At 42.5% G+C, this 60,948-nt stretch overlaps 1 protein-coding gene across 2 annotated transcripts; it reads right to left on the reverse strand.

Annotated features, from left to right (window-relative positions):
- Positions 1 to 26,750: 26,750 nt before the first annotated feature.
- On the reverse strand, positions 26,751 to 56,625 carry rybpb (RING1 and YY1 binding protein b). Of its 2 annotated transcripts, none has more exons than XM_060868370.1 (5): positions 56,347 to 56,625; positions 55,511 to 55,636; positions 32,131 to 32,397; positions 31,940 to 32,035; positions 26,751 to 30,525 (listed from the first exon to the last, which is right to left on the reverse strand). In XM_060868370.1, the coding sequence occupies exons 1-5, from the start codon at positions 56,370 to 56,372 to the stop codon at positions 30,273 to 30,275; spliced, it is 768 nt and encodes a 255-aa protein (XP_060724353.1). In that variant the 5' UTR covers positions 56,373 to 56,625; the 3' UTR covers positions 26,751 to 30,272. The 2 variants fall into 2 exon arrangements, with proteins under 2 accessions (XP_060724353.1, XP_060724354.1); XM_060868371.1 differs by having other exon boundaries at positions 26,751 to 30,522; positions 56,347 to 56,620.
- Positions 56,626 to 60,948: the final 4,323 nt, after the last annotated feature.

The raw sequence follows: 60,948 nt of genomic DNA on the forward strand, positions 1-60,948 counted from the left end.
TATCAATCTGAAGATTTCAAAACATTCTGGTTTAGAAATGAGATATTTTCTCATTCCACCTGATTATGTTTGACAGAAAGTGAGTAGTGAAATATCATACTCAAGCTGATTTAGTATGGATGGCCTGCAGGTGAGATAAATAGACCTACAGTAGGAGAACCATTCATCTATGCTAAATAAACTGACTGGGATAGCTGAGGTTCAGTTCTGTAATAGTCAGGGGTTTGTCATTAAACAAAGCCCCAAACCCGCAACTGTTCAGCTGAGTTAGATTTTATACTACTTCGTTTATCAGATAACAACATCCTGTGACAAAATGTAAAAGAAACGATCAGCTATTTATCACGATAATCGTATTAGTCCCTTTTTGGCTTTGCTAAAGATAAGAAATTAGCATCTATATATTTCCATACAGTTTATCCACTTTAGTTTATCCACTTTATCCACATTAGAACAAAACCCCTAACTCAGTCCAGAAAACAGTGCTGACCCGGACATCTGATCGATGTATGTTTATGTGAATGATCAATAAGTCATTAAGACCGCAGAGTTAAATGATGCTAGAAAAACAGAAGATAATCAAGGCTTACTTTCTCACATGCCAGCTTTGCTATCTTATAGATTTTGCTATCTTATGGATTAATGATGATGTCAAACGTCTTCTGTGTTGTGAACAACAGCCCGTGGCAATGTGTATGTACAAGCGCATAAGCGCAGGAGGCAAACTATGAATCACTTTTATTATAGTGAATTGTACAACACAAAGAAAAGAATGTACAGAAACAATTGATTTTGCTTGGCTAAAAATTGCAACATGGCTGCTTTCTCTACATGCATGCTTGCAACTGTGACCTGATTATATGGATATAAGAGAACATCACTTGTCTGTGTGGCCAGCGTGGATCGCATACTCTAGCAGGGCAAAAAAAACTGAAACCAGATGTATTTTTCAATTTTCTTACTTCAGAGGTGTTTCGGACACTAGCTGGAGTTATGCTTATGATTCTCCCCTTTTTCTCTTTATATATAAAGGATTTATGGGCTGTGAATCATCAGTCAATTACAATATATCTAAACAGCTGGTAGTCTGTTTACACTGATTCACATAGGCATAATAGAAATCCTATGATAGGTTCTAGTTTCTTGATATGTTCCATGTCATCGTCAACTATATCACACAGAGTAGTGTGTGTTCGAAGGATTTTCGAGTACAATGTTGGTAAACAACCCCAAAAAAATGTATGCTAATAATATGTGGAACATGAAGTCTAGAATTCAAAGCGTTGCTTAATGACCCAAACCAACACTATAATTGAACCTAAATAGATCTACTCAATTATTTCCTTGCCTTCCTGTGTCCTCGTTTAAACATTAGCCAAATCATTTCCTCCGTATCTCCTCAATATCAGGCACTATTTAAATGTCAGCCATTTTGTAATGATGTCTGGAGACACAGAAACAAAGGCCTTTAATGAACAGGGAGAACATGTTTATGACTAGATGTCTTCATCTTTATAATTTACTCAAGACTGAAAGACAAATATGTTTTTTCAGTGTTTAAGACATTGGACTACTGATCAGAAGGTCCGAGTTCAAATCTCAATATTGCGAAGCTGCTACTCTCAACTGTAAATGAGAGAAATGTAAGTCGCTCTGCATAAAACCGGCTGCCTAAACTATTTCTAAATAATAAATTCTAAAATTAATTTCCTGCTAAAACAATGACAAACACACACACACACACACACACACACACACACACACACACACACATACAAGCACACACACACATTTGTCTCATTGTGTTCGTAAGAACCTACCTTTGACCTAATTATTAATGCAGCTAATTAACCTACAGCTAACACACACACACACACACACACACACACACACACACACACCATCTCTAGTCAGAACTCCCTGTACTGTGTATCCCTGTCAAGGGTGGAATAGAAGAAAATAATTGTCTGCTTAACCACAAGGTGGTAGACGTAGACCATTATTAAACGTGTCAGTAAAATGTAAAATATACAGTCAGGATTAAATCAGTGCTGATCGCATCCTTAAACCTCAGGGTCATTCAGTCCTCAACCGGCTGGAATTTTCTGACAGCCATATCAGCAATGTGCACAACCTGCATTTAGCAGTGGGAGGAATCTCAATCTGGAGCCCTGTGACCTTCCATTGCTTAGCTCAGACGGGTTAAATGACTGTCTGACCCCTACACAATAGCAGGACACACTCTTGAGCGCTTGTTTTTTCAACCTGTGCCGGATTTCCAGCCATTTCCCCTCTGAGAGATAGACCAGGAATATAGTGGCTGGGGGCTTTTTGTTAAATGCAGGAGAATGAATTCCGGATGTAAATTTAAAAGTGTAAGGATGTTAAAGGGCGTGAATTCATTTTGTCTTGAGAAGAGTATTGACAAACGCCAGAAGCGTGATGGTTATTATAAATGTTGTGCTGTGATCTGAGAGAAATCAATGATAAACCAAGCTAAGCCAATATAGCTCTCTCTCTCTCTCTCTCTCTCTCTCTCACACACACACACACACACACACACCTACACACAATGTTACACAAAGGTGAACCCATTCTATCACATTCTGTCACACACTCTCACTCAGGCTTAACATGTTTTACACATTCTCAGGTACTTCATATTCATGATTTTCCTGTAGGTAGTTTTATATAAATATATAGGTGAGGTGATATTACACACTCCCACATGTCACAGATATGCATACACAACTGGATCTTACATAATTTCAAGTTCCTACACATGCAGGAATTATTTTTCATTGCACTTTGGCTTCAGGCACCCTTACGGTTTGTGGTGAGCATCTGCACAATTCTCTTCCTTTCACAATTATTCACAAGCTGCTTCACATCTCCCAAGCTACATTTTCACTTAGACACACTGAAAAGAGAACATTTCACATAAGACTGATGAACTCTATGCCCTTGCAGTATTATTTCACACCTGCACAATTCCTCTTAAGCCGTGCAGCTTTACACATAAATATTATATAATGTACATACACTGTCCTGCAAATAAATGTGGAACACTTGCTAAATAATGCAGTTATCCAAATGGACATTAGACAGCTGAAGGTTGTGAAAGCTGATCTTGCAGTTTTTCAACTTTCAATAGTTTCAGTAAACCTGTGCCATTTAGCAGACACCCTGTGTGTATAAAACACCACAATGTATAAAATTGGTCATTATACTGTATACAAATGACCAATTGAGGGTTAAGAGCTTTGTACAGGGGCCCAGCAGTGTCAGCTTGGTGGAGCTGGGATTCAAACTCACATCATTTACATTTACATTTTTACATTTACAGGATTTGGCAGATGCCCTTATCCAGAGCGACGTAAGTGCTTAAATCTCTAACATTGAATACATTAATGCTGGATCACTAAGTTACATACTTAAGATACCATGAGTTTAAAATATTTGTTCAAAGTTACAATGAAAAAAGTGTCAAAGGTGTTTTTTTTTTTGTTTTTTTTTTTAAATGCAAAAGATAAGGAAAGAAGTGCTAGTTGAAGTGTTTCCTGAATAAGTAGGTCTTCAACCGCCGCTTGAAAATAGCCAGTGACTCAGCTGTCCGGACCTCTAGGGAAACTTCATTCCACCACCTTGGTGCCAGTACAGAGAAGAGTCTTGTAGTATACTTGCCTCTTACCCTGAGAGATGGTGGAACCAGTCGAGCAGTGCTGGTAGATCGGAGGGTGAGGGGTGCAGTGCGAGGAGTTATGAGGGCTTTGAGGTAAGAGGGAGCTGGTCCATTTTTGGCTTTGTAGGCCAGCATCAGTGTTTTGAATCTGATGCGTGCAGCTACCGGAAGCCAGTGGAGGGATCGCAGCAGCGGGGTGGTGTGCGAGAACTTTGGCAGGTTGAAAACAAGCCGTGCAGCTGCATTTTGGATCGTTTTGCAGAGGGCGGATTGTGTTCATAGGTAGACCTGCCAGCAGTGCATTGCAGTAATCCAGTCTAGAAATGACAAGAGACTGAACAAGTACCTGAGCAGCCTGTGTGGACAGAAATGGCCGAATCCTTCTAATGTTGTAGAGAAGAAACTGATAGGAGCGAGTCACATTAGCAACATGAGAGGAAAAAGACAGTTGATTGTCCATGGTTACCCCAAGGTTGCGAGCTGTGGCTGAAGGGGAGAACAGATCGTTGTGCAAGGATATAGCAAGATCATGACCTGGGGATGAATCACATGGGATGAACAGCAGTTCAGTTTTGCTAGGATTGAGCTTTAACTGATGAGCAGTCATCCATGATGAAATTTCTGCCAGACATGCTGAGATCCGGTCAGAAGCTGTGTTATCTGAGGGTGGGAAAGAGAAGATAAGTCCAATCTTTTCATTTCAATCAGTAGTCCATCACATTAACCAATATGCTACCACACCTTCCCTTGGCCTGCAGTTGCCTCAATTTGGAGCCCAGTGTGGTCTTCTGCTGCTGTTAAAGTGCATAAGTGCAATGCATGAGGAGATGTGATAGCCTAGTGGTTAACGTGTTGGACTACTGATTGGAAGGCTGTGAGATTGAATCGGAGATCTACCAAGCTGCCACTACTGGGCCCCTGATTAAGGTCCTTAAGCCTCAATTACTCATGCTTATATAAAATGATATAAAAATATAAATCACTCTGAATAAGGACGCCTACCAAATGGCGTAAATGTAGATGCTCTCCAAAAATGTAGATGCTCTCCAGATGTTTCTCTAAAGAGAAACTATTTGAGTTAGCAGTCTATCCAACACATTAACAAGTCATCCTCACTAACAAGTGATCCTCACTGGATGTGTGTGTAAACCCAGCCTGATATGTAAAAAAAAAAAAAAAAAGACAGAAAAAACCCATGCTATGCTCAAAGTAATTGAGATGTTTGTTCCTTATTGTGATATTTGATGTGAACGTCCTGAAACTGATGCTCACGCATTGCTTTGTTGGCTACCGATTGGCCAATTAGATGTGACAGTGAGTGTATATTGTATACACTTTATATAATGTGTAATTTCAAGTAAACAAGGACCGTGTGTACAATTACCGTAAAATTTCATGATCAACATTCTGCTCAGGATAAAATGTACACTTATAAAAAAAATAATAAAAAATAGATTAGTATTGCACTTATTATGATATGAAAAATTAATATCAACATTGCTAATTGAATCATCTGTTGTTCGCAGAAGGGATGAGCGCCTATTTTTGTGTTCTCTTTGCTTTACGATTATTTACAATTGCTAACAGGCTTTGTAAACACAAGCTTCTTTTTTCAGCTACACACAATGGCTGACTTTGCATAAAGAAATAGCAGTACTGACTATTAAATAATTTACCCTTGTGTGGTGTTCGAGTAAAACTGACCCTGTTTTATGTTTGTACTAAAAGTGTTTGTATTTATTATAAATCATCCGCATTTGCAGAAGCATTTATCCTTAAATTCTTGTGCTTTTATTGTTCCTCATCAACTGTATATGATAAATCAGTTCAAAATAATAAACATTAATTAACACATTGTTCCATGTTATGCCACCAAGGTTTTTATTATAGTATATATTTTTTTACCAGAAAATGGACTCCCTCCTTGTGCCTTGTGAGATGTCTCGCTAGCGATCGACAGAGTACAGCTGACTGTGATAGAGCACAGTTTTTACGTCAATGCTTGTATGATTATGTAGCTTTAGTGATTATATCTTAGGGTTTCCACCAATGTTAAAGTTTTTATAGCAGTTTGGATTATTTACTGAACAAACTTTCTATTAGATTGCATTAGCCAAATGTACTGTAATTTGTTAAATTATTAATATACTACCTCATACTGAACACCGTTCTTTGACTCCTGGGAAGGCGAGGTCATGGTTTGACTTGTGACATTATCTACTTACAATGGGGTCATCAGAACATCTTGGTCACTCGGAGACTGGCTGTATTTTTAAGATAAAATGCTGTGGATATAATAGGTAGTTTGTCTTATAGTATCACATTATAAGTGATAAACTAGAAAAAAACATCTAATTCTTTTGCATGGTAAATTAAGAGAAGGTTTTAGGTGACAGCATCTTTGAAGGCTTTGTAAATCAGAGTAGCTACATGAGGACATTGTCCTCATGTCCCATGTCCTTGTTGTCCCAAGTCGTCCTGTCCAGGCTCTAGCTTTCCACAAAGATCATCCAAAAATGAAATAAGGCTCTTGGGATTGAAGCTGATTCAAGATTTGTGGTTATAGTATTCCAGCACACACTGTGCTCTTGGTTACTGTAACTTTTGATTTACTATTTGACTTCCAACCTTCTCTCCATTTGGATTTTAGTTTACTTTAATGTAATTAGCATTGACGCACAGTATGTAAATATTTGCAAAATAGGTTGTGGAGATACACAGTTTTTCCTGGTATGAAAAGGTTTACTATGCGTAGAGTTGTTGCTTACTTTTTTTTTTGTAGCATGATATATTGGGTACACAGGATCCCTGGTTTATTCTTGAGTTACTCAGGGTTTTCCAATTTCTTTCCTAATCTTCTGCTGTTGAAGCTCCTATGCTTTTCTGCTCACCATGGCTGTAAAGAGTTACAGTAGCCTCGAACAAGTCTGGTCATGAAACTCTGAGCTAAGTAATATCTACTGTAATTCCACAATCCTTAATTACTTAGCATCTTCCTATTTCTTTTCACCTCCCACAAATATGTTAGGAGGTTGATTTGCCAAATTAATCATATATATAGTCTTTATATGTCAAAGTTTATTCCTGACATGGACATCAGATACACCACAACCTATTCAGGATAAAGTGCTTACTGTAACTGAATAAAAAAATGAGCAAATAAGTGTCTATCACTGTCACACAGTTTCCAATTTATTTACACCTATGCACTTAAAAAATAATGTATTCTGTGTGCATATGTGCATATAAAACTCTATATTAACTCTCAGAATTATCACTATATGTCACTATACTATTATCATATATATGTGTGTGTGTGTGTGTGTGTGTGTGTGTGTGTGTGTGTGTGTGTGTGTGTGTGTGTGTGTGTGTGTGTATGTATGCGTTAAGGATCAGGGTTCAAGCCGTAGCACTGCCAAGCTGCCACCATCGGGCCCTTGATCATGGCCCTTAACCCTCTCTGCTCCAGGGGCACAGTATCATGGCTGACCCTGTGCTCTGACCCCAACTTCCAAAGCATATGTGCATAGAAAGATTTTAACTGTGCTGTAAAGTATACGTGACATTGTCCTTACATATCTATTTACTGCTAGCTCCACTGATTACTGCTGTTTAACTTTTTTTTTTATTTTCACTTTATGATGTGATTCATATTCACTTATTCTGTTGCACTACTATATAGTTGTATGCCTGCTGAATCACCTATCCATCCATTTTATCTAGTGCTTTATCCTACACAGGGTCACAGGAAACTTGGAGAATATCCCAGGGGACTCAAGGTACAATGGATGTCAACTCCTTGCATGCCGCAACCACATTCACACACTTTACACCCCAATTCACACACTACAGAAGATTTAGAGATGCCAGTCAGCCCACAACACGTGTCTTTGGACTAGGAGAGGAAACTGGAGTGCCCTGAGGAAACTCCCGAATCATGCACCATGCATGCAGGGAAGAAGTCGGAAATGAACGATCAGCCCTAGAGGTGTGAAGCACATGTGTTAGAATTAGAATCAATTTATTTTAGCATGTACAAGGAATTTGTCTTGGTATAAGATGGAGAAATATATGGACAACAACAAGCACTCACACACTCACATCAGAGCATGAGAACAATAAAGAGTGTAAATCTGTAAAAAGGAACGTACAAGAGTGTGTTTAACATCGAGGAGGCGCTGTGAATGCAAAGCATCAAACACTCCTTAGGCCTCTACAGGCCTAAAGGTATCTACAGGTATATGGATAAGAAGACAATTTAAATCTTTTTGACTTTCTGAATAATCCTGTCTGATGGTTTTGAGCTTATATGGATGTGTGTGTGTGTGTTTCTAATACTCCCACAGTAATCACACGCCCATTCCCTCCCATACTTCTGCTGTTCCATCAAATGAGCACCAAATTGCAGTGTCCTGATGTCCACACTTGCACAAATTCTGCCATCTACACAGAGGACAGTTATGTCTCCAGTCTTCAGCACCTGCATTTCACATTCATAGAAAATCCTGCTTATTAATTTCCACAAGTGGAGGCAGGGCTGGAGTGCTGATGAAATATGGGCCAGAAAGGAGCAGGCAATTTCTATCTTAAAGCCAACAGACATCACTTTCACTTAATGCTAGTTGGGGAAAGGAAATAGAGAGGTGCTTTCATTTTATATGTGTGTATATATATATATATATATATATATATATATATATATATATATATATATATATATATATATATATATATATAAATTTTTTTCTTTTTTTTCCATGATGATGAGACAAATCTAGTGCAAAGGTGGGCCATTTCTAACTCTACACCGTGATTATTTCTTCCCCCTGTATTTGTGAGAGAGGGATGATTGCACAGTGTGTTTGCAGCCTGTATGATGTGGAATTATTGCACACACAACAAATAATTTTTCGTCTCTGCCTAAATCCTCGTCCAGGAATTTAAGCAAACTCGAACTACAACCAGAGATATTAATTTTTAGAGTTTAAAAGTTTTTTATTTATTTATTTTTTAAAGGTTAATTAAATGTACCTTGTGTCACACTTTGTGTTTTAATTTGAATTCTGATGTAATCCACAAAGGGGGGGCACGGTGGCTTAGTGGTTAGCACGTTCGCCTCACACCTCCAGGGTTGGGGGTTCGATTCCCGCCTCCGCCTTGTGTGTGGAGTTTGTTCTCCCCCTGTCTCGGGGGTTTCCTCCGGGTACTCCCGTTTCCTCTCCCGGTCCAAAGACATGCATGGTAGGTTGATTGGCATCTCTGGAAAATTGTCCGTCGTGTGTGTGTGTGTGCACCCTGTGATGGGTTGGCACTCCGTCTAGGGTGCCTGAGATAGGCACAGGCTCCCCGTGACCCGAGGTAGTTCGGATAAGCGGTAGAAAATGAGTGAGTGAGTAATCCACAAAGCTTTAGTTTGCTGTGGTATACCTGGCATGTCTGGCATTAAATGACCAATGGAGTGTATATATAAATCAATATATATATAAAACATAAAAGAAAACATTTTCATTGGAACAAAAGCCAGCTATTCAAATATTAAGTTCATTTGTTAAATATGCCCAATATCCTATTTATTTTCTGTGCCACTCATCTCAAGAAACTATCCCAGGGGACATAAGGCACAAGGTGGGAGACAACCCATGACAGGGAGCAATCACACACACAAACGCACACACACACACTTCAGCCAATCAGCCTACATCGCATGTCTTTGGACTGGGGGGGTAACCCAGAAGCTCAAAATTGCTATGTACACACAGAGAAATCATTCACATTTATGGCATTTGGCAGACACCCTTATCCAGAGCGACTTACATTTATCTCATTTATACAGCTGAGAAATTAAGGGTTAAGGGGCTTGCTCAGGGGCAGCAGCTTGGTGGCCTGGGGATTTGAACTCATGACCTTCTGATCAGTAAACACCTTAACCACAATCAAACCCCCCAACCCTGGCAGCGTGAGGCTAATCATGCTAATTACTAACCACTGTGCACCCTCCATAAATGATAGCTTTTTTTTTCAGCTTTAGGCCTTTTTATTTCTGACATTTCTATCGACAGAACACATTACATCCATATGGACATTATTTCTAGGCTGGCTTGTGTTTGTCTTATTGAGGTTTGGATTGAATCCACTCAATCGAAGAGGCCTGTCAAACATTCTAATGACTATAAGAACTCAGTAATAAATATAATACATTTACTAATAGTGGATTGTGATTTCCAGTGTTACATTTTCTTTTTTCTTTTTCTTTTTTTTATTAATCACAGACCCTCTGGGGCGTCCTGGATCTTATTCCGAGAACCACTCTTCTAGATGGTGAAGTCACAGAAAACATCAATTTCAGTTATGGTTCCAGTATGTTAGTAAGTTTTTTATTAACATGGAAGCCTATTTCATAAGTATAAAAATGCCAGGTGCAAATGAGAGAAAACGGTATGACATCATTGTTTCAATAAACTTCTACACAGTAAGACTTTGTCATAAAAATGCTTTTGCACTGATGCTACACGTTACATCCTATTTAGAAGTAGTTTTTTTCATAGCATTCAACTGTTATTCTTGACCTGGTCAAACATGTTCACGGTAAAAATATCAACCTTGTCAGCAACAGGACTTTGTGCTAATAGATTTCGACAACAGTGAAACAAAACAGTTTATACAGTTTGCAAATTCCCACCTTACAGGCACCTAAATCCGCTAAAGCTAATAGAAAACTGTTCATGGATTCATCCATTATCACTTTTTCCTAGTGAATCCCAGGAGCCATGGGTGTGAATACAGAATTATGGGACACTGGTCCATTTCAGTGCACAATGTAGACAAATATTCACACCTGAGTAATCAGTCCACCAACTGTACTGTACATGCATTTTTGGGGGAAGTGGGACAAAACCAATGACTGTCATGTGAAGTAGGTTTTTATTGTTATTTCTTGATAGAATAGGTTGAGTCGAGTCAAGAAGAATACAGTAGAATAGAATCGAGTAGAATAGAATGGAGTTGAGTAGACTATAGAAGACAGGACAGGACTCGAGTAAAATAGCTCAGTGGTTAAGGTGTTGGCCTACTGATCAGAAGGTCATGGGTTCAAACCCCAGGTCCACCAAGTTACCATTGCTGGGCCCCTGAGCAAGGCCCTTAACCCTCAGTTGTATAAATTGAAATACAAAAATGTAAGTCACTCTGGATAAGCTCTTATGAACAAAGCCCTTATCCCACAATTTCTCAGTTTTATAAAAGTGAGATAAAATGTAAGTAGCACTGGTTAAGGGTGTCTGCCATATGCTGTAAATGTAAATACGTTATTGATCCCCAAATGGAAATTTGGTGTCAAAACCTCCACAAGACAAGAGCAACACAAGGGAGAACAAGGACTTAACACGATAACAACACAAGATTAAAGTGCCCAATAAACTCACAAATACTGTATCACAAATAAGAGAGAATGAATAAACATACAAATCTACATGTCTATAATTTCCAATTTATTTACAGACTCAACCTGAGTATATGTGAAATGAATATGTTAGCTTAACACTGTGGTAGTGTGTGTAAAAAATAAATGTACGTTGGTCATAATGGAGGGGGGCACGGTGGCTTAGTGGTTAATATGTTCACCTCACACCTCCAGGGTCGGGGTTCGATTCCTGCCTCCACCTTGTGTGTGTTGAGTTTGCATGTTCTCCCCGTGCCTCGGGGGTTTCCTCCGGGTACTCTGGTTTCCTCCCCCGGTCCAAAGACATGCATGGTAGGTTGATTGGCATCTCTGGAAAATTGTCCGTAGTGTGTGATTGCGTGAGTGAATGAGAGTGTGTGTGTGCCCTGTGATGGGTTGGCATATGGTGTATCCTGCCTTGATGCTCAATGACGCCTGAGGTAGCTCGGATAAGCGGTAGAAGATGAATGAATGAATGAATGGTCATAATGGAGTCATAAATAAAGTTCCAGTGTATGTGTAAGTATATACAATGACACCAAGTAAAATGTTGTACAATATGCAGCGTAGTCTTGGTATGCAAAATCAGTAGGAATGTCTATTGTCTCCAATGTCCGCATAGCCAATTTAGCTGGTATACATAGGAACAAAATAGATTTTTTACCAGAACAATAGTGCAATGCATAACAATACAGTAGTCCAGTAGACAAGACTGATTAAAGTGCACATACACAACCATGTGAGATGAGTGAAGGACAATAAATACACAAAACCATCAACACAAAGGAAAACAGAGAAGCAGGAAAGCTATAGCATAGTACACTGTGAACTGTTGTGCAGTGTAGCAGCAATAAGTGCTGAAGCAATATTTGGGGGCTAAAATATTTTCACAAATCTTTTTTAGAAAAAGTGTTTTTGTAAAGTGAATTGAGATTTACAGCCCAGGTGAATGTGGTGAAGCAGCAGGGTGCTGAGTAATCTGAATGGATCAGAGACGACACTGTTGCAGAACCTCTTACTGGTGGTGGCATGGATGCTCTGGTTCCTTCTCACATGGACTCTTCAACCTCCGACCATCTCGCAGAAGTAGGAGGGGGTCGCCTGCAGTGCTGGTGGCTTTACTCTTATTGTGCCTAGAGGAAACCCACAGAGTCACAGAAAAAAGTGCAGAACTCCACATATATACTAACCCAAGCTGGGCAGTTGTGGCTAAGTAGTTATGGTTATTGTTCAAAACACAATCACCACCAAAAGCTGAATCGCCACCAAAAGTCACCACCCCATCACCACCAAAAGTCACTTCTGGGTCCTTGAGCAAGGCGGTTTAACCCTCTCTGCTTCGGTGATGCTGTATTATGGCTGACTCTGTGCACTAACCTCCAACATCTTAACAAGCTGGAAAATGCAAAGAAATGAATGTCACTGTTTTTTTAAATATCTGTGACAAATGAAAGTTTTTTCTTGAAGCTCAAAATGCAAGAAGAGGTGCATGGAAATGTCAGCAGCAAAGCCAGCCACTCCGGCCCCGTGCCACCCACTGAGCTCGCATACAAGTACAAATTGATGATCAAAGACAAGTAATCAAAGCATGCAGGAGGAACATCGGTAGCGCTAAAATGCCTTGACAGCTCCAGCACAATAGCTTTCAAATTGATGCACATGTCTAACAGCCTAAGAAAAGTCCACTATTGATCACTACCCCACTGATACAGGCTACTTACTGGAATTAATTTATAAACTAATAAAATTGGAACAGTCCATTTTCCTTGCACTGTAATTGAACGGTCTGTCTTACACTGTTTGAGATATTCACTTAAAGCTTTTAGAACAATGGCATTCATAATACCTGTTATTTTGTTATCACATCATAGCAGTAGAGATGTGCTGCCTCGATACAGCAATACACAGAAAATTAAATTATGTTACAATTTAGAAAGAAAATTCCCAGAAAAACACATTTTTTAAACGATAGAGAAGGAAAACTGGATGAAAATGCTGGAAGGCACATCTACAGTATTCCTGTATACTGTATTCTCTCCAAGCACTGACGCAAGGTGGCTTGTGAACAGGATATCTATGAAATATAACCTAGACAGAAATGAGCATATTAATGAGTGCTAAATTAAATTTGAAATTCGGGAGTTGCATTCAAACAGTTGCATGATGGGAATCCATTGACCATCAGCTATAATTTGCAGTGTATTTGAGACAAGTCTACATTTATCAATAGTCAAATGTTGTTGTTTTTTTTAGACTATCATATGACTGATGTTTACAGTATAATCCAGTTAATTTGTGGCTAAGATAATTTGCCCACCTCCCTTTAGAGTCTGAGTTGGTAATAAAGGCAAATCCTTTATAAGCAGCAAAATAGCTAGACATCTTATTAAACTTTGGTTTTGTTTTGTGTACATATTCAGTGACTGTCTATCTTAAAGATAATGATGCTAGAAGCACTAATTATTATGTCTTTGTATCCCCAAGTATTTCCCCCCTGTAGTTTAAGATGTCTGGTTTGCTTAATTCAGAGCTAAATACAGGTCCTGTGTAGGGAGCCATATTCCTTGCAACTCAAATAACCTAACATTGCAGTGATATATTATACATTGCATGTCATTTAGATATCAGAGCTTAAAGTTCTTGAGCAAGGCTACGGTTAGCACCGCTGATACATACAGTACTGGTTAAACGAACAGTCAAATGAAGTGCTGATTAAACAAGGCTAAGCTACAGTGTTTTATGATAACATGTGAACCCCATATTAAACTAGTGTCCTTCTCAGGGCATGATGGATATGATTAACCTAAATGTCCGTATTGACATGTAAAAGCCAATAAAGAGCTCCCTTAATAGGCTGCACTCCTGAAGTGCACTCCTACAGGCAAGTGAACAAGTTTGTTTTGCCTTATTTTGCCCTGTCTCCCTCTCCTCACTCTTTCATTAGGCCTCTTTGGCTGAGGTCGAGGGAGAGGTTTAGTTTGGAAGTGGCCCAAATGCAAACATACATTTGAAATATAGCCAGACAGCCATCTCCCTCCCTCTCTCTCTCTCTCTCGCCCCCTCTCTCTCTTTTTCTTTCTCTCTCTCCAGTGATTTGTAATGTTGGATTGGCTCTGTTTTTTCCATCCGAGCGCAACGAGCCCTGACTCCAGTGAAGGGGGTGCAGTTGATGCAGACACTTTTATGGACCTTTACAACAATAACTGTATTGTAGAGAACTCTCTTAGCTTCCACAGAATTTCTAAAAGCTCTAAATTTAGCCAAGTACTTTACAGTGTCTTTCCTTGCTCTTAGCAGCATGCTCTGCATTCTTCCTAATAATAACTGAGGGAATATAATTAAAGAAATTTCTTCAGCTCGTGGAAGGAAAATGACTCTATTTAAATGTTCCAGTGATAAACATAAATACAAACTTTTTAAAGATAGACTTTATTTTCCAAGCTGAATATCATTACAAACATACTAACTTGAGGAAATTTCCATTACAGGTCAGTATTGATAGAGCCACAGAATCATAACTAGGACGCCGCAATGTTTGTAATCATTTCGAAATCCATCTCCTCTTTTCTACAGTGCATCAGGAGGCACGATTCTTTGTGTAACTCTAGAAGCCTGAAGACGAGTGAAGTGAACTGAGGTAAATGAGATTATATGAGTGTTTGCTTTCCTAACATTACTCCAATCCATTGACAGAAGGTGTGTGTGACGATAAAGGTGAGTTGATAAGATGTGTTTGTTTAATCTCCGAATAAGGTGTGTGTGACAGGTCTTAGTAGGCAATAGAGCGACAGAGCCATGGCTTTTTTTACCTGGAAAAGAATTTAGGTCAGTTCATTGGAAGTCAGAACATATTCTTCACTTATTATTATTATATCTGCTCAGAATTATATCTGCTCTGCCTTGCCCAAATGATTCAGAACACCAAATCTGGACAAGCAGTTATCTTTCAGTGAGGTCATCTTTCCCCTCTTCTACTAATAATAAGTACTAAGCATTATAACTCACTGAGGTTAGCTTAGTGGTTAGCACGTTTGCCTTGCACCTCTGGGGTGGGGGGTTGGACTGTGTGTGCAATTGTGCCTGTAAACTGGCATCCTATGCAAAGTGCCCTCTGCTTTGGTCCCCGAGTCCCTTGAAAAAGACTCCAGGCTCCCTGTGACCCTGTGTAGAGAAAGGAGTACAGAAAATGGATGGATGTCATTATAACCCATGCATTCGGTATACTTTTCAGTACACACTGAAGGAAGGGAATATGTTTATTTACATTTTGATCTGGCTTCAGCTGCTGATTATACTCTTGTGGCAGCAGGAACGTAATCATCAAACTTCAATCTTGGAAGGAAATACTTTTGTACGACTGCCTTCCCTCTCCTCAGTGCAGGAGCTCTTATTTATATAGCACGCATAACTATGATACTGCTTAAAATGCTTCAATGTTTAAACCATCAGTTGCTTTTACAATGACCACAGAGTTGTAAGAAAAAATATATTTTAATCAAAATGAAATATCACATAATGATATCACAGCAAGGACAGAAGCACGACATTCTACAATGTTAAAAAAAAAAAGGTTAAAAAATAAACTTACTCCCCCGAAGACAGAAGATATACACAATAACATTGGCAGTAAAAAGTGCCATGAAGAGGAAGATAAGTGAATGTGAACGATCCCAGGAGCCCTAAGAAGACACTGGACCCAAATTTGTCTTGAGGACAGGGGCTTAGTGCATTGACCTGTCACTGAGCCCATAATTCTTACTAGTGCTTCTGACCCCGAAGCAGAAACTGATACAGCGCAGGAAACCCGAAGACTCCTACTGCAAACTAAATAAAAGCACAGTATATGTTCTCATTACTCTTGTCCTAAATAATTTCCTACTCTGTAAACCTCAGTGTGTCTGATCAATATTGTAATTTCAAGAAGCGATTTTTCGGATTAAAGTGGATTAAACCTTAATGTATCGTATTTCCCCAACGGTGACTAGTGATACCATTTTTAAAGAATTTTTTTGAAAGTACAAATTGCAGTGTATTCAGCAATTTATACAATTTGAGTGCTTTAGTTTTCCACTGATTCCTGACATGATTGTAAGAAGTGAAATTATTAAAAATAATACACAGTTTTGAAAGAATATCACATTGGAATGTTGAGCTAAGTATTTTTTGGTGTAAGAAATTCAAATTAAAGGGTGAATTTGGGTAGACTGGACCATCAGGTAAACTGGGGAAGTTGATATTCAAAGAATTTTATTACACATGCTGTATTTTTACGTTTTTATATATAATAAGTACTGCTAAAAAAATAGGCATTAAATACATTCAAATCATACATGTTTATTTATAATGCAGTCGTTTTCAGCACAACCTGGTTTGGTCATTTGAAACAACATGACTCGTGTGCAGTGAGAAGGACTTAAAAGGGTTTTCCAATCAAATAAAAGACCTTAACATCAACCCGTTCTTTTTCTTATATTGCTGCAAGTCTGTTATATTATATTAGCTAGGATACTGTTGGGTTTCTGTATGTAGAGTAAAACACATTATCCCTTTTTTAGCAGTAAACTGGTGTTCTGATCTGCCCGCTGAATGGAAATCAACAAAGCAGACATTTTTGTCTGAAGATTAGTCAGGATACTGTTGGGTTTCTGTATGTAGAGTATTGTGGTTCTGTGTTTAGCTGCTTGTGTAAGATGATAGTAAAAGTGGAAGGGTGTGAGAAACTTGCTGGGCAAATAATTCACCATGCACAAATTGGTAGAGAGATCAGCCGGGCAGCAACTAAAGCTTTGATACAAGTGCTACAGTAATAGTATACAATTTGTGTCTGAGCGCCTACTTTCATATAAGGTGTTATATAGTGCTACTGTATAGTGTAACTTCACAAATCAACCAAGGAGACAAGCAGAGAGAGAAAGACTCTGTGTGTGTGTGTGTGTGTGTGCGTGTGTGTGTGTGTGAGAGAGAGGGGAGGGGTAAAGTCTGTGTGTGTTCAAATTAAAATTTTATTTGTCATATACATAAACGTGTGTGTGTGCGCTCCTCTGTGTGTGTGTGTGTGTGTGTGTGTGTGTGTGTGTGTGTAAGAGAGAGGGGGGGGAGGGGTAAAGACTGTGTGTTCAAATTAAAATTTTATTTGTCATATACATAAACGTGTGTGTGTGTGTGTAAGACAGAGAGAGAGAGAGAGAGAGAGAGAGAGAGAGAGAGAGAGAGATGGTGGGCTTGATGATGGGGTCTGATACAGCCTGATGATTGATGGTGGATTTTTATTCTGTCAAACTGCTGAAAGATATTAATTACAAAATGTTACTTACCTTTTATTGTTGTTCGATTATTCTGTTCATACCGAATCTAGACTGCTTACATAAATAAAGTATATGATGTTCTTTAGACTGTAAGAAATAGAAATAGCATTCAAAATAAAGTATATAGGATGTTACTTTGGTAAACAATTTAACATCTAGTCAAGTCTAATGTGTTCATACAATACTGTACATACAATATTAAGTCTTAAGTTAAGAGATTGGAGACTTTACTTTTCCTGTTATAAGTTAAATAAGTAAGCTGAAAATACTTGTGTCCCAGTTCACTAAATATGTTATTAAAACTCTTTTCAGTCAGTTTGGACTATAAATATGTGTCATGTGTTTGGGTATTTTTGTTGAATGGCAAATAGCAAAAATACATACCAAATATACCAAATTTGCTCTCACACACACGCATACACACACACACACACACACACACACACACGTATGCGTATTATTCCTCTGTGCATTGAATGCTAAAGTTAAATATGCGAGCGATTAGGACGCAGATAAATAGCTTCTGCATTCGGTACAATTTATTGCCATTAATTATTAAGCCGCCACGGCCGGACATTATGCAGTTCACACACTTAATAAGTGTGGATCGTGAGCGGGTCGGAGAGTGATTAGAGCCGTTGTGCGGGGTGGCTATGGGAGAACATTTATTCCTCTGTAATTACTTAAGATGATTGAGCACGCGCATTAAACACTCGGCAGAGGGAGGCTTCCTAAGCACACAGGCTCTTGTTAAAATTAAGAAAATGAGAAACAATTTGACCTGCCATTCATACAATGTATCCCCATTAGTAAGACAGAGATACACTATAATCACATCCATTCTGGGGTTTCGGCTGACTCAGTTTGAACACTTACTGTGGAGAAAAGCGAAAGCGAGGTTTTAATAAATGAAATAAGCAAATAAATAAATAAATAAAATTCAAAACAAATGAATATGAATTAGCACGTTTAAGACGGAAGTGTCTATGAAATCAATCAAAATAGTTTGTAATTGCTTTGTCTTTATTTTCTAAAGCTGGTGGATACAATCACAGATTTTCTTTTAATACAGTACAAAACAAACTATCAAAACAAAGAAGAACCATCAAAGGCAAAAATAAGAGTGAGGTGTAGCACACACACACACACACACACACACACACACACACATACATACAGCAAACAAGAGCTTGACAATGAAATATTGAATATAAATGGATGAGAGGGATGCTTATTATGGGATCAGTGAGACATGTGGACATTTGACATGTGAGGGCTGTTGGTTAACGTTGTTCAAGATTGATTCTGGCATAACCATGACTTAATAATAATAATAATAATAATAATAATAATAATAATAATAATAATAATAATAATAATAATAATAATGTGGGAGTTAAAGCAGGGATCCTTTATCTCAACACATCCTGATATCACACACTTTCACTTGATTTAACCTGCTCAGTGTTGCAGTGGACCACAGGAGGAAATACACCCTGGGCAGGACACAGGTCCATTACAAAGCACCATGCACACACAATTTCACACTAATCAGCATGTTTTTAGGAGGTGGGAAGAAGCCAGAAACCCTGAGCAGAACATCAGCAAGGTAACCCGAGCTCAGGATCAAACTGGGAACCTGAGAGCAGTGACGCAGCTTTCAGTAATCTCAGATAGACTCGAACATGTGCTGATACTCAAACATTGATATCCCATTATGTATAACACATGAACAAAATCAGTCTTTTGTTAAACAATGTGCATTTCCTGTAAGTTTTTATTTCTCCACAGATGCATTTAATGTTGTAAAATTTCCTGTTATAACATTACAGCGGGGGGGGCACGGTGGCTTAGTGGTTAGCACGTTCACCTCACACCTCCAGGGTCGGGGTTCGATTCCCGCCTCCACCTTGTGTGTGTGGAGTTTGCATGTTCTCCCCGTGCCTCGGGGGTTTCCTCCAGGTACTCCGGTTTCCTCCCCCGGTCCAAAGACATGCATGGTAGGTTGATTGGCATCTCTGGAAAATTGTCCGTAGTGTGTGATTGCGTGAGTGAATGAGAGTGTGTGTGTGTGTGTGTGCCCTGCGATGGGTCCAGGGTGTATCCTGCCTTGATGCCCAATGACGCCTGAGATAGGCACAGGCTCCCCGTGACCCGAGGTAGTTCGGATAAGCGGTAGAAGATGAATGAATGAATGAACATTACAGCAGCTATAAACAGTGGGTCCTACACCTGCCTCTTTTTTAGCACTCTTTTGAGATAAAAAAAATAAAAAGAAATCACGACTTGATGTTACTGAGAAACCAGAAATTGTTTGCTGTGCCACAAATGCAAGTGCAGTGTATTTTATTAATAGTGACTTAGCCAAGAACAAAAATTCACACTATGTAAAAAACACAACCAGGACAAGCACGGAACATGACCTGGATAAGGTGATCGACAACAACGCTACTTACCAGATGCTGGACTATAGAGTGCTATACAGACATGACGTAAATACTAGTGCATAAATGTGGTTTAAGCACTCATGATCATGTTAGCATGAGTACATGAGTATCATGGTCATCAGCTGCCACTTCTTTCAGAAATGTACCATAAACATCTCCTTATCAACAATTTCCCAATAAATTTATTTCAGGTTATACAAAAGCTTCCATCATTTCAAGAGGTGTTGCCACAGAAACACATATTAATACATTTTTAAATTTGGTTGGAATAAGTAGCCAGAATCCCCGCGACCCGGCCCCGGTAGAAAATGGATGGATGGATGGATGGATGGAAGTAGCCAGAATTATCGTCAGAGCTGCAGTTATACAAAGTAAACCTTCTGACCAATCAAATTTGAGAACTTCACAGTGCTCTGCTGTGAATAACGATCATTTGTGGTAATAAACAACTTTGGAAAAAACATTGCACATAATAGGTCTGGTCCATTGCTTTTAAGGTAAAACTGGTAGTTCCAAAACTGAAGAGACACCAACTTCTAATCAAAAAAAAACAAAAAAAAAAAAAATAAAAAAACTGCATGCTTTTCATTTTCCTTAAACCATGCCTTTGAAAAATAAGCAAGTGTAGCTAAGAGACTGCTGTTTGCAGCACTGCTCAAGGCCTTCTGGTTGTCCAGGGTTAATGACTGTTAAAATACACTTTGTATGCTCAATTAGCTTAAATTCAAGCAAGGCTGCAGTGCATTTGTCCTTTTTTCCGGTTTCAATTGCACTGCTGTAGTGCACTGTAGGTCCATTTCTTTTGGACTCGTTCAGGCACAATAACAAATGCTTATAAATAACTTTTTTTTTTTTATCATGCTTTTCCTTCCTGCACACACACACACACACACACACACACACACACACACACACACACACACACACAATGATGATGAAGTGAAACACCCACTTACTGAGCCAGAAACAGATGAACTGGGTTGCAGTGAGGTCTATTCACACAGCAAGCTGGAACGCTCAGCATGACAAAGATGGCTCAGATAAGTGTCCAATTTCAAATCACTTCAATTTTCCTGGCATGTCAGAGGAAAATACACAGCTGTTCAAAAATAAATGTGGGCTCCTTATGGCAACAGGCTGAAAAGCTTGCAGAACCGCAAACTCAGAGTGTTTAATAGTGAGAATAGTGAGCTTTTGTTCCTTAACTGAAGGGCTGGAGAAACCTAAAACAGTTCTCACTTTTCAGCTACTCTTCATCCCAACCTTTTAATACCAAATTAAGCAAGGCTAGAATTTCAAGCAGGAAGAAGCTCTTGTGCCAGCAAGCAATCAATTTTTAATTGGCTTTTACAAACTAAGCTAAACGTTTTCACATATTGATAAACCTGTGTTTGTGCTACTTCAGATAAAGTACCGGTGTGATCTCTTGTGTGCCAGGAAACATCACGTGCAACAGCAGGTCTCCACGGAGTCATGTTGCTTCACCAAATTTGGCACAATTCAAAAGAAGAATTCAGTCTCGTGAGAGACGGAGACACAAATTCTTATTCTTGACGAACAGCATCAGCACCAAAATGTTTGTGCCTGATGGGATTTGTGCTGGGAATCTGTACAACACTGTAACACAATCCTTTCGCATCATTGTGTAACACATGATTTGCCACGAGCTACAGTACACAGAGCCCTGAACACAACCGCGCTGATCAACTTTAGGATGAATTTAAACACCAACTGAACCCTTGGCCTTCTCACTCGACATCAGTACCTGATCTTACTAATGCGCTCCTGAATGGTCACAAATATCAACAGCATGGCTCAAGTGGTTAACTCTCTGGGTGGAGGATCAGGGTTCAAGCCCAAGCACTGCCAAGCTGCCACTGTTGGGTCCTTGAGCAAGGCCCTTAACCCTCTCGGCTCCAGGTGTGCTGTATCATGACTGACCCCAACCTCCAAAGCTGGAATATGTGAAGAAAGAATTTCACTGTGCTGTAGTGTATATGTGACACGCAAATGCTTCTTTTTCTTCTTCTAAAAAAAGGTCTTATATGGTGTGATGGTCAGGTGTCCACAGACCTTTGGCCATATAATGTCTTCCAACATCCATTTGAACACGAACTGTTGCAAGGAACATTTCTTTGCTTCATCTTTAGTCAGGGCATCCAAGATCTTTTCCATACTTCTGCACTAATTGGCTCTCCAGATTGCCATGTACTTTTCAGATTTTCAGAAAAACAAACACAGCAACACAATGTGCAAGGCAGCATGGTTGCATGTTGAGCAGAGGGTTGTGTTGTCACCTCACAGCCCTGGGGGTCCTGTTTGATCCCAAGCTCGGATTACTCTATTTGTCATTTTCTCCCTGTGGGTTCCTTCTTGCTGCTTCTATACACTTCCAGAAACATTCCAGTATTTGGCTTGACTACACTAAACTGCCCCTAGGGCGGGAAATGTGTTTGCGTATGGTGAACTGTATCTCATATACAGGCATCTCACCCAGGGTGTACTCCTGTCTTACACCTGGTGTTCCTGGGATAAGCTCACAATCAGAATATATCAGTTGTGGAAGATGAACGAATGAATAATTGAATGTATAAAAAAAGCGTTTTCCAGGGTGAGGAAAAAAAGCTGATAGAATCCAGTGTTTGTCATTAAAGGCTTTTTTTTTTGTGAAGCCCTTAGTTGCCCTGCGTTTGTCGACAGGCTACAGGAAAGGGTCTGCTATTTGTCATGTCAGTCAGATTGTCATTTCCTTTGAAAGTAAGCAGTTCTTGGCCTCACACAGTTTACTGAATGTTAGAAGTCTGGCTTGTTTAACTAGCATCGTGTATACCACAAACCTCACTGAAGTGACGTATCAAGCGTCGGAATGTACAATTTTCACCTCATAAACCGGCAACCCAGTGGCCGGTTTATTAGGTACACGCTAAAAAAGATACACTACGGTCATATTATGTGCCATTTAACATACTTTAAACAACGACACTGGCTTATTCTGTCATCGCACCGTGAAACTTTCATATCGTCCCATCAAAATTTTTTCCATCAAAAAGCAAGATGTTTAATTCCTGCTCCTGACATTTTCTAATCTTATCCTTCTTACTGTTCAGGAGGCTTTTGACAGTACGGCTTCATAATTTCAGACTGAAGTTACACACAGTTTTATTGCTCTAAAGCCTTTATTGCTTTCCTACTTGCCTGCCATATCATAGAATGTTCTGTCGACTTGGCAATATGCGGGAAAGCCGGATTCTAAAAATGTTTTATGGCTCTGAAGCTCATTAGGTTGGAGCCTCCGTTGCCGAATGATGGAATCACGTGCCTGGATTCATCTAAAAGCTATCTGCATTTAGAGTTAAAGTTAAAGAACTCAGATTGTCTTACAGGTGCCTGCTATTAAGACACATCCAAGACTGAGAAACCTGACAGCTTCTGCTGCTCCTGTTCACCAAACAACAGGCAGTGCCATATCTTCATAACACCATCACATCTCTTAAATGCACTTGCTGATCTTCTTACACCAGCAGGCCTCCTGATGTCTACCCCCCTTAATAAAAAACACCCCCCTCCCATCCCCATCCCCTTCCCCTCCCCACATCTCCATCTGCAGATGTTCCTTCTTTCATCGCCATATGGGATTCTTCACTTTGTGCTTCACAGCTTTGTGAAAAAGAGCTGCATTAGGGTAAGGTAATGAAGAGCTGTAAGGGAGACTCTTGGAACCCAGGAATTGTCTCAAGTCATACGAGCTGCTCAGAATAACAAGGACCATTTATGTTCTTCTTTACATCAGAGTCTGATGTAAAGCTGAAGAAGAATCCTGTGTGGTCCTTTCTTTAGAGAATTTGAACAGGATATTTAAAAACAGTACTGAACTGATTCCAACCAGGGAATTTTGCCAAACGATAGGAAATTAGCAGCATATGTTCTGGCGAGCATTTACTAGCATTACTAGCATAACAGAAAGCTTTGGATACAAACCAGTACAAACCTTTTTTTTCTGATGTCGGTCAGTCAGCAGACCTTCTTCCGTAGTGTCATGGTAGAGTTTTAATGCCCAAATGCATTACGTGTAGTGACATGTTTCTATCATAGCCAGCATAGCTTTCACTCAGCTAGCACATCTTTAAGCACTGGGCGAAATTATTCAATCAGACAATCATGTGTTGAAAAATTATGCAGATTCACATCAATAGCTTCAGTTATTGCTCACATAGAACATCAGAATGAGGTGGAAATGTTATCTGTGGCTGGTTTGAGTATTTCAGAATCGGTTGAAAAATCTCCTGGGATTTTAACACAACGGTGTCTGGAATTTTCACAAAAACATCCAGTGAACAGTGAGCTTAAGTTATTTGAGTTATCCCTAGACCAACTCTAACAAGTCTAGTCTAACTGTTCTCATCTGACCAGCAAGCTTCACACTAAAATATTGACTTTTTATTGTTTCCTGGTCTTTCCAGCAGTTTTTAATGTAGAAATGTTATTTATTTATTTATTTATTTATTTATTTATCTATCTATTTATTTATCACATTTATTTTTGAAGACATCTTTAGACAGTCACAACTTTAGACAGTACTGTTTGGATTCACAGTCCTTTAGCGAATATTAGTTCTTCAGTCCAACCAATATATTCATATTCGGTGATGATGGTGATGATGATGATGATGATGATATTATTATTATTTTTTTTTTTATTATTAGATCGATGGCAGGCCGAGGCTCGAGCAACTGGGCGATTTGTGACAAACAATCATCCAGGACACGAGTGAATGTGAGGGAACCAGGGATGTGTATAAGCTCTCAGCAGGGAGTAAAGAGAGGGCAGCTCACACAGTGGCTCCCCCGAGTCTAATGTCAGTGATCTACTCTGTTGTGGTGGCGGCTCTACTCTGACATCTCAATCTCAGCTCAGACAGCTCCAAGAAGGCCTTGAGGGCAGGAGCACAAGGAGGTCTCCTAAGTGTTCACACTCTGGATTACCATAAGCGTCCGGAGATCAGAAGCAGACGGCGGAGATGCGTAGCCATTCGCACCATGTATTTTCATAAGACTACAATGCGTATAAATTGAACATGTATATTTTATCATAAACAGGTTTGCCAAATGTTGATAAAATGTAAAAACTCACATAACACCACAAAGTGTTTATATTTAGCTAGCATGTTGTTTCATAATCACACCAACAGATACTTAATACATTAAATACAGAAGGTATAAGGATTGAGTCTTTAGTCATGTTTTCTCCATGTTCACATGAATGAGAAAAAAAAAAGCCATGAATTATTAATGCTTTAGGACTCAGGGCCTGTATTTATAACGATTCTAAGAATGATCCTAGAGAGCTCCTAATTCAGCTTTAAAACACCTTAATAGTAATCTTACGTAGCTTTAGAAAATACAAACGTTGTTTATCTGAGAGAGGAGGCGGGGCTGACCACGTTGCTGTGTATGACACAATCTTTTGAAGACTGTGATTGGTTGTCCAAAAAATATATAAACCTATTATAAGCCTTCACTTTGTCGCTATGTTGAGATATTTGAGACTATTACGTTTAGGGATTGCATTCGTGACCGATCTTATTAGAGATGCTCTAACATCTGTGTTACAAATGTAATGTAAATGTAAACATCTCCGACACAGCACGGAAATGTCAGAGCGCCAAATGATATCATTTCTGCCGCTATGGCATTACAGCTCTGTTTCGGAGATGTTAGCGTATCTCTATACGCTATATATATATATATATGTAATTTCTGTGCTGCGTCTGAAATGTTATCTCTAATATGACTGGTCACAAAAATAATCCCTATACACGATTATTAACTCGCTATCATTATTAAATATTATATACAATACATTTCTTCTCTCTTCACCTTTTGGCCGTTTTCTTCTCTGCTAAAGAAACTCTTAAGCCTCTTAAAAGTCATCCTCACTACTCCTAAGACTTAAGAGCCATTTTAAGCGTAAGATGCTTTATGAATAACTTTTATCTTTACTAGGATCTTCTCTTTAATTTTAAAAGGAAACAACCAAATTTTTAAGAATTTTCTTAAAAATGTCTCTAGGAGAAACTCTTTGCATTAAGAATTTACGAATACGCACCCTGGTTGTCATTTTGTGGTCTGTCATTTCATTTTGCTTTGCATCATTTGGTACACACTTGAACCTCCTGAACATTTTCAATGCTCCTGAATCCTCTGCATTGTTGGAAGGAATGCAGAAAAGACTGGGGTCAAGACTGTATTCTCGAAGCGTACAGTTAAATAGCAGTTCCTCATGAATTCATCCTTACTTTTTTTTTTCTGGCCAAATCACTTTCTCCTAACATGAATGGACTGAAGTGAAGAAGGGGTTTAATCTATGCTTCTGAAAACGGTTGATATACTTGTTGAAGAGCCTCACAGCAGTTGATAAAATGTCCTAATCACCAAAAAAAAAAAATGGCTTCAGATAAAAACTGGCAACACTGGAATTCACGAGGAGACACAGTCATTGGTGATGCAGATGTACAGTATTATGGCCACACACACACCTTCTATTCAGATCACCCATTCAGATCCGCATTTATTGCTGTGCTCTTGCTGTCGTGATGATGAACTATAGCCATAAATGCTGCATGTTTAGTATTTCATGGTATCAGATTTGAAATTTTTGCAGGAAAAAAAAAAAAGACATTCAGTATCTTTAACCCTTATATTTAAGTGTTCATACGTTCAGATTTCATCCAGTTCAGTCAGGCCAATTGTTATGAAAGCAATCGCTGCCATCATAAGACACCTACATAACACACAGATGTAGTATTTGTCCTTAAAAGGTCAGGAACGAAATTCTGGGGGAAAAAAAAAAAGAAAAAAAAAAAAAGCAGACAACCTCGCTTTAGATAAATTGAACATTTTATTTGTGAAAAACTACAAGCCAAAAATGCATAAATAGACATTTCTATTTGAAGCAAAGAAAATGATAATGGTAGCCTCTAAAGAGCAAAGTCGTGCACATGCTGAAAACTGTAGTATTTGAACAGTGTGGTAAGCTATAGACAAGGAGCAATGTTCAATTAAAACAAAAACAAAAACATTTACACAAGGAAAATGAACACAACCCATCACACAAAATTACCAAGCAAACTCAGCGAGTAGCAAGAAACGCAAAGCAATGACAAATTGGAAATAAAACGGTTTGATTAATACACTAACAGACCCTACGCTATTACGAAACAAACTGTTAAAGCGCTTCACAACAACATCGGATTAGGATCAAAATGAAGCATCTGAGTGTACTGTACATCGATATTGAAATTTCACACAGTTAATGCGACTGTATATCACAAGTCAAGAAGCATTCTAATAAGTGGGTTTCTGACAAAGGAAGCTAAAAAAACAAACAAACAACAAAAAAAAAAAAACGTAACCATCTTTACACAGTAAATTAAGGTTACTGGTCGTACACAAGAACAGAACTGCTTGCGCGTTTTATGAAAAAATAAAAAAAATGTCAAACAAAATAAGAAAAATGTTCAGCTCCATTGCCGTTTGTAGCCTATAACGTTGACATTTGCACCATTTTTAAAGATACACATACAAGCATTGTTTAAATTGTTTTTTTTTTTTTTGTTTTTTTTTTGTTTGTTTAAAAATTCCAATAAATTAAGATACAATTCATTTTTCTCTTTACAATTTTACAAAAAGTTAGCTAACTGCTCATGATAGTGGGTAAGGCAAGTGAGAAGATGGCTATATTCATAAGAAATGTAAAAGTAGGCTATACAGTGCTCAGAAAGTTCCAACAACTGCAAGTGGGGTGAAAGTGTGGGGAGCATTTGGAACGTAAAGATCCCCATTTTTTCTTTTTTTTTTTTTTTCTTTTTTTTTCTTTTTCTGCTATTTACCCAATGTAATTTTCTTCATGTCGTGTTTACATTGCATATTCTCTCTCTTAAAAAAAAATAAAAATAAAATAAATAAATAAATGAAAAAGGTCTCAAATGAAAGTCATACCGTTTCAGTACAACTGCCGTGTGTGTGTGTGTGTGTGTGGTTGAGGGTTAGATTAAAGCGCATTAAAGACTGGGGGTGATGAAGTGTGGTGTGGACGATAACGGTTATAACTCCATGCTTTCAGAAGCCCGACAATCACTGGTTAATATCACAAATACGCAAAGACATGGTTACTGTCTCACAAACTGACCCGGTAAAGCCTTCATTTTGTACAGAACACTAGAGGACTACGAACTACTGCGGTCAGAACAGAACACGATCCCAAAGCCACTGGTAAAGAAAGAAAACCAAGCGCAACACTTCAAATTCATCTCATCACTGCAGGAGCAAAACCAAGTCTTCGATTCGGTTACGAGTGATACACAAGTGATACTTTCACACAGCTGTTCACACTTCCGATCCTAAACATGAACTAGAACATTAGTATTAAGAGTCGTTTGATGATCCGGGGTGAAAATATTGCAATACTTTTGTACCCTCTAACTGCCCGTGTCTTTCCAGAATCCACACGGTAATGTATAACATCTAAAGCTGATGTGTTCTTTTACAGGCTGGATTCCCAAGCGACGGATGAACTTTCACAGTATTTTGTGGACAAGAATTAGACGGTGAGAATTAGACATGGATTATATTAGACTTTATTTAAAATGTATTATTATATATATCACACATATGATCATTACATATCGAATTGTTATTTGTCTATCGTGTCAATATCAAATTCCTTTGGTCCTTCAATAAATAAAACTCATATCATATACACATACTTTATACAGGTTTAATACAGTTCAAAAGGAAGTTAGGTGGATTTTTTATTTATTTATTTATTTTTTTTATAAAGGGATAGACAGTTAATATTACTAGTATTACTACTTTTATTTTGGCCGTTACGTGGGAGGTGTGAGATTTTGTCTGAAACACTGCTGAATATTCTGGATAAGTAAGAAAACAAAAAACAAAACAAAAAACAACAACAATGTGTCCTCTGTTTTCCTTCGGTGACATCATGTGGTACAACACAATCTGCAAATCATCTGAGTCCCAAGTTACAGTCTCTACATCTTCATTTTGTCTTCCTTTTTTTTCAGTCCTTCAAGAAAAATGTCTGACTGTGATTCAAGTATGCTGGAACGCATTGTGTAAGAAAGTTATAAAGTGGGACGGTATGTCATAACTTACAACCAGACTAGTTCGGCTAGGTCCGAGATTAAAACGTTTAGTGTTTGTTCTACGTGCCATAAATAAGCAATAAGTTACAAATACCTCTGCTGAACAATGCAATAAACTCAAAGAGCAACAATTTCCAGATCCAACTCTTTGACATAAGAATAAACTGTAAGCTAGCATAGGATTTCCAATCCAGATATTTTAGCTAGATGCCTTAATATGTAGTTGATTAAGAGCCAACCACTGTGTGGGTAAAATGAGAGGTTCTATTCACAGATGTCAAAAGGTCAAATGTGGGCATCACAGGGACCAGGGGTACGTGAAAGTCTGGACTGTGGAAAAGAAATGTCTGGGAATATGAGGGCTGAAAACACCACCATGAACAGCTGAGAGCCTTCCCCTAGCAATCGCTGCAAAAGAATAATATAAGAACAACCAGAATAGCTGAGTTGGAGTAGAGAAGAAGAGGAAGAAGAAGAGGAAGAAGAGGAAGAAGAAGAAGAAGAAGAAGAAGAAGAAGAAGGAGGAGAAGGAGGAGGAGGAGGAAATAGGCTTTAAGCTTAAGAACCTTGATGTGTGAAAGACCGTCTGAGCAAGAAGAAAAAAAAAAAACAAAACAAGGAATTCACAGTGTAGCTAGCACCAATGTGGGAGAGATTCTCAGGGGGCTCCAGGAAAACAATTCAAACTCATTAAAAACTCATTAAAATTGTAAAATGGAACCATCAGCCATGCTACTTAGCAAAGCTCTAACGGGGGGAAAAAAAAAATCTCTAAAAGTATTAAAATACAACAGATAATAAATAAGTGTCATAGCCATTCAGGAAATTGTTAAAGTGTAGGTGGTTATTGTGCACAGCAGACATTTTTTAATACAAAAAAAAAAAATAATAATAATAATAATAAAAAAAAAGTTGATTCAGCCAGATGTTCACTTACAAGTATAAAACAATACATACAAGCATGGGGATGCCATCTCGCTGGCCCTGCTGTCACTCCAGTGCTACCAAGGTGTGATTCTGAGAATAATCCTCTGCTATAGGTCCAGAGAGACAAGATTATCTCCAGTCAGGAAATGTATGTGAACGCGTCGACGTTTGTGTGAATGTGGGGACGTGACAAACATTCGTCCCTCTTTTGGTAATCGAAAGCAGATGGGAGGAATGAGAGCAGGGCATAGGAGAACTGCACAACAGCCAGCATCTCCACAGAGTCCAAGAGCAATGGTTTGAAGGCTCAGAATGACTCATCGTGGCCGAGCGAGAGGTCTCGTTTAGGAGTGGAGGCACGTGACGAGCTCTTGTCCATGCTCTCGGAGCCCGAGCTCGGGTGCTGCTGCTCGGAGGCGGCACTGGACGTCACTGTCGAGGAGGACGTGGAGGATGAACGAATCTTCTCTTTAAAGTCCGTTATGATTACTGTCACGTTCCCCACTGTGATGGCCAGCTGCTGCGCCGTGCTCCGGTCCACATTCTTCAATTTGGGTCTGCTGACCAAAAGAAAAGACACAGATGTTATTCCCAAGCAGTGGACGTGCAAAGATCTTTTTCTTTCAATAGGGAACAAAAGTGTACAAAGGAAAATATAGCATGTTTAATTAGTGATGTGTCCATTAAGCATAAACAGGTTTCTCTAGACTAATAGATTTATTATTGAGTTTGCTGCGTTACCCTTCCCTGTGAGCTCACTCGACCCCTCTGCAGTATCATTCAGTGCCTCCACATGCTGCCAGAAAGCCGGCTGTGCTTCAGAGATGCAAGCATGTTGAAATGCTGAGCAGATTTTTTTCTTGTAACTCCTTTTCACTACCACATTTTGTCTTTCTTTTTTTTTTTTAACACAATAAATGTGACCAACAGTGTAAAGTGTAATAGTGTATACTAAATCCGAGCTCCCTAGCCACTGTGATGGATTATGAAAAAGTTGGCCTTGCTTGCATGTCTGCTGCAGACACTTGGATTGCCTCACTGGGGCTTTTACTAGATAAAGAGCTGCGTTTAGACAAAATGCTGCAATTTTGCTGTGTGCATTCAAACCGTTGATGATCCCTCTGTGACAGAGCAGATCAAACCTCATTCCTAGGCATGGGAAAAGTCTTCCTACAACAATGGCTAGATGGAGTAAAGTCCCAGTATGTAGTGACCACTGCAGTACATCAGAGACTCAACTGGCGGGTTCACAATGGTCTTTGTAGCAAGAGCACAGTACCTTCATCCTCCTCACCCCAAGAGTCCGATGTAGGGTCTTACCCAAGTAAATTCATTCATTGGCTGCCTTTACTAATTTACGTTGAGTATTTTGGTAAGCTGGTGGTAGCATGACATCAAATGATTATAAATAAAGCCTCATACATCTTGTAGCTCTCTATTTTCCTTACATAAAATAATCATTGTGCGTGAAGGATTAACGGTGATTGTGTGCGAGACATCGCCGATATCCGATTACAACGTCCTTATCGGCCAGGCCTAGACAGATCAGTGGGAAAACAGCCAGCAGAGAGTGTGTGGGAGTGAAACCTTGCACTGCTCATTTGAGCACAGCCCACGACTAAACACACTCATTCAGAGGCAAAGGAGGAGAAAGAACAGGGTAGAGCGAGGGGGGGGCTGCATTTGTGAATCAGAGCAGCTCTTACATTGAGATGCACTGTGGCTGTCTGCCAGCTTTGTTCAGTGACAGAATGACTAACAGCAGCTATTCAAGCTGAAGGAAAGCATCTCAAACTGAAGTTATTAATATACTAGCATCTCACTCTCTCTCTCTCTTTTTTTTTTTTTTTTTTTTTAAAATGGGATGGCATTAAACATTCTAATAAGACAGGAGACAAGAAGTTATTGCTCCCTTAAAACAAGTAAAAAATAAAACAAACACAGAAGAAAAAAAAGAGACAGAAACTGAAGCACCTTGAGATGTGAGAGTTTTTAGTCTTGGTGGTTGATTTCCCAGACTGTATACTGTTTCTTTCACTTGGTGGGCTTTGATGGTTGTCCATCTTGGGCCTGCAAGGAGATATCAAGAAGCGGTTATTTTTAATGTGTTAGAAAAAGATTGATGGTAATGTGCTTTGCAGTAAAATGCAGACAAGGTGCTATACCTGGTCTTTTTGCTGCTGGGTTTCTTTGGGAGGGCAATCGTGATTTCTTTCTCTCTGTCCTTCTTCTCTTTCTCAGCATGGTCATTCTCAATCTTGTCCTTGGCTGGGTGCTCAATATCAGGCAAGGTTTGCTCCGGTCGCTCGCCGTCGGCCCTCTCTTTCTCAGGTCTCTCTGGCTTCTCCTTCTTTTCTTTCTTTGCAGGGGGAGGGGTGGCATACTGCTGTGCCACCTGCTGAGCCACCAGCTGGGAGTTTATCCTGGGCTTCCTGTGGGGCCATTCAGAGTTCACAGAGTGTGGATTAAACGGGGAACATGCGTGAACATATCAAAACCACCCATAACATGGCTAAATGTAGTTCTACATCAACACCTAACAGCTTACAAACTACCTGGGTTTTTACTGGGCAACATGCATGTCTCAGCCTTTGGACTGGGGAAGGTTTAAGGTTTAAGATGCTAAAGAAGGATTAAAGTATAGACATGATGAAATTAAACACAGTCCTAGATATCTTGAAAGATAAAAATATAAACTCGAAATCATTTGGAAATGCATGTCAGTAATTATAGCCCAAACACAACCAACCCTGGATGGGAAAACAGCTGACTGTACCATACAGTAAAACACTCAAGATACACACTCATAGAGCATTTCATTAATAGACACAATATGAATATATGTTGTCACAATATGCTGACTTTATTGCTTGCAGATTTTCACCCTAAAGGTGTTCTTTATACAACAACTACAGATCTGGTGGCTGAGAAGACCAGTGATGAAGCCTTTGTTATGTTTATGAATCCAGTTCGAGAGGACTTTTAGTGCGGGACATGGTGTTTTATCATGCTGGAAGTAGATGATAGTTGTTGTCAGGAAGGGAGGTACATGTTCAGCAACGACAGACAAATAAGCTGTAGTGATATAGCGAAGACTGACTGGTTTTAACGGCCTAAAGTCTGCCAAAAAACATTCACCATAGACTTACAACACCTCCAACAGCCACGAACTGTTGACACAGAGCAGGTTGGGTCCATAGATTGATGCTAGAGAGATACTGTATTCTTTGTCAGTCTGGACCTCTCTCATCAACAAATCACTTCTGTCCAGAGAACTGTTTTTTTTTTTTTTTTAATCGCACCATTTAGAAAACAAACCAAATCAAACCGGTCATAAAGCAAAACTCAAAAATAAGTTCATAAGTAAACATTTTCGCCCATTCTAATGGTTGCTGTGAACATTATCTGTCTGAATCTGCATCAACATAGCTGCAAGATTATGCATTGCACTCCTGCCACATGAATCTGTACACATGAAAGTGCACATAAGTGCCTTAATAAACTGAGGACCGGTCATTGCGGTCATTATGACATCCAAGTCTTAATCTATAAACTATATTATGGCCCACATTTGGTTAAACGTGTTAAACAACCTTTCAAAACACCTTCCCTGAATGTAAGTAGTATAAATTCTGATTTCCATTTTGTATGTGCTACTGGGTTAAACACAACCACAGAGTGAGTTGTTCTTCAGAGAGCTGCAAACACTTCACAAAATCATGGCATTGTGTTCTTTATAATCACAATCAACAACTAAGAGAAAGATGGAGAGGAGTTTATGTGAAATTGATAAAATCACTTGGAGCACATAAACGATGGAAAGACTGGGTCACGTGTTGGCAAAAATGGTTGTGGATTAAATCATTGCATGAAAAGAAAGCTTGACAAACTGATGAAAGACAAGCATGAGACAGACCACGAATGTGGCACAATAAATTGGTCTGTTGTGTTACAGATGAATCTCAACCAATGTGGCGGAAAGAGACTACGACTGGTAACGGACACAGAAAGGCAGCTAAACAGGTTAATACAAAATTATTTCATCCTATGGACATCCATGCTCTGAGATCTACAGAAAGATTCATTTTCTGTGCCTATGCAGGCTCGCTGTTATTATGGGCCGTGCTGTGCTGTGTTCCAGCTGTGTGCCTGTTACAAGCCTAATCCCATTACTCCACTCTCTTAACAAATGAGTGTGAGGATCACAGGTGTGGGACAATGACAGGCACTAATCTAATTATGGCTTGGGGGTTTGGCCTCATTCAGAAATAAGAGGACTGCATAGACCTTCGCAATCTGTCCTGCTGGTACGTGGGGCCAAGCGCCACCACAGGTGGACCGATCTGATTACAACCACTCCTTGTTTTACAATGACATGGTGAAAGCCTTTTGGCTATTCCTTTTTTTGTGCAAATACGCCTCTCCCGCCAATAAAAAAACCAACAAAGAGTCAGCAGCAGTGTGCTGCAAGCTTCCTCTCGTCCCTCTTCTTGGGGCATGGTTGAGTTAATTAAAAGCCGAGGGGCTGTGGTTGAGATCTGAGGCAGAACTGAACACAGCCCAGGCCAGCTCATGCTCCTTGACTATAATGGCAGACATCTGGCAGCAGCTGGGGGTAACAAAGGAACAAGACTGAAGATGGGCGGAAATGGGGGAAGAGAGCCGGAGAGCCCACTAGCACCGTTAACGCTGTCTAAACATTTTGACATGGCAACCTGCCTTCATTATCTTCCATCTGCTAACTTGTTGAAGGCCATCTTTTAAATCATTTAAGCAGTTCACAGTTCAGAGTGAGAAACAAGTTGGGTCTTGTTCACTTATAAAAGCAGGGCTGCAAATATCAGCTTATTTGGTTATACAAATATTCTGTAAACTATAGAACTTAATAATCGAAGAAAAAAAATAGATCATTTTAATGGTTTAATTAAAGAAAGGCATTAAATGACATCATACCATTACATCTAATTACACCCCATTACATCTAATTAACAACAAATGTGTTAGCAGACTGTACAGTTTCTGCAAGTCTTATCCTTCCTTAATCGGTCTACTAACGTTAACACCCCATTTGCAAATGATTTGAAATAGCTGCTGCAGTAGGGCTTAGGCGGAAGTAACAACGTGCTAAACTTCTCAGTCTCGTTAAACAGCGCACAGTTTCCGAGTGCGAGCTGGCACACACACATACACACACTTGTAAATAACTTCAGCCAAAACACGAACAGGATCAAACATGACTAAAACACAGCTCAAAACTACAAAGCATTGCTCACCGTGGCTTGTTTCCTGGCATGACACCACGTTACTTAGGTACAACACACTGCTTGGCAAGGAGTGCATTGTCTAAAGACATGTCTATAATCTATAATAATAATATAAAAAATATTATACCTCAGACAAACACATAGTCGATGAGGATTTCCCCTGAGCAGACTGTACTTTTAAGAATATGATTGTTGCTGTGTCTGCACATTTCTGTGTTATACACTGACAATTGTTTTACTAAAAAAGTGCAAGACTTGTTTTGAAGAGAAATATAGCTTTTGTTAAAATAAATCTGGCATTTATGCATAACAGTGCTACTAAAGACCAAACGTACTTACACAAATAATAAAATAAATGTGTGTGCTTGTAAAATCAGGTACTCAGAGTAGAACTTTCCTTGCTGACATTATAATGATATTTTTTATTGATCGGCTCATCAATTGCGGATGGACAACACCGCAGACTAACCAGCTGCCCTGTGGAGTAAATCATCTCCCTGAAGTGTCTGAGCATCCCAAAGATGTCTCTTTTTGCCCCGTGACAGAGAGGTTGCAGGTTTCTGTCCCACAGGGACTAGCCAATCACAAGACAATCAATCTCCTCATAATAGGGAATCATGTTAAAGGGACCAACACAACATCATAATCAATACCCATCTCTGAGCAATCCAGATGAATCTGAGCTATGGGAATTACAGAACTGCTGGGAAAAATGCCAACCACAAAAAAGAAGGGGGGTAATAGTGCAGGAACATCTGTAACAGGAATGTCGGTATTCCCTTTAAAAATCATGCATCCAAGAACATTGAGAATTAATTTTAATTGTTTTACCGATATAATAATTCCCTAAATTAAATGCAATTAATTTCATTCATGGGAATTCTCAAAGGTGAAGCTAAACAAATTTTCAGCAATTAGTTACATACTTAATGAAAAAAGCAGTGCTTTTAAACAACTACAATATAAAAGTAAAAATAAATAGACAAAAAGGTTAAGTGGTAAGAGGTATAATTCAGTCTAACCACTATAGGAGAGCCTAGAGGTATTTGCTCTGAATCAGCTGAGGGATTTGTCAGAAGCATGCGCTGAGGCCTTGCTAAATGCCTGCTCGGCTGAGTCTACCTCTAATGAGCATCCGTAACCGCTTCCCACCTGAGGTTAGGCCGGGAGCAGTGCTGGAGGTGGACATGGCCATGATTGATTTGCTCAAACCCTCCCTCTCGCTCAGGTTCTGCTGCCAAGCGGTGAGATTTGTATCATGCGTAGATCAGAGGAGCAGAAATAGGCCAGGCGGTTAAGCCGTGATTCAGTGCCAGCTGTAATTCAGCCATGAATGCTCACTGGCATGTCAGGACTACTGTTAAACCTGCCACGACAAGGCAAAAACCGCACAATGCATTATTTACCGGCCAGCACATGACCAACAGCAGAACTGCGCTCTGTTCACAAACCGAGACATCTCTCTATGGAGCTGATCGGATTACCAAATGCAAACAACTTGTGGAATTAGATCTGTGTCCAATATAACGGGTATAATGTTTCTTCATAGAATGTCATCCAGTACTGCAAACTGCACACCCCCAAAGCGGTTGTGGGTGAAACCAAAATAATTTTCGTGTGGAGATGGAAACAAACCAGCCACCACTCAGGAGCTCAGGCAAACCTCACCACCAACGTAGAAGTACGAGATCAGTGATTGCCAACCTCTTCAGACGAGACAGGCTAGTAACAGACAGCTTCCACCATGTTCTTAGACAGTGAGTGACAGTTCCCCCTCTCAACCACCCCTTCAATCCTCTGCAAAGTGGGCCAGATGCTATAAAACTACTGTCATTGACAAAGTATATGCAAAGACCAGTCTGACAGCAGCAAACAACAAGAAAGCTACACAGACCTCAAATCAGCATCACACCCATTTAAAAAGATAAAAAAATTGGTCTTTGAATTACAGTGAAGCCAGCAGTAGCACATTCCCTCACGGTATATGCCTACAACCACCTTTTAGATAAACAGTGCCTAGAACATGTTTTGTTGAGATTAATGTACACTGAGCTTAAGGTGACATTCGAGAGCCAGGTTACAGACAGCGAGAAATGAAACTTCACCTACAATGGGGTGGCGGAATAAGAGTACTTGACTGAAGAGCGGCAATAGAAAAGTCCTCAATTAAATCAGCTCTTCAAATGCAAGAGCAGTGCAGAGACACAGGATTACCAGCAGTAGCCTCTTAGACTGCAGTGGCCTGTAGTGTACTAACAGATGGTAGAGGTGTCAAAGAGACAAATAATTGTACTGACACCAGTGGCGCAGAGCTGATCTACAAGAATGTAAATACTCGTGCTCGAGTGGACAATAGTAACCCAAGCTCCATCTACTACTACTAATTCTCCCTGCAGAGTCCATGTGTTTCACATGCCATAAGGATTCCATTACTCAACCCCATGAGAAGAAATCTCTTGGATGCTCAGAGAGAGAGAGGGGGGGTGGCGGTAGAGAGAGAAAGTAATGACTGTGCATACCGTTCCCTCCACAATGCAGCCGAAGATGTTTTGGTCCTTTGCTCTGCATTTCCAAAAAAAATGTAAAATCTCTGTTAAAACTCAAGCTGAAACCTCTTCGCCATTAGAGCGTCTCACATCATGGCCATGGCAGACAATTTCATACATATGCAGAAACATTTACATGCAGTCATCAGCATAACAGTTAGCAGACAGGCCTGATCCTCTACTACAGGCATATTAAGCCCTCAGCAGAAGGGGGGGAGATGATGGCACCGCTGGTTTTCGGTGAGTGTTAAACAAGCTCTGGGATTCAGCTCCCATAAGCCATTCCACTAAACGATTAGTGGCACGGCGCCTGCTCACCAAAGCCGAGATGGAGCACGCAAACCCTCAGAGAACGCCTGGGTTCCAGACACTGGACTTTAGACATCAAACATTCACCTCCCCCATGCTTCGGATGAACTCTGATTCTTCTTCTCAAGAATTGTTGAGAGATTGCAAATACAGACTGGATGAAGAACAGACTGACAATTCATAGAGGAAAAGCAAAAAAGACAGACGAGCAGTGTTTCCCTTACGTATGTGAAACTTAAAGAGGGACTGCCTGGTACCACACTGCCCAGTGATGACCACCTAAGTACATTTCACCTTGTTCAAAAATGATTTATTATCTGATCTGTTCAAAGAAAATCTGTTCAAAAAACAACATGCCTTATTTTCCAACTAGGCAGCACTGTGTCAGTGAGAGGCGGAGGGAAAGAAAGAGAGCAGAAAGAGGTGAGGAGGAGGAGGGGGCAGAAAGACAGCAACTCAGCCTGAAACAAGCAGCAGTCGTCCCCGGGAAATGCTTAGATGTGAATTAGCCGGCGGGTTTCATTGCTAGGGTTGCAACTATATAGAATACAGTAAACAGTGCAGCACCATTCAGTTATATTCAGCACTTTATAGCACATAACAGGGGACAGTCTGCTGGAACACTGCAAGTCACGTCACTGGTAACTATTTTTCCTGGCTAGTTTGCACTTATTGAGTGCATAAGGCACTAACGCCTCCCGTTCAGACACTTCATATACTCAAACGCTGCAGTTCAAGTATGTGACCAGTAGATAAACATAATTCAAATCAATAGCAATTACCTGTTGCCAGTGATCTGTGGTGACACTTTAAATGCTCTTTAGCCTCAAACTGTTTAGAACTTAGCTGTGCTTGAATGATTAGTAAGAGGAAGCTCAGGCATGCACCACTCTCTCTCTCTCTCTCCTCTTTAATGGGAGCTAAAACACACCAAAACTACTAAGATGTAGTTAGATTTCCAGCAGTTGTTCTTACTCCTGCATATGCGCTAGGAATTGTTGCAGCAAAATGTGCATACACTTAAACTGTCACCTAGATCATTTCATGCTTGGGAGGCCTATAGGATTTCTGCAGATGGAACACCAGAAGTTTAATGAATTTCAACAAAGTTAAGATTTAACACAGAAATGCACAAACAAATGCAGGTATTTAGAGTAAGTTTCGATTGGAGCGCTATTGTCAGTTCCAGGACTCCAACTCACAAGGAACAAAAAACAAGTGAGCTCAGATTGTAGAAGTGAGACAACAGAGAGACACAAACTGACAGAGACCGAGAGATACAGATACAGATGGACTACCATTCAGAAGGTTGTGAGTTCTAATCCCAGGTCCATGAAACTGACACTGCAGGGCCCCTGAGCAAGGCACTTAACCCTCAATTGCTGTGTCTGTTTAGTGACCGAGTGTGACAGAGACATAGCATGTGACAGACACAAAAAGAAACAGGAAGACACCAATGCTCCAGACTAACACCATCCTGGATCAGTAAAAACAGGGGACCGGATGATGTCAGATCTGTACTGTGACATTTTCAGGAGAATAATTTTTTGTGGATTTAGACTTGATTTTAAAATATATAAAGCAACAGATTGCAGAATGGAAGGCAGGATACTTCCTTTCCTTTTTTTAGCTTGCCGCAGAAAGTGACTACTTCTAAGCACTGGTTGGTGGTCAGGTGTCGAGCTCTCCTCCGATTCCCATGGAAACAGAAAGCTGAGCGGGAAAACTGACACCCAGTTACTATCAGCAATGCAGCGATTTTTAAAAAGTGTATATTTATACATCTAATCTAATAAAGAAAGTTCAGAGAGAGAGAGAGAGAGAGAGAGAGAGAGAGAGAGAGAGAGAGAGACTAAACATCCAAGTGCAAGTGAAAATATGTAAATATAATAAACAAAAAAACAGGAAGGAAGTAAAGGGAAGAGAAAGAAAGAAAGTCAAACATTAAGTAACATTCAGTAAGATTCAGTATATAATTTAACTTTGACTAAGCATTTGGAAAGGATTTTATACTCAGACAATAAAAGTGCCGCAGGTCTGCAGTTCCTTAAAAGCGTTAAATCCCCCTTCTTTGAGAACAAAACTGAAACTGCACTCTGGCGTTCACTGACACCTTACTGAAGACAATCCACAACGTCTTATAGACTTCAACAGGAAGACCATTTATTCCTGGTGTTCGACAGCAGTCAATTCATCAGAAGAGCTCCGTTTCCAAAGAGTCCTTCTGCTCTGAGGTTCCAACAGTTCACTTCTGCACCGTTCATCTGAGTTTTCAGCAGCATAGTGGGTAAAAATCCACAGCAGCTTTATGCATCGCCATTGGGTCAGAAGTAATATGTCCAGTTCTGTCCTTAAGACCGTGTGTGTTTTTCTTGTGCAGCTGTATGGACAAAAAAAATATTTACTTCTAGGCCTGTTTTCCTTTAGTTTATAGTAAAGTCTGACCGTTGCTCCTCATACACTGAGACTGCCGGCACATAAGAGTTATCGGTGTGAAATACACAGAAAGGATCTTCTAAAGTGTGCTCTGGTGAAAGGGACGATGTGTTTGAGCACTGCACTTATGCACCCGAATAGGATCATTCACATCAACAGTGCTTGTGATTTCTCTGAATCGCTTTAGTACTTTAGTTTGAGACGAACGGCGAAACATTAGAGACGGTTATACTGGTGTCTTGAGAGGAAAGTCAAATAACTAACCAGTGTTTAACTCTTCGGAAAACAACAATCGCTTTACGAGGCCGACATGTTACTGAACCCCACCTGCTCTCCTATAACAGTCAGCTCTTCCACAGTGACACCGGGCTTGGACACACACCTGACCATTACAGAGCGAGAGGAATGCTGCTGTCTACAGCATGACGCCACACCCGGGGAGACAGCCCCACACACACACAGCCCCACACACACACAGCCCCACACACACAGCCCCACACACACACACACACAGCCCCACACACACAGCCCCACACACACACACACAGCCCCCCCCCACACACACACACAGCCCTCCCACACACACACACAGCGCCACACACACACACACACACACACACACACACACAGCGCCACACACACACACACAGCGCCACACACACACACACACACACACACAGCGCCACACACACACACACACAGAGCGCCACACACACACACACAGCGCCACACACACACACACAGCGCCACACACACACACAGCGCCACACACACACACACACAGCGCCACACACACACACACACAGCGCCACACACACACACACACAGCGCCACACACACACACACACACACACACAGCGCCACACACACACACACACAGCGCCACACACACACACACACACAGCGCCACACACACACACACAGCGCCACACACACACACACACACAGCGCCACACACACACACACACACACAGCGCCACACACACACACACACAGCGCCACACACACACACACACACAGCGCCACACACACACACAGCGCCACACACACACACAGCGCCACACACACACACAGCGCCACACACACACACAGCGCCACACACACACACAGCGCCACACACACACACACACACACACAGCGCCACACACAGCGCCACACACACACACACAGCGCCACACACACACACACACAGCGCCACACACACACACACACAGCGCCACACACACACACACACACACACACAGCACCACACACACACACAGCGCCACACACACACACACAGCGCCACACACACACACACAGCGCCCCACACACACACACACACACAGCGCCACACAGCGCACACACACACACAGCGCGCCACACACACACACAGCGCGCACACACACACAGCGCCACACACACACACACACAGCGCCACACACACACACACAGCGCCACACACACACAGCGCCACACACACACACACACACAGCGCCACACACACACACACACAGCGCCACACACACACACACACAGCGCCACACACACACACAGCGCCACACACACACACAGCGCCACACACACACACAGCGCCACACACACACACAGCGCCACACACACACAGCGCCACACACACACAGCGCCACACACACACAGCGCCACACACACACACACACACACAGCGCCACACACACACACACACACACAGCGCCACACACACACACACACACACAGCGCCACACACACACACACACACACCGCCACACACACACACACACACACAGCGCCACACACACACACACACACAGCGCCACACACACACACACACACAGCGCCACACACACACACACACAGCGCCACACACACACACACAGCGCCACACACACACACACACACACACACAGCACCACACACACACAGCGCCACACACACACACACACACACAGCGCCACACACAGCGCCACAGTCACACACACACAGCGCCACAGTCACACACACACAGCGCCACAGTCACACACACACAGCGCCACAGTCACACACACACAGCGCCACAGTCACACACACACAGCGCCACAGTCACACACACACAGCGCCACAGTCACACACACACAGCGCCACAGTCACACACACACAGCGCCACAGTCACACACACACAGCGCCACAGTCACACACACACAGCGCCACAGTCACACACACACAGCGCCACAGTCACACACACACAGCGCCACAGTCACACACACACAGCGCCACAGTCACACACACACAGCGCCACAGTCACACACACACACACACAGTGCCACAGTCACACACACACAGCGCCACAGTCACACATACAGCGCCACAGTCACAAACACACACACAGCGCCAGTCACACACACCCACACAGCGCCACAGTCACACACACCCACACAGCGCCACAGTCACACACACCCACACAGCGCCACAGTCACAAACACACACAGCGCCACAGTCACACACACAGCGCCACAGTCACACACACAGCGCCACAGTCACACACACAGCGCCACAGTCACACACACAGCGCCACAGTCACACACACAGCGCCACAGTCACACACACACACACGCACAGCGCGACAGTCACACACACACACACACAGAGCGCCAGGCACACACACGCACACACAGCGCCACAGTCACACACACACACACACACAGTCACACACACACAGCGCCAGTCACACACAGCGCCACACACACACACACAGCGGCAGTCACACACACACACACAGCGCCAGTCACACACACACACACACACACACAGCGCCAGTCACACACACACACACACACAGCGCCACAGTCACACATACAGCGCCACAGTCACACATACAGCGCCACAGTCACACATACACACACAGCGCCACAGTCACAAACACCCACACAGCGCCACAGTCACACACACCCACACAGCGCCACAGTCACACACACCCACACAGCGCCACAGTCACACACACCCACACAGCGCCACAGTCACACACACCCACACAGCGCCACAGTCACACACACCCACACAGCGCCACAGTCACACACACCCACACAGCGCCACAGTCACACACACAGCGCCACAGTCACACACACAGCGCCACAGTCACACACACAGCGCCACAGTCACACACACAGCGCCACAGTCACACACACAGCGCCACAGTCACACACACACACACAGCGCGACAGTCACACACACACACACACAGCGCCAGGCACACACACGCACACACAGCACCACAGTCACACACACACACACACACAGCGCCAGTCACACACACACAGCGCCAGTCACACACAGCGCCACACACACACACACAGCGGCAGTCACACACACACTCACAGCGCCAGTCACACACACACACACACACACACACACACACAGCGCCAGTCACACACACACACACACACACACACACACACACAGCGCCACAGTCACACACACACACACAACGCCAGTCACACACAGCGCCACAGTCACACACACACACACACACACACAGCGCCAGTCACACACACACACACAGCGCCAGTCACACACACACACACACAGCGCCAGTCACACACACAGCGCCACAGTCACACACACAGCGCCACAGTCACACACACAGTGCCACAGTCACACACACACACAGCGCCACACACACACACACACACAGTGCCACAGTCTCACACGCACACACACAGCGCCACCGTCACACACGCACACACACAGCGCCACCGTCACACACAGCTCCACCGTCACACACAGCGCCACCGTCACACACACAGCGCCACAGTCACACACACAGCGCCACAGTCTCACACACACACAGCGCCACAGTCACACACACACACAGCGCCACAGTCACACACACACACAGCGCCACAGTCACACACACACACAGCGCCACAGTCACACACACACACACACACACACAGCGCCAGTCTCACACACACACAGCGCCACAGTCTCACACACACACAGCGCCACAGTCTCACACACACACAGCGCCACAGTCTCACACACACACAGCGCCAGTCTCACACACACACAGCGCCAGTCTCACACACACACAGCGCCACAGTCACACACACACACACAGCGCCACAGTCACACACACACACACAGCGCCACAGTCACACACACACACAGCGCCACAGTCACACACACACACAGCGCCACAGTCACACACACACACACAGCGCCACAGTCTCACACACACACAGCGCCACAGTCTCACACACACACAGCGCCACAGTCTCACACACACACAGCGCCACAGTCTCACACACACACAGCGCCACAGTCTCACACGCACAGCGCCACAGTCTCACACGCACAGCGCCACAGTCTCACACGCACAGTCACACACACAGCGCCACAGTCTCACACGCACAGTCACACACACCCACACAGCGCCACAGTCACACACACCCACACACACCCACACAGCGCCACAGTCACACACACCCACACAGCGCCACAGTCACACACACCCACACAGCGCCACAGTCACACACACCCACACAGCGCCACAGTCACACACACCCACACAGCGCCACAGTCACACACACCCACACAGCGCCAGTCACACACACCCACACAGCGCCAGTCACACACACCCACACAGCGCCAGTCACACACACACCCACACCCAGCGCCAGTCACACCCACACACCCACAGCACCACCGTCAGTCACAGTCACACCCACAGCGCCACCGTCACACCCACAGCGCCACCGTCACACCCACAGCGCCACCGTCACACCCACAGCGCCACCGTCACACCCACAGCGCCACCGTCACACCCACAGCGCCACCGCCACAGCGCCACAGCGCCACCGCCACACCCACAGCACCACACCCATAGCGCCACACCCACAGCGCCAGTCACACACACAGCGCCAGTCACACACACAGCGCCACAGTCACACACACAGCGCCACAGTCACACACACAGCGCCACAGTCACACACACCCACATAGCGCCACAGTCACACACACCCACACAGCGCCACAGTCACACACACCCACACAGCGCCACAGTCACACACACCCACACAGCGCCACAGTCACACACACCCACACAGCGCCACAGTCACACACACCCACACAGCGCCACAGTCACACCCACACCCAGCGCCACAGTCACACCCACACCCAGCGCCACCGTCACACCCACACCCAGCGCCACAGTCACACCCACAGTCACACCCACACCCACAGTCACACCCACAGTCACACACACACCCACAGTCACACACACACCCACAGTCACACACACACCCACACCCACAGTCACACACACACACCCACACCCAGCGCCACAGTCACAGTCACACCCACAGCGCCACCGTCACACCCACAGCGCCACCGCCACCGCCACACCGCCACCGCGCCACACCCACAGCGCCACCGCCACACCCACAGCGCCACACACACACACACAGCGCCACACACACACACAGCGCCACACACACACACAGCGCCACACACACACACAGCGCCACACACACACACAGCGCCACACACACACACAGCGCCACACACACACACAGCGCCACACACACACACAGCGCCACACACACACACAGCGCCACACACACACACAGCGCCACACACACACACAGCGCCACACACACACACACAGCGCCACACACACACACAGCGCCACACACACACACACAGCGCCACACACACACACAGCGCCACACACACACACACAGCGCCACACACACACACAGCGCCACACACACACACACAGCGCCCCACACACACACAGCGCCACACACACACACAGCGCCACACACACACACACAGCGCCACACACACACACACAGCGCCACACACACACACACAGCGCCACACACACACACACAGCGCCACACACACACACACAGCGCCACACACACACACACACAGCGCCACACACACACACAGCGCCACACACACACAGCGCCACACACACACACACAGCGCCACACACACACACACACACACACAGCGCCACACACACACACAGCGCCACACACACACACACACACACACACACACACAGCGCCACACACACACACAGCGCCACACACACACACAGCGCCACACACACACACACACACACACACACAGCGCCACACACACACACACACACACACACAGCGCCACACACACACACACACACACACACACACACACACACACACACACACACACAGCGCCACACACACACACAGCGACACACACACACACACAGCGCCACACACACACACAGCGCCACACACACACACAGCGCCACACACACACACAGCGCCACACACACACACACACACACACACACAGCGCCACACACACACACAGCGCCACACACACACACAGCGCCACACACACACACACACACACAGCGCCACACACACACACACACACAGCGCCACACACACACACACACAGCGCCACACACACACACACACAGCGCCACACACACACACACACAGCGCCACACACACACACACACACAGCGCCACACACACACACACACAGCGCCACACACACACACACAGCGCCACACACACACACACAGCGCCACACACACACACACACAGCGCCACACACACAGCCACACACACAGCCACACAGCCACACACAGCCACACAGCCACACAGCCACACACACACAGCCACAGTCACACCCACAGCGCCACAGTCACACCCACAGCGCCACACACACACACACAGCCACAGACACACACAGCCGCACACTGCCGCACACACACACACAGCCACACACAGCCACACACACACACAGCCACACACACAGCCACACACACACACAGCCACACACACACACAGCCACACACACACACAGCCACACACACACACAGCCACACACACACACAGCCACACACACACACAGCCACACACACACACAGCCACACACACACACAGCGCCACAGTCTCACACACAGCGCCACAGTCTCACACACACACAGCGCCACAGTCTCACACACACACAGCGCCACAGTCTCACACACACAGCGCCACAGTCTCACACACACACACAGTGCCAGTCTCACACACAGCACCACAGTCACAGTCCCACACAGTGCCACACAGTTTTTGTCAGTGTTGCTGCTGTAAGGAAAAGCCATCAAAAATAAGTTACAAATTATTATTTTCACTCCTTAGTTCATGAGAAGAAACCCTACAGATAAGGACAGCGCTGCAAAAATATAGAAACAACTGTAGAATGCCAAGAATTAAAACAGACAAGAAGACGAGGAGAGGAAAAAAACAAAAACATGATGAAGCTTGTGCCAAGTAAGTCAATGCTTCAGTGACAGTAAGTGCTCTGTCTCCAGAGGCAGAAAGCTGACTGCATCATCTGTCCATAATAGAGGGTTTCCTCCCCCGGCCGACCTTTCGTGCCACATGCCGCCTGTCTTCTTTGAGACTGACAGATAGGTGGTGTGGCAGTGCTAAACACTTAGCTCAGTTCGTCTGCAAAGCCTGTCACGTCCATTGACGTGCCACGTGTGCTACTTGCCTGCACGTTTTCCTTTTCTTATTCTTGCACTTGCATCTGCTATGGACTACAACTGCCTTGCACACTCGTTTCTCCTTCTCTTTCTCCCGTCTTGTGTAAACAGAACCTGGTCTGAATTGGCTTAAGCAGGCTGTGGGCAATACGGCAGGCTGCTAAGCAGAGACAACATTTCACTGGAAATTTATGTCTAGACCAGACCGGTCTGCAAAACTAATGAGGAGAAATGCAATAAAGCAGCGCTTCATGTACACGGCTCCAACAGAAAACCACTCAAAAGAGCTTGTGTGACTTGCATTTAAGAATGCCAGGATACTCTGTGCTGGTTTATTTCTTTTTTTTTTTTTTTGAGATTAAAAAAAAAAAAGAAGAAAAAACAGAATCACAGGTAAGACAAGACAAACATTTTTGAAAAAGATGGGAGGAAAAAAATTACTTATCAAGGAGGGGACATTTAATATTACATTGTGTCAGTAAAGTAAGTGCCAGAATTTCACAAGGATAAGATGTACGAGGTGTTTTTGCCACTAAAACTCCTTTTGTTGGATTTTTTGTATTATATTTGCCTTGCTTGTGAAACGAGGCACACCGTGCACCTGCCTGTAAAACGTGTAGAAATGTCTAGGAAACTGTTGGAGATAAATAATGGCATCTGTTCAAACACAGCCTTGTGTGTTGTGAGTCAGATAATGAAACTAAAACAGAGGACTTACCAGAGATTAGAGTACGGCGTTTCAGAGCAGTACATTTTTCTATGTATTCTTCTGACAGCTCAAAGTTAACGGCATGATGCAACTAGACATGTATGTCCAGCGGTAAAGCATACGGGCGAGGCTGACGCGCTACAAGGTGAACGGGTCGGACATTTCAACCGTCTTGCAATGTCGAAGAGACACTAGATCCAAAACAAACAACTACGTTTCCAGAAGTAAACGTTACAAACTGCGGCGTGAGTGATAAGTTCACAATGTTTCAGCTACACCGAGCGCTTTTTATTTCAGAAAACCAAGGAAAATTCGGGTCTCCATTATACGAGCCCTTTAAGAGTATTAGCAGCACGCCACAAAAAGATGTCAGCTTATAATAAGACAATAGTGCTAATCCTCTTACTGGTGACACCAAACAAGGATTATAGCCTGAAGCGAGTTGACTGAGTGGGGAGTTTTATCACACATGGCGCTCCAGCAGGAATGTGTTGGCAAAAACTGCTGTATCAGGGTTATATATTAAATGACGGACAGAAATTCTACCGAGCGCAAACCAGCAATTTCATGGGTCAAGACCTGTGATGAATTTACATACACATCGAAGCAAAAACCCAAAACAAACGGATTAGCCGTATAGTAAATATAGTGGTACATAGTACAAAACTGAATGAGGACTTTGATACAGTGTCTTAAACAGATCATAACATGAATGAAAGTCGACTTCATGAAACCTCGCCTACAGATATTTAGACCGCATGAGATGCTAAGACTTTTGTGTGACTGTAAACAGCAACAAATCATGACCGAATCGAAAAAGTTCATATTATTGTTAAACTGGCTGATGTAAAGGACTCAACACGGCACGTCCCGTTACCAAAGATTAAGTTGTCTTCAAAGCAACTGACAGACAAACCCGAGCATAAAACTACTGTTTGTGTGTGGTTTCACTTACATGATTTAACCTCGATCACGGCATGTTGTGGTTTCACCGGATAAACACCCGCCCCCTGGTCCACTGAATGACTGAAGTACTGTGGCAGTGGTGCATAGGGGAATAAATGTGAGGGAATGAGAGACAGAGAGAGAGTGAGAGAGGGGCAAGCCCGGCACTTCCCTCGCTGCGTAATGATGTGCTCCATTCTGCCTTCCCTCTGGGAGCCTCTTGGCTGAGTGAGCACATCCCTGCACTGCTGTCCATCAAACTGCCGCTCCCCTCACACTCACAGCATGGTCCAACTCACTCACTCACTCACTCGCTCGCTCGCTCCACACACTCTCCCCCTCTTTCTCTCTCCCCTTGTCCCTCTCCTCTTTCCTTCTCTTCTCCCCCGTGCCTTGTCATCTGGTTCGCTCTCAGTGTTCCGATTCACAGGGCAGTTTAGAGAGGCTCCAACTCGTTTGCCGGGTCCCTTAGCCAACAATCTCTCCCACTGCTCATCGAGTTTCACACTCAACAAAAACCCACACTCAAGACTCCCACCTGTACTGACGACTAAAGCGCATGCTTTTGCCATATGTTTAAAAAGAAAACAAAAATTCAATATTAAATATTCAAAATTAAAAAATATTAAAAACACATTAGGTTTACTATATTGCTGCTATATGGTAGCCAGTGGTCAAATCGAATCAGTTCTCTAATCTTTTATGTTTATTAATAATAAGAAACCGATGAAAGCTCAATAAGCACTACACGAAGTCAACCCCAATTCCCCAGTGACAGACTAATTCTGGGGTTTGACATGAAAGCCAATTCTTATTTATGCCACCACATTTTCTCTTATTTGTCTCTTTTTTTCTCCATTCGATACAAAATTGTGTAGAAACAACCAGCACAGCCACAGCAAGTCACATGACAGACATCTTGTGTGTTTATTTTTGTAAGAAAGTGGGATTTGGGGGGGGATGAGGTGAGGCACGCTTCAGCAGGGATCTCTGCAGGTGACAGGTTGTTGTAGTGTTTGTGAGCCGTGTCTGCGATCGCTCGTGTAGCGAGCATGGTGTTGCGTCCACAAAACAACAGACTGCGTCAGACTGATAAGAGATGTGCGGTGCAGTGCAGTACAGCGATTTGAACAGTCTGAAAGGTTGTAGTGCTCACACACACTTGCAGAAATCTTCACATCTCGTTAACAAATTAAATCCCTCAATTAGCACATCAGGGCAGACTAATGATGCAGGGGATGAGGGGCGCAGACACAAAATGTAGCACACACTGCTTCTACAACTCCATTCTGTCAATTTAAGTCAGAATGAGGAAAATCCCTGAATTACACACATCTCTTCATCCATTTTATATCAAACACACACAGACACACACACACACACCATCTGTGCCCGTCACCTTACTGCCTGCATGAGCAGGTAGTGTTTAAAGACAGTATTAGCATACTCGATCCGGAATTAAGCACTTAATGCCTTAATTTCCCATCAAATTATAAACGAACCCTTCACTTCAACTGAGCAGCCTGCATCAAATTCGTCCGCTATTAGACACTTAATATTCCATCTGGTTGGCTTGACACATGAAGCAGGTCGCCCACAAACGGCAATTTCAGACTTCTGTTTGATTGTGCGCTGTAGCTTAACACATCACAGTCCTCAAAGACTGATTCAAACGACATGCTTGTATAGTGCGTGTGTGTGTGTGTGTGTGTCTGTGTGTGTGGAAGCTTAAAAAGGAAACCGAAGGAGAGCCCACTGGTTAGAAACCAATGGGAAGGATTTTGCTGTGTTGAACGGATACGCAGATAAAAGCTGTGCCTCTGCAGATTATTATTCACGTTTACATCAATCATTTATCACCAGGAAGCTGACCTTCAGATTACATGAGAATGTACAAGGTCTTAAGGGAGGAGAAAGTAAACTGAAACGTAACCTTAGAGCGACTACTGTGTTACTTCAAACACTCCCCTCGAGCACGAAACAAACATAAAACTCACTAACGTGCCGAACAGGCTGGGCCAGCCAGCAGGAATCTGCAGGGGAAGAAGATGTAACGTACACCCACCGGTGAAGATCAAGGGAAAAAGCCTGCCTGGCACTTCCCCTCCGATCACACACAATCAACTGAAGAAGGTCCTAATGGACACTTCCTGAAACCTGCGATACACTGATACGTGTACGGGGAAACCGACAGCTTGAAAGTTGAAACGGAAACTAGGTGTTTCGCGTTCTTGCGCCACTGCTCTCGAGCTTTTCACTGCAATGTTACAACATGGTGGTTAGGGGGACTTCTCAGGTTGGTGCACAGGAAAACAAAGTCAGCAGTTGCTGCCCGTACTGTTGCCTTTTTTTTTTTTTTTTAATCTTTATTGATAATATTTCAGTGCACGCTGCTGCCTGGAATGGTTTTACACATTTAGACTCTACATCGTTTCTGTTTTTATTTTGTTTCAGCCACAGCCTTAACAACCAGCATTAATAAAGTACTAGGCTCTCTATACACACAGGGCAACGCATGTGTTCATGTATGTGTACGCTTTTAGTTAGGTACCTGCGCCACATTACCCGAGTTTGCGCAGACAACCACTTATACAAAGCAGAGATCATCTGCTAGTAATCCTGTGGCATCAATAAAGCACTAAACTGCATACAAGCTACAACGTAGAATAATATGCTTCCCGTTTGAGTTTGTGCTTATCGTTATGAAAATGAAAAGTCTCTGATCCAACCTGGATGCGGTCTCGCATGGCCCTCGTGTAATCACACAAGCTGTGAGGAGATTAGAAAACATTGCACAAGTAAATGTGGAAGTGGACACGTGGCTGAACGTGGTGGAATGGATAAAAGTATGGAGGAAAAGAATTGGCACATGATAAATGAATAATACACTGGTTCATGATGAACTTTATTGAATGCAACTATAATTTTAATAAAAAAATCCCAATGTGCTCAATTGTATTCCATAGTAACGTAGCTTATGCCACCTTTGAGAGATCATCAGCACAGCATAGTTCTGTGACCCATGACCCTGGATGACCTCGGCTAATGTTAACGTAGAGTGACAGCCTCTGATGTGCAGCGGCTGCTGAAAGGCACAGAAGCGCTGAAGTCACCGTGCTCGTAGTGTGCAGTCTGCTACTGGGGACACAGCCGTGTTATTACCATTTGAAAGAACGTTGAATTTTACGCAGCCTTTTTATTCATACTAATTATGCTCATTTTATTCCCCGGATCATTTTTTTTTTTTTTAAAGTCCATCATTAAATGTCACCCAAACCTCTAAGTCAGCTTAGAGTTGCTCGAAAAGCATCAAATAAATGAAAATGCATTGCGGTGTAATCTTTTACAAGTGCTGTACATTTCAACAGCTATCGATAATCGCTGTGATCATCTCTGTATGAGAGTTGGGAACAGGGAAAGCTAAACAAAAAGCACTTTACCTGCTAAGAATTTTAACAAAAACATCAAGACATGTTACAAAAAAGCCTCAATATTTGGAGCCATCTTTAGTAAATAACGCCTAAAGTAAAAGACCACAAATGAAAGCCCTATCAGCTGAGGGCTGGCTGTGTTCTTTGAACTCGACACCATCAAAAGGTGAAATAATTGGCAAATGAAATGTGTTATAGCTACACAAAGGCCCATTCAGAGAGGGAAACGTAGATAAAAGGCGAGGAGAGCAGAAGATAAATCGCAGACAAGAGCAAGTGTGTGTCATTTTGCAGCACGCGCAAGCCACGCTCACCGATACGCTGCTGGATTACATCACAACAAGCACAAGGTGGCTAATTAGGGCTCATTAATCCGAGAGCCAGATTTCTTACATCAGCAAATGATCGTGTCCATCAAAGGCTAACGTCTCTGCTCAAACAAGGCTGCGCGTCTTTTCTAACATTTCATGTTCTTATTCACCAGACTGACAGCGGCTTGGCAGCTGCTGGCGAGAGACAGATTGGTGTTTTGACGTGCGTGGTATTACTTTCTTCCATTACCATAAATCCTACTCATCTACTTCCTGCAAATCACTCTGTTTTGTAACGCTTCGTTCAAATCTGGAAGGAAGATGTTATTGTTATCAACACTTACGTTGCAGGACATCTGTGTTCCCCTTCTAAAAGGTATACGCACACATACAAACTTTCCCCAAAATGTCAGTTCTGCGCTGAGTGTAAAACCACAAATGAAAAGGTTAGAGCATGGGGATTCCTGACCTGGGCCACACATTACTCATAGCTGTAGACACAACATCAATCAGCTGATGAGAAGTGTTGGCGGCTTCACACTCACACATCATGTAAACTGTAAAGCACTGGCAGGGCTTATACGGTTTATAAGAACAACACGATGACTGGGTTTCACGAAAAACATCCAACTAACGTCACCCGCTAGTCTCGAAACAGTACACAAAATCAAACAGCTCTGACAAAGCACGCGCTGATCCTTGGCAGTTCGGTATTTAGCGGTAATTTAGGAAAACTTTCACAGCCACAGAGAAACGTCAGCTGCCATTAGGCTTCTCTGCTTCAAGTTAATAACAGATACAGGCAGGTTTCACACTTGGGTGTCACACAGGAGTTTTACCAGAGAAGCACTTTATCATCACTGACAAATATGCATCACTTACAGGAGAGGAAGCGACTGAGAACCACACGATTTCCTAACAGTTAATACACTCCCTAACAGCAGTATTCGACCAGACAAGAATATTTATTGAGCACAGACTACTCTCTCACTTTCCACCTGTCAGTGAGAAAAGCAGGGTATAATAAACACCTGACAACCCAAACACCTTATATGACAACATCTGGAGAATCTATGCACATATTCTGTGATCACGGTGTAAACAGCAGAGTTACGGATTTTGGCTGTGAGAACTGCAAATCACTGAAGAAGACAAAACCAAAACTGCAGCTGGATTGAGGATGGGGAGTGTGTGCGTGTATGAGAGAGTGAGAGTGAGAGTAAGAGACAGACAGACATACAGCGAGACAGACAGAGACAAAGAAATGGACGGACGGACAGACAGACAGACAGACAGACACAGACAGACAGTCAAAAACAGAGAGAGACAGACAGACGGATAGTCAGACACAGACAGACGGATAGTCAGACACAGACAGACGGATAGTCAGACACAGACAGACGGATAGTCAGACACAGACAGACGGATAGTCAGACACAGACAGACGGATAGTCAGACACAGACAGACGGATAGTCAGACACAGACAGACGGATAGTCAGACACAGACAGACGGATAGTCAGACACAGACAGACGGATAGTCAGACACAGACAGACGGATAGTCAGACACAGACAGACGGATAGTCAGACACAGACAGACGGATAGTCAGACGGATAGTCAGACACAGACAGTCAGACACAGACAGTCAGACACAGACAGTCAGACAGACAGTCAGACAGACAGTCAGACAGACAGTCAGACAGACAGACAGTCAGTCAGACAGTCAGTCAGACAGTCAGACACACAGTCAGACAGACAGTCAGTCAGACAGTCAGTCAGACAGTCAGTCAGACAGTCAGACACACAGTCAGACACACAGTCAGACACACAGTCAGACACACAGTCAGACACACAGTCAGACAGTTCTCCTTTTGCCTGGAGGTTTGGATTCCTTCAACACATGGAAAGATGTGCAACTTTACACCACATGCACTTCAGCTCACTGTTCACCAAATTTAAAATAAAAAACAAACAAACAAACAAACAAACAAAAGGAGCATGGTTCATTCCCAACAAGGCAGTAAGAAGTTGCTGGTGACAGCAGCAGCAGGCTTGCATTAGGAGTGAGGGCGTGTGGGGGGGAGTAAAGCCCTACCTTGTGGATGTTCCCTTCCGTACATCGCAGATGCTGCATTTAAACGCTTCGGCGCTGTTCCTGAACGTACAAACACTACAGTCCCAGTAGCCGTCATCCGCCGCCGGCTTGGCTTGTCTTTTTGGCCTGAGGGGGAAAACAAGACGGAAACATTTCAATAAGGCTTCAATAACTTCACTTGTCTTACACCAACCGACAGAAAATGTGTCCGAACGCGTGATATTAATAGAGTAAAAAATTAAAAACAACAACAACAAAAACAAGTCCTACAGTAACGTAAAGTGACAAAATGTCAAACTCGACACTGGTTGAAATCCGGACTAGAGAAGCTAATAACTAGCTTGCTAACTAGCGCAGTTTCTCTTTCTCTCTCTCTCTCTCTCTCTCTCTCTCTCTCTCTCTCTCTCCTGTGGAGCCAACAGTCACTCGCCTAAACACACCAACCGTCCGGCTGTAACCCAGCGTTAGCGCGACCAGGCTAACGATATCGGGGGTTAAACTAGACGTCAAAAATCTCCTTTCCGACCAAGAAATTCAGCACAGCTTAAAGTGTCAGTTAATATACATTTTAGTCGCCGAGGCCCGGTGTATCCTGCTGTAAATCTCCCTTTGTCTGTGACTGACTAGCTGCTCGAGTCAGTAGGGTAGAGAAGAGAAGCCGCCATAGCTGCACTGCTCTCGCTCTAAGCACACGGATAGGGGAAGAAGGGGGGAAAAAAACAGAAACACTCCTTGAGGCGAAAAAAAAAAGCGTCTGAAAAGCCCGAAAAACGGCACGGAAACGCAGCCGAACAACCCTCAAGCTCTCCAGCGTCCAAACGGTGGCGTTTCCTTACCTGATAGGGCTCTTTTTGTCGCCCATGATGGGGGAGAAACGTCTCAAGAAAAGAAAAAAAGGATTTAAAGAAGGTTCGAGCAATTAAGAATAATTGTAAAGGAGGATCCACGGAGCTCGAACCGCCGCTAGCGCGCGCAGGCAGGCAGAGTCGCGTTCACGGACGGGCGCGAGGCAAAGCGAGTGCAACACCGCGTGACTCCGCGCTGCCCAATCAGCGCCGCCTTCGCTTTAAAGTCTCGCTAGGAAATCGAAAATAGATCGAGTAAAATGTATCAGCGCTCATGTCTTTTCTCTTCGTCTGTCCGTGTGAGGCTGACTAGACGAGTTAAGAGTCTCGCCTGGTGTTCGTGCAGCACGGGGAAGGGCTTTAAACGAGCTCGAGACGAGTTCAGGTCGGAGACAGACGAGAAAATGTGTCCAACTTGTGCCACTTTTTTTCTATTGTTCATCTTCTAACCACTTGTGAGACCTTAGTAAAGCTCAGTAATGTACCCGATCGAGCTTGTCAAGGTTTGCGTGTAATGCACCTCTAAATACTAGAGCAAGGTGTGGCTTTAGGGTTGAGAATGAGAAACAGCTCATAGGAGCAAAGATGCAGATGATGTAATGATCCAGAAAGGTGAAGATACGGTGATGTGGGTCAGCCAACGCGCACTGGTCAAGCAGCCGTTCACCTGGTCGCTGGTGATGTGGATCCAAAGCGTATCCAGACAGAGAGAGACAGACAGACACAGAGACAGAGAGAGAGACAGACGGACAGTCAGACATCGGGACTAGGATGGGAATACATCATCGGTAGGATGCCGGGCCATCTCGATCAGCACATGTTCACATCCAAGGCCGACTTATCAGAATTCTATAATCTACATGCTTGTTTTCGTGGGATGATAACAGTTAACCTGAAGCTCAGGCTCAGAACCCCTGAACCCCTGTAAACTTCACCCCCTGTAGTGGTAGTTTAGAAGAATTTCAGTTTCACACTTCTGTGCTCTGTCTCACAGATAATGAACAATTAGCTGATGGATAGAATCAAATGTGTTAATGTGTGCATGGCAGTAGGTGCCCAGGGCTAATGCTGACCACATTTGTGTCATTAATGTTTTTCAGTAGCTCAGCCTCTCACTTGTTGATTCACTCCGGAGCAAGGCCGCACGGGGACAAGAGCATACGACTCTGACAAGCGTCCCGATGTCAGAGACAAGGGGCACTCTGCGGGGGATACGAAGTGTGATTCATTAGTCTCACTAGTCAGGATTTGGTCACTCACAAGTCATTATGCACACCCTGTCTCTCTTACAAGAGGATGTACCACTGGGTCATTATCATCTGATTTGCCCTTGTCTTTGTCAGACCTTGTAAGTGATAAATGAAATGCTATAGTATGCACAAGCTGCCAATCATGTCATTTATTTAACTCATGGTAAGCGCTGGTGAGAAGTGACTTACGTGACAAATATGGACATATTAGATCATCATTTACTTTACTAAAGGAACCTTTGATGTTAAATTAAATGAAGTTACGTTAAATAAGACTAATGATCGTTTAAGTAAAAATCCTGACTGTAAAATACCTGCAGATAAACTGCTGCTACCAATTTCCTTATCTCCATTCCTTTTAAAACGTGATACACGTGGGCGTTGGGCAAATTAGAAGCAATGTTTCAGATGATTCTGGCAATCAAAAACTGCACGAGCACAAAGAAGAAATCAAGAAGACTTCTTCCCACATCAAACCCAGATGCTGCCTTTGTTCTTCATGCTTGATCCAACATGAGACTCAATATGCAGAGAACCTGCTGACTGTGGCCATGTGCAGCAAAAGGAAACAGTGTCTTCAGCTCAATCTATTTCCCTTTTCCCCTCCACAATTGTTTAACAACTTTAACAGCAGAAATCACCACAAAGCATCTTTAAAGAAATGCTTTTAAGTTTGTACCATAATGAGAAAATGGCATCTTGGCTTGAGAACAGCCAAGATGCAAAATAAAAATAAAAAATTAAATAAAAGACTCAATTGCATTAGAAGTCTATTTTAGCTGTGGTCATAATTACAGACTACACGGGATAATATGATTAAAATTCTTGAACTTAAGCTCTGTGCATTTTTGTGTATGCAAGAAAATGAAGAAAGCCTCAAATCTTTTTTTCCATAGCCACTGATGTCAACAGAGGGTAATTGGGGAGGGGGCTGTGGTCCCAGGAGGAGGCCCAGGGGATCCATTGACATGTTGAATAGACAAATATGTTGTTAACAATACAATAGAAAAGACACAGATTTTCCATCTTGTGCATCTTGAATTGGTTCAGTTTTGAGCTGAAATTTTTTTTTGCTGGCTTACTATCTTAAGTAACTGGTCTATCATCAGTTTCAGATTGTGCTTCAATTACACGCCTGTAAATGCTTGTGGTGGATGCATCTGAAAAGTCCAGTCTGGGAATAATGAATACAGTGTGTGCACAAATGATATTTTACAGCATGTGTTGCCATACTGTGGATTGTAATACTGTATCTGGTCAGAGGTTTGTGGACACCTGACCATACCGTTCATGGATAAAACGTTTTGCATGCTGTAGGATTACAATTTCCTTTAACTGGAACTAGGACATCTAAACATAATCCAGCATGACAATGCACCTGTGCACAAAGCGAGCGCAATAAAGACGTGGCCTGCACAGAGCCCTGACCTCGACCTCACCGAATGCCTTTATGATGAACTGGAAGACTTATTACATAGAATCAGTGCCCGACCTCACTGATGGTTGAATGTCACAAATCCTACAGCAATCTAGAAATCCTTCCCACAAGAGTGAAGGTTAATATAACAGCAAAAAAGGGTCAAGGTCTGGAATAAGTTGTACAAAAAACCACATATGGGAGTGATGGGAAGGTGTCCACAAACCTTTGGCTCTATGTTGTAAGCACAGGAAGTCAACTAATAGCAGCAGCCCACAGTTTAATTGGGTTCATTAAATACTGCAATACTGTTGATCAATAAATTGCCTAAAGTCACATCTTCTTGCTTTCACATTAGCTTTATTTAAAACAGTGTCATTTACTTAAACTAGATATGTGTGCCTAGTTTGCTTACTGCAATGTCAGACTATAATTTGCCTGTTTTCTCAGTTGGATGCTAAAGTCAATGTCATGAATCACCGTTTATGTTGTATAAAATATATATACACGAGGATTTGCTACTGAGGCTAAAGAAAACAAACGTATCTACTGTGACAGATACAAACAATTTAAAATACATAGAATATCATACAGTTCAGAAATAATCCCTCTTAAATGACAAAAGACTACAGACTTTTTCTAGACAAGTTTCACAGGGAATATGCAGTATACAGCCACTCGTCCATCCGTTTTCTGTACATTTACCCTACACAGGGTCAAGGAGAGCCTGGAGTCTGTCCCAGGGGACTCGAGGCACAAAGCAGGGGACACCCTGGACGGAGTACCAACAACTTTTAGAAAACAATCACACACACGCTCACACACTTCAGGCAATTTTTAGATGTAAATTAGCCTGTAAGGCATGTCTTTTGACTGTAGGAGGAAACCAGAGAACTGAGAGGAAATCAAGGAAGTACACAAAACAGCGGGTGAAATGAAACCTCCAACCCTAGAGGTGTGCATCAAACATGCCATTGTGTCAGTAAAACATATAGAATTATACCCAAAAGTGGGAAAACTTTATTATGTAATAATTACATTATACGAAAAAAAAAAAAAAAAACATTTAAAAGGCTACAATTAAACTTGACTATAAAAATAATTTGCATGTTTCTGGGAGAAAAAAGGGTGAAAAGTGTAGGGAAAAAAAGCAACAACATATAAATACACAATACTGTGATTCACTGACGATTAAGGCCTCTTTTTTTTACAGCTATTAGCCGAGGGGCTCTTAGGAAGATAAAATACAGTGTGGATTCAACAGACAACGATCCATATAACTCCACATGTTTGGAAAAAGGGTCTTTCTGCTATTAATTTTGGACCCACAGGAAATACCTTGTAAGTGTCTGAAATTGATACTATACCAGAGGAACTTGAATAGTGTGGGCCTCTCAGTGACATGTGGCTTGGTTTCTTGTTCCTCTTATGTTCATTGATATATCCTCCTTAAACGGTAGCTATTTATTTTCATTATTTATTCATTCAGAGGACCCTTTTATCAAAAGGAACATCGTTTTCTTTTCTTTTTTTACATGTTGCTGTGGAGGAGGAAGACAGAACAGAGGAAGCAAACTCAAAACACTAACAGTAAGCTCTTTTACTGGTGCAAAGGTCAAGAGCTTTTCCACCATTACCCGGATCATTTACCTTTAGATTTTCTTTCCTTTTTTCACTTGTCCCATTTACTGTAAAAAAAAAAAAAAAAAAAAAAAAGAAGACAACAACACGCTCCAGTTACTGTAAGGTGTGCAGCTTCACCTGCTATTTGCCAGTGTCTTATATGCATGTTCCTTACTTAATAAACCAACTCCCTACATATCTGTTAATCATCCATGTGATCATAAAAACAAATCAGAACAGTTTGACTCGGACATGCGCCAAAATAATTGATGAGTCGTGTACATGCGGAGAAGAGAGTTGTTT

The sequence above is a fragment of the Tachysurus vachellii genome, chromosome 4, assembly GCF_030014155.1.
Source record: "Tachysurus vachellii isolate PV-2020 chromosome 4, HZAU_Pvac_v1, whole genome shotgun sequence".
Classification (NCBI taxonomy): Eukaryota; Metazoa; Chordata; class Actinopteri; order Siluriformes; family Bagridae; genus Tachysurus; species Tachysurus vachellii.

Bases quoted from the DNA above. Each gene is read 5' to 3' on its own strand.
- rybpb (XM_060868370.1), bottom strand. From the start codon at position 56,372: ATGGGCGACAAAAAGAGCCCTATCAG. The intron at 32,398-55,510 runs GTAGGGCTTTAC...ATGGCCCCACAG, and splicing joins CGGAAGGGAACATCCACAAG to GAAGCCCAGGATAAACTCCC. The intron at 30,526-31,939 runs GTGCTTCAGTTT...TCTTTTGGTCAG, and splicing joins AAAAACTCTCACATCTCAAG to CAGACCCAAATTGAAGAATG.